At 41.2% G+C, this 70,039-nt stretch overlaps 1 protein-coding gene across 3 annotated transcripts; it reads left to right on the forward strand.

Annotated features, from left to right (window-relative positions):
* The first annotated feature begins 25,585 nt into the window (after positions 1-25,585).
* Positions 25,586-50,328, forward strand: DAZL (deleted in azoospermia like). 3 transcript variants are annotated; one of them, XM_067561638.1, is made up of 11 exons: positions 25,586-25,690; positions 35,205-35,348; positions 35,712-35,803; positions 36,752-36,803; positions 37,349-37,415; positions 37,824-37,960; positions 40,358-40,435; positions 44,298-44,348; positions 47,167-47,274; positions 48,176-48,303; positions 49,373-50,328. In XM_067561638.1, exons 1-10 carry the CDS (start codon positions 25,688-25,690, stop codon positions 48,266-48,268), a joined length of 825 nt encoding a protein of 274 aa, XP_067417739.1. In that variant the 5' UTR covers positions 25,586-25,687; the 3' UTR covers positions 48,269-48,303; positions 49,373-50,328. The 3 variants fall into 3 exon arrangements, with proteins under 3 accessions (XP_067417739.1, XP_067417738.1, XP_067417740.1); XM_067561637.1 differs by having other exon boundaries at positions 48,205-48,303; XM_067561639.1 differs by lacking the exon at positions 25,586-25,690 and adding an exon at positions 26,524-26,618 and having other exon boundaries at positions 48,205-48,303.
* The last annotated feature ends 19,711 nt before the right edge of the window (positions 50,329-70,039 follow it).

The raw sequence follows: 70,039 nt of genomic DNA on the forward strand, positions 1-70,039 counted from the left end.
CCTTCTCCCAGGATACACCACCCTAACCTGAACTACAGGTACTACTCTAACTCTCTTTGCGATGCTTTCCAGCCTTCTCAATTCAGAAGGGAATCCCAGGGCTTCCTCATCACTCTCTAATTCCAGAAAGTGGCTGCAGGGTTCCTCACTCTCTATCTGCAGCCCATTCTGCTTCTTCTTTTATTACCAGCCACCCACCTCCTTCTCCCACTGGGACTCATCTTTAGTTAAGCCTGGCCCACCCTGCAGGTGTGACCAGATGGGGCAACTGGCCTCTCAGTCCCACATTAACCCTTTCATTGCCTCTGTGAGGTACACCTCCCATGACACAGGCCCACTCCTCAACTCCTTACTCAGGTAAGTCTCCAATTAAAGTCGATGGGAATTTCACTTGTGTAAGGAGTGCAGCATCAAACCCGTAATAATGAGGAGGGAGGGGAGCAGGTGAAGGCACAAAGTCTGTTCTGTCCTATGTAAAGGAGCTATAAAAGGGGCTTAAATGGCTCTCCTCAAAGGTAGATTATCTCTGGGCAGCATACAACTAGTGAAATGGCTCTATGTCAACACCCCCAGTGTGGAAGTTGTGGGGGAAAGGGAAATACCATGTTGCACTGGACATTCCACAGGTGGCTTTTACAAACCTTTTACACCAACCTATGCTTTGGGATGGCCAGACCCCAGCATGGCCAAAAAAGGGCATCAAAGCACTTGGTGTGTCCTTTCCCCCACTCCTGCACCCAGCACAGGAATGGAGCACAACAGAATCTGTGCCAAAGTGCTGTTAAATGCACAATTGCTTATACAGTTCTCCATACACATTCTCGTGTACATGAGGGCTTGTCTCAGCATGGAGTTATTCCTGATTAACTCTGTGTGGGGATGCTCTTATTCCAGAATAAGTGCCTTGTGCCTGTTTAGCTAAACTCCATGTATAGACAGGCCCTGAACTTCTCTTCTGCACACAAAATGGGAATCACTTTAAAGCTACATTTTAATGGAGAGCATTTTCCCTCAACTATATTTTTAATCATTTCAGCAAAATCTGATTCTCTTTCACCCTCCTGTTGCAAACAACTCTCATTTGTTACTACACTGATTTACAGCAGAGGTAATTTAACACAATTCTGAAGGCAATATATGTGCAGAGTTTATGGCAGCAAATAAGATTAAGTCAACTGGAAATGTGTGGAATAACAGTTCCCATAATTCTGTAACAGCTAGACAAGATAAATGTATAATTAAGCAAATAAATCTCATTTACAAAACACTTATCAGGGTCCAGACATTTTCATGTAAAATTTTGCTATAAATAAGACCACAAGATGCAGGCACAGCTTCTGTACAGAACGACTGAACATTGCTGCACCATTGAAACCAACAGGTACAACTTTCTACACAAACATTCTAATGCTGCTGGAACCACTCAGGCAGACTCCCAAGAGGTACCGAGCACTCAAGTCTTTGACTGATGTCAATGGGAATTCAAGGTACTTAGCACCTCCCAGGGTCTGGCCCACTAATTTCCAGTGTGTGAAAACAAAGATGGAGGTAGGAAAAAAGAAATCTTCCATTCCAATGGCTTAAAGGAGGCTCAGACAAATTACTTTCAGATTTATTAGTACTTCTGATAGAGCAGAAGCCAGGGAAACAGAAAATACTGTTTTGTCACCAGATATTGCTATGATATTTGTTGTACAATCTCGAGGACAAAGTATGTGAAATTGGGTAGGGCCACAGAGCACTCAGCCAGTCCCCAAGCAGTGCAAAGGCCCAGGCAGCCTTTATAACAGGCTTGAAAAGAAAAATTGATGTGAAGAAAAGAGCATCAAGGACTCATCTAAGCTATACGCCGCACAGAGCAGGCTCACCGCAGATTTACAGAAAAACAAATTAACACTGAACTGAAACACAGCCACTTGTGCATTAAAGTCCATGACATCAACAACATTAGCCCTACACAGAGAGTCAAGGCAAGTACTGTCAAGGTTAGATTTCTGACCAAGCCAGGTTACTTATTTAGAGCACAAAGTACCCATCTTCCCTGCCTTGGCTTCAGGCAGAACTGGCCCCTAGTAAAAGCAGCCAGCTGTTGTTATCTAGCCTTCTGGGCCCCGACTGGCCTCTGCCTGCTCTCAGCCTTTCTAGGTGCAGGAGGTTGTGCCTGCAACTGATCATGGGAGGCCTGTCTGTGCAACCCTTGGAGGTTCAAACTTGCTGCTCTTCCCTTCCTTGAGGTGGGGTATACTGAAGAAGCAAGCCTCTGGCAGGGAGTAGCAAACATCTGGTGCTCCCCCTCAGGAACAGGGATGTTTGCATTGCAATTTAGTCATGATCTTTCTGGACTAAGCCAGAGAACTGGCAAACTAAGTATTTAAAATGCAACACTGGTGAGGCTGAAGTCTGTTTACTGCAGGATCTGCATCCTGCTGGATATAGACCGCTTTAACCAACAAGTTCAGGAGTAATATGAGAAGCTATGGCAAAACGTAAGTGCTTCTCAGATCTCACACTGCTGACTAAAGCTATGTTTACAGTGGCAGCGGCAAAATCGCCACTGCCAGATCGATCTTTCAATCGATGAGGGAGTCGACTTAATAAGTCCACCTCCTCAACTAGCATAGCGCTGAGCCAACAGGAACGCTTTTCCCGTCGGCTCAGCGCAATGTGAACAGCGCACAGAAGCAGTCAACGGAAGTTACGCAAACTCCTCTGTGTAGTTTACGTAACTCCTGTTGACTGCCGCCGAATTTCCGGGTAAGTGTGAACAAACTCTAAGACACTGACTCCTTTTTTACCTCCATGCGGAAGAGTAGTTTGTAATATGTACTGCTTTTACATTTATTTCCCCTATTCTTACTTTCTCATACTTATCACTGAAAATGAATGTGTGCAAACAAATGAGGGTGTCACTGTGTAAAATCTGATTGTGCATTGCTCTTCAGCAAGAGAAATAAAAAGTCCCTATATAAGGACAAATAGACTAACAACATTCTTCCTGAAATCAATGACCCAGTTTACTGCTGGTATATGCAGGTGGAACTCCACTGATTCCCTGAAGTTGCACCCACTTTTATCAGCAGAGAATTAGGCCGTGTCCAAACTCTACATGAGAAATATAGTCCCCCTATCCATTAAGCCAGGAATAGCTGTTTCATGTCATACAGCCCTAAGACATCATAATGTATAATGCAAGGGTGCCTAACTGGATATTGTGGCTACAGCTGTTAGAGTAAAGAAAGTGACTGTATAAGTCTGTTGAAGTGATAAGGGAAATACTAGTTGTTAGTATAGCCATTGCTGAATATATAGTAGTCACAGGAGCTTTAGAATGTAGAAACTGCTAGATGTTAGCTGACTTTATGTGCAGGTTACAGGAGCACCATGAGAGTTATGAAAAGAAAAAAATAGATTTGGCCTATTACTCGTGTCTATGGTGAATTATTGTCTTGGGGCTCTGTCTTCAAGCATAGCCCCATGTGGCCCTGCAGGTGCATGCCTTCAGCATCCACTTGGCTTCTTTCAGTCAATTACTCAGACCCAATTACTCCAAAGCATCTGGTTTATTAATTCTGTCTATAGAGAGTAACTCCTTTCTTTAGTCACTCAAATTCATACCCTCTCTGGGTCCATATAAGAGTCCTGGGAGATTTTTATTGCCCTTGTTCAGGAGGCACCCCCCCAGGTCCCTTCCTGGAGCTGGAGTTGTACTTTAAACAGTCACACTGTCAAAACAGGAGTCCCCCACTCTCCTCCTTGGAGCTGGGTTGTAATGTAAGACAGCTATAAGGCCTTAGCCAGCTTCAACTTTGGTTGCCCCCTTTCCCACAACTAGTCCTTTAGCTCAGAGGGCTCAGCAGGCAGCCTTCTCCTGCTATGAGGGAACATATAAGCCGGTCCCCCTCCTAAAGCTCATCCCAACTGGTTGGGTGAGAGAGGAGCCTTGCCTGACCCACTCTGCAAGGCTCCTGGTCCTGAGCACTTAAAGAACCGGTGATGGGACTTCCTTCCAAACGCCACATATTCCCAGGACTGCTTCCTCTCTATCCATAACTCCCAGGTCCTTGTACATATAAGACCCTTCAAAATCCTAAAGGGCCACATCACGTGATGGGGATGGGGCTGACCCCTAGGCACCTATTACTCTGAAGGGGTCAGACTACCTTGTCACAAATTACATTTTGCATAAAGACCAAAAGCTTTATCCCTTGGTTATGCTGCCTTAGGGTATTTTTTTTGTTTTGTTTTTGTATATCTTAATTCTGTGGTGTTTGGAGGAGGTGGGAATGATAGAGTGTAAAGAACCTAGAGCACAAGGTAACTTTCTACCTGTCTAGAACTAGAACAAGGGAATGGGTGCTAAGTTACAACACAGAAATACTTTTACATTCATTTAATGGATCTGTTTTTGTGTATATTTTATTATGGGCATAGTAATAAAGTTGAAAACTTGTCTCCTCTCTTCCTATGTTAACAGCCCTAACATTGTTAAGATTCAATTGTATTAGTGTGTTTATTATTTTAGTAAACAATGCCATCATACAAATTCCTTTTGCCACTATATCTCATAGGATGATCTTAAAATGTAATGGTCTTACATTTATATTCAAATAAATAAAAAAGGACACAAGATCACTTAATCAACCACTGAAATACCACCACTGTGCAAAAAGGCAACTATTTATAATAATGTACAGCAATGTAATAACTCAGTGGTTTATAGAAGAAAATCAAGGATGGGGCTGACCCCTAGGCACCTATTACTCTTAAGGGGGCAGGCTACTCTGTCACAATTACATTTTACATAAAGACCAAAAGCTTACCTTATTAAAATGAAACTGAAGGGGTATTTTAGGCAGGCAGAATGTAATTACTTAAACTGGAATTTGCCTCAGACACTAGGGTTAACATCCTACTTATGAAGATCACTGTGGGATCTATTGACCATAAATTCTCATCCAAAAGACTTCTGCACCTTTAACAATGACTAAGAAACAGGAGTGAGGCTAACACATTCCAAATGGTTAACTGCTTTTAAGTTCTTTAAATTCAGGCCCCATGCAAAAATATTTAAGTGTCCTTAACATCCTATTCTTGTAATTTAACTAAGAGTATGTCTATACTACAAGCTCTGCATCAGCAGTGCTGCTGCTATGTTGCCCTAGCGCTGTAGTGTAAACACTTACTACAGCAAAAGAAGGGGTTGTTCTGTTGCTTTATAGTAAATCCACTTCTTGAAGAGGTGCTAGGGAGGTCGACAGAAGAATTCAGACAGAATTGGTGTGATTTTTTATTTGCGTGTATGTTGCCAAGACACTACAGTAATGGACAGATAAAAGATGCTTACATAGGTAGTTTGGATTTTTTTGATGCTTACCAGTTCACCTTTAAATTCTGCATAAACCTGAGACAAGAGGACTAAAAGCACTCCTATTTATACTGCAAGCTCTTTGGAACAGGGACTGTCTTGTTCTGTTTGTACAGTTCCTAGCACAATGGAGTCCTACCTCATGACTAGGGCACACAGGTGCTACTGCAATATCAATAATAATAAAACCTTTCTCCCACAAGCTGCAGAGTACTTTCTTCCGTGAGCTGAAGGCAGAAAGTGATCTTTTACTTTGGAACCTTACAATTTACCTTTGAGGAATTCTGTATCACTAAGAGCTCAGCACCCTTTTAAGCACTGAATTAAACACACATTGCATGCTAAGTTCTTTGGAAAATCTAGCCTTTATTTAGGAATTTATTTAGGAAGCTGAGCTTTTTTTTGAAAGTCTGGTCCCACATCACAGAAGTATCCTGTCTCTCTTCAATGAACTTATTGATTGTCAAGAAAAACAAGTAAAGGAAACAAATGAGGTTTTAATATTTTCCTCATGTCTTCAAAATATAATTTTTAAAAACCCTACATTTATTATGTAAGAAAGTGCCCTTAAGGGCTTCCAGCTTTTGGAGATTGTGTTTTTAATGAGCTGCTGCACTCAGTGTAGTAACTTTGATTTGGGCAGTAAAGCTATGCGTTTGGACTGAAAACTGGATGGAGGCCAGTGTTTGATTTTAAGGCAAACCATACACTGTAGTATTAAACAACAAGTCAAATGGAAATAATATTATGGGTCTGACATAGAATCATAGAATCATAGTGATTAGGGGTGGAAGGGACCTCAGAAGGTCATCTAGTCCAACCCCCTGCTCAAAGCAGAACCAATCCCAACTAAATCACCCCAGCCAGGGCTTTGTCAAGCCATACCTTAAAAACCTCTAGGGAAGGAGATTCCACCCCTCCCTAGGTAACACATTCCAGTGTCTCACAACCCTCCTAGTGAAAAAGCTTTTCCTAATATCCAACCTAGACCTGCCCCACTGCAACTTGAGACCATTGCTCCTAGTCCTGTCATCTATCTACTGCCATTGAGAACAGCCTAACTCCATTCTTCCTGGAACCCTCTTTCAGGTAGTTAAAGGCTGCTATCAAATCCCCCCTCATTCTTCTCTTCTGCAGACTAAACAAGCCAAGTTCCTTCAGCCTCTCCTCATAAGTCATGTGCTCCAGCCCCCTAATCATTTTTGTTGCTCTCCACTGGACTCTCTCCAACTTCTCCACATCCTTTTTGTAGTGGGTGGCCCAAAACTGGACACAATACTCCAAATGTGGCCTCACCAATGCTGAATAGAGGGGAATAATCACTTCCCTTGATCTGCTGGCAATACTCCTACTAATGCAGTCCAATATGCAATTAGCCTTCTTGGCAATCAGGGCACACTGCTGACTCATATCCAGCTTCTTATCCACTGTAACCCCCAGGTCCGTTTCTGCAGAACTGCTGCCTATCTCGTCAGTCTCCAGTCTGTAGCTGTACATGGGATTCTTCCGTCCTAAGTGGAGGACTCTGCACTTGTCCTTGTTGAACCTCATGAGATTTTTTTTGGCCCAATCCTCCAGTTTGTCTAGGTCACTCTGTATCCTATCCCTACCCTGCCGGGCATATACCACTCCCCCCAGCTTAGTGTCTCAAACTTGCTGAAGGTACAGTCCACCCCATCCTCCAGACAATTAATGAAGATGTTGAACAAAACTGGCCCCAGCACCAACCCTTGGGCACTCTGCTTGTTACCGTTTGCCAACTAGACATCAAGCCGTTGATCACTACCCGTTGAGCCCGATGATTTAGCCAGCTTTCCATCCATCTAATAGTCCATTCATCCAACCCATATTTCTTTAACTTGCTGATAAGAATACTGTGGGAGAGCGTATCAAAAGCTTTGCTAAAGTCAAGGTATATCACATTCACTGCTTTCCCCACAAACACAGAGCCACATAAGCACATAAGCCACATAAGCACATAAGCAAATAAATCAGAGTTCATAAGACCTAATCACTCCAGAATGGTTATGCAGAATTAATTATTCCTCCCTATAGTAAGAAATGCAGCACATATACTGTATAAACCCTAGACTACATATGCACCATATGAGGAAAAGATATAGCGATATGTTTTAATTGAATTGACTGGCTTTAATATGATTAAGTTGGACAGTTGTCAGTCCTCAGTGTCTGTGACAGAGCCTTAAGGATTCCCATTCCTCTTTTTTTTCTAATTTTAAAAGTGACATGCAAAGTTGGGGGGTAGAGAGGAATAGGTGTCTCCCTTCTGCTTTCTTATGATATATAGAAAAACCCTGAAAGGAGTTTTGTTGTGTTAAAGCTTTTTTTTTTTTTTCTGCTTGTTAATTATATTAGAAATTCATGATTTGTCTACCCTGGAAGATTTTACAAAGAACTGTAGGATTATGCCATCCCAGATACTAAAGGTACATCGACACTTAGAAATAATGTGTTTTCCTAACCCATATAACTAACCCATGGGAATTAACACATGGGAAAATCCTAGTGTAGATAAGGCAGTTGTATTATCACGTTTTAGCAGGTCAAAATACAACTGCCTTGTCCACACAAGGATTTACCATGAATTAATTACCACCTGTTAGCTAAACCATTTTTAAAACACCATGTTTCCTAGTGAAGACAAGGCATGAGAAAATAATGCTGTAGCTAAGGATTATTTTCAATAACCTGACTGATAAAGAGGGGGAAAGATTTTTATTTTAACTGTTTAAAAATTGTTGTTTGTTTTGGTTAACAACTATATAACCCAGCACTTGGGAAAAATATGTCTTTATTACAGATCCAACACACTGAGAGACATAGACAAGCTGACCAAATTCTTTCGTCGACCTAGCTACCAGCTCTCAAGGGGATGGATTTACTACAGTTATGGAAAAACCTCTTCTGTCACTGTAATAACTGTCTACACTATGAGCACAACACAGGTGTAATTGCAGCACTGCAGATGTGTCACTGCAGCATTTGTGGTATAGACATACCCTGAGTCATACCATGACAAAGTTAAAGATTTTGAAATGCTCAAGGCACTCCCATTATCTATGGCCAGGTCTACACTTCTAACTTACATTGATATAACTACATTGCTCAGGGGTGTGAAAAATCCACATCCCTGAGCAATGCAATTATACCGATCTAAACCCCGAAGTATACAGTGCTATGTCAATGGGAGGGCTTCTCTCATCAACATAGCTACCGCCTCTCATAATGGTGGATTAACTACGCCAATGGGAGAAGCTCTCCTGTCAGTGTAATAACATCTCCACTGAAGCACTCCAGCGGCACAGCTACACTGGTGCTGTGCTGCAGCAGCATTTTAAGTGTAGGCCTGCCCTATGAATCATTTACGTAGTGTTACATCCTGGTCCCACTGAAGCCAATGCCAGAACTCCCATTGACTTCAGCAGGGCCAAAATTTCACCCATGGTGCACAAAGCTGTTGTGATTGTGCTACGGGATTTTCATGGAATATTACAGAAAAGCCATAGAGTCACAGAGACAAAGGTATCATAGCAAAAATAGTGAAAAGTTTATGCTTTGTGATTACAAAAGTGCCTTTGCAAAACAGAACTACTGCATTTTATTGTGAGGAGTTTTCAGTAACCTCTCATCATAAAGGCCAAGTTTCTGGATTGTGATAAAGGCTGGATTGTCTAAGGGAGACTGTTTTTGACTGTTTGTTAACCAGTGTGGTTACTGGCTTGGTGAATCTAATTATAGAATGAACCACAGTTTTTCAGGTGTGTCTGCCCTGTTTATTATAATCTGCCCTCAGCATGGCATTATCAGCTGTGATCCATTCTAGACACTGGTGACAACATGTACTACTTGAGCACAAGATATACATCTGAAAAGTTGAGTATATGATGGAAAACAATGTCTAAAGAGAAATTTACCAAATGTTTCAAAAATTACCTCTAGGCTGAAAATAAGCTTGAGGAAATTTCAGCCCAGAAGTAATTATTTTTGGAAAGTGATTAGCTCTTGGGAATGCCTTTTCAACCATAAGTAAAGTATCAGTAGCACAACACTATACCAGCACTGCAGTTGGGTTATCTCCCCAATGCAGGCAACAAAAGAAACACACATACCCTGGGACAGAAGTCACACTTTTAAAACTCAAGGATTTATTTCAGTGTTTAGCATGCAAAAAATATGCAAAATCAGAAATTAATGTAATATAATTTTTTATTCTCCTGTAACTTGATGATGATGATGGTGATGATCCATGTAGGATTTTAAAACTTCAGGTTTTCAATTCAAATGGAATTTTTACACCCATGAAAATATCGGTTTATAATGAAGAGGCTCACTCATGACTATAGCATAATAGGTGATTATTTCTTTATTTACCAAAACCCTCTCTGTAATTGCCTTACCAGCAGCACTATCATTGCAGCACTATATCTGCATTATGAGCAAGATTTTCAGCTAATTTTAATGCTAGGCCACAAGTGCAGCAGGCTATCTCAGGACAGTGATGGATGGAATTACTATGAAAATGCTGGCTCTGTAGGCAAATATCTAGGATACTCTTAAAAATCAAAACATTAAAGAATAAAATATTCCCTTTTAAATCATGGTCCAATTTTTTATTTTAAATTCCTTTATAGATCGAGAGCTCCATGTGCCTTTCTCATCCCTTCTTCCCCATGCTCACAGGGACTAGCTGACCTGATAGGTCTTTGCTATCTGTGACTGCTATGATTAACTGCTAAACTGAAATCAAGATGCAGTGGTTCCAGTACTTTAGTAGGGAGTACACAAGATCAAAGTGAAGTGATGTCAGAATCGAGACTGATTAGTACTAGCAGTCTACTGGCTATAGCTTTGCTTTCTGGACTTGAACACTGAACTCAAGTGTGATTAGTTGCCTATTCTAATCCATTCATTTTAGGCATTTCTAGAACACCCTCCACCATAGTATCAAAATGTAATATCCAAGCCTTCTTGACTTCTCCATCTGAAACTTTTTTACAAGACAGATGTGTGTGAACATGAGGCTCCTCCACCAAACTTTGCTATCTTAAATTAGGTAGCTGTAGAAAACTGAATGCCACTGAGTTTGACAGAGATGTGTGCATTTCTAGATTCCCTCCGGGAGGGCCTTCCTGAGACGTAGATAGGCCAGGCACTGGGCAGCTACATGGAGAAATGTTGGGAGGGGAGGTTCATGAAGGCAGTGGTTCCAGTATTGCCAACTCAGACAATTTTATCATGACTCTAGTGATCTGGGGGTGGGTTTTTTACCTGTGTTGTGAAAACATGATGAAAGACTGCCAGCTCATAATTTTTCCCATATTCAAAATGGCCACCATCTCTTATTACTATCAATGGGTCTGAAGCCAAATAGCTGCTGCCATTTCCCAACTGTTTATCTGTATGTTGGAGTGAGGCTTCCCTTAATAAAGTTGGCTGCCATCGTGAACTGTTTTCAATGAGATAGAAGCCAAGGCCACAGGCAAAATGGCTGCACTCAGTGGTTTGGAGGCTAAATGGGACACATGGACTGTGAGGAGCGGTAGAGGCCCTGTGAAAGGTGGATGGGGAGAGTGAGGGCAGCAGGGCACTGGGGGGAGCAGGTGGGAGACTATGGGGTGCCGGGGAGTACCTGAGGGGGTGGGAGATGGTGGAGATAGAATGGCAGCTCTAGACTGGGGATAAATGGTGGGGAAGGGGAATCCCCCTCTGAACAGTCATCAGTGATGCCCGCTCTCACAAGTTGCAGGATTTTGGTGCTTGCAAGAGAAGCTGTCATAATGATCCTCTGATTCTGCAGTTTTCAGGGCTGGGAATGTGGGCACAGCTCTGCGTGAGAGCCTCTGGACTGAGGAAACAGATCTGCTCTGACACAGAGCCCTGCCTTCATATATGACCCTCTAGCAGAGAGAGGATCCTGGGGCAGTGGAATGCAGGCAAGGGGGAATTGAGGCAGCAAGAGGGGGCAACTGGGGAAGTGGTACTGCTGGGACCTGGCCAGAGGAGAAGCACCAGGACAGCAGGAGGCAGCAGAGCCGGGAAGTGGTACCATTGGGGCCCAAGCTGAGGAGAAGAGTTGGGGAAATGGTGCCCTGGATCCCAAGGAGAGAAGTCCTGGGCAGTGGAAGGCAGAGAAATGTTGCTGCTGGGTCAAGACAGTAATAGGAAATGGATGGCAGTTACCCTATATCAGGAGTGAAGAGAGGGTAAGTGAAGTCTACGTCTGAGCAGCCAGGGAAAGGTATGCATTTGTGTGTGTGTTAAAGGTTGACTTTTCAACCTGAACTTATCATAGACACTTTGGCAGAGGAATAGAGGGGAATTAAAATGTTAGAAGAGAGACTAAGAAACATGACTTGTTTGAAAAAGACAAAAATGTATCATGACTTTTTCGGGTAGTCTCAAGATTTTTGATCTCCTGAGCACATCTAACTCATGATTTTTGATCTCTTGAAGTTGACAATACTATATTTCCAACTTTCATGATTTTTATCAAAGGGTTTTACAATAGTTGTTTTTCTTGAAGACCTAGCTGCTGAAGTCATATGAATGCACGAGAATGTCAGCTTTGATATTAAAAAGAGTAGATTTCCAGCCTATAAGGTTGTGGAGAAAAGCATTAAAATGTAAGCGAAGGCAGTAAAGGCTCAAAAACCAGAAGGAAAATACCCTTCCTCCCCCAACTCTATTACTTCTTTAAAAATTTCATAGTCTTAAAGCCTGTGATTGCATGATATTTTGAGGCCTGACTCATGATTTTTGAATATTTGGTCTTGGCAGTATGGTTTCCAATCCCATAATTGTGGAGCAAAGCTTAAAAATATGAACCCAAGAGCTCTAATACCAGAAGACAAATAGAAAGAATTTAAAATGTGTTATTTTTTAAATCTCATGATTTTTAGGCTAATGTCTGGGGCCTCAGTTATGATTTTTGAATGCTTGGAGATGGCAATAATGCAAAAGTGTGACGTAGAGGACTGCTGGTAAAGTGCTGAATGTTATTTCTTGGACCCAGTCAGCTAATATGGGTCAGAGAGCTCTAAAACATTAATACCCTGTCACATGACAGGGGTCAGTATTCTCTGATTATAGGTACAGAAGAAATCCTCCACCCCACCCTTGAAGAGTAGTTGTGAACCTTATCTACAGATTCTGCTTATAGGTGCCAAGTTTTGTGCTGCTCTCTGTGAGATATTTTACACAAAATATTTAATTAGCTAATTTGTATAGAACCGCAAACTTCAGCTTATGGTCAACATGCCTTCCCGCAAGTAGGGAAGGACACAGATGAATAAAACTTGGGAGTTGAACCTAGGGTTGGCAGGTGCTGGGTAGAGGATTAGATTCTGAAGGGTTTTTAGGACATCTGGGTTCAGTGGCTGATGGCTTTCTGGGGGCAAGTTTGATGAAGATGCTGGGAAGAAAGGTAGGACCAGTGCTAAGTCCCTTACTGATTCTCCTATCATCTCCCCCATTTGGTCTTGCTGAAACTAAAGACATCTCCTTTCAGCAGCTTCCTTTCATGCTTGGATCCAGCACAGGGAACCGTGAGACTGCCTGTTCAGTAGGTACCACGGTGGTCCATGGTGACTGGCATCAAATTTTATATGAGCTATTTCTGTAGTCCAGCTGAATATGTGTTATTTCAGAGGGGCTGCAGGAATGTGTGACAGGCTGTCAAATGTGTGAGTGTCACACAGGATGTGTGGCACTTTGCAGCCCTAGGCCTTGCTGATTCTTATGTGACCCTCCTTCCAAGAGAGAGAGGAGGAAGAGAAGGTCTGAACAGTGTCAGATCACTATTCCTTGCTTCTTACAGTCCCTATGCGATGCCCCACCAATGGCCCCTGAAAAGCTAAGCTTTGTGCAAGCAATATGTCACCTTTGAGCACTCCTTCTGGGCCCTAAATCTAGCTTCCTTCTATCTTTGAGCGGACCTGGACTGGTTCCTCCATGGTTTGCTAAGCCTCTGCACCTGTGAAGACAGGACTGAATTTTGTCCTTAGGGAAGTTTCAGGCTGTCTTTAGACATAAAAGAATAACATCAAAATTAAAAGTAAAAATCCCATTGTGAATGAAAAGGTAGCAACAACAGTAAAATTCTCAAGAATCTGTCTCCAAAAAAACTGTTATTTGTAACTCCCTCTCCCATCCCCACTCCTAACCCAGTCTGAGAAATCCTACCTTTACTGTGAAAATTACAAAGATGTCAAGACATGCTTCAGAAATTGATAAACTGTTAGAAAATGACAGATTTGGGAGGATGGAGAATGAAATGTGCACTAACTCAAGAAAGAAATTCTAGTTCCTCTTACAGCAACAAGACACCAGAAGGTCTATTTACCAGCAAGTAAGTAACACCATTGTCACTACCTCTGCTAAATTATTAATCTGGATCATACCGCATTTGTAACAATAAATCCTACATTTTAGATCCAGAGCTCAAAAAAAAATTTTTTCAGCAATTGCCACTATTCACAATAGAAGGAGTCCATTCTGGTAGTGTCTGATTCAGATATGAACAAAATTAGATCATTTTCCAGAGACTAATATAAGGCTATTATATAATCCAGATTCTACTTATATATTGGCTGCATAACAGATGCTATCAAGTTAAAATCTGTAATGTTGTACTGGATGTACATTTTGTTATCACAGCTATTGGGAGGAGGGAAAATAATAATATAATATACAGGGCAAATTCTACTTTATTTTATACCTGTGTTACTCCAGTGCCTTCAGCATTACGGCAGAGGTGTAAATGAGAGCAGATTTTATCTCAATGTGTTCAGAGACGAAGTAAAAGAAAATATGGGACAACAACAGAAGCACATTATGAGATGAGGCAACCCCTGATGGGGTTTATAAAAATTACAGAATCCAAATTTTATGTCTGCATTGCCAGGAAAACATGACTAAAGTATGTGTACGTGTATTCAGGCACATTTCTACTTGACCCAATAAGTCTGCTGCAAAGTTTTCTTTACGATGCCAGATTTCAAGAATTGAAGGAATGTGCACTGTTTTTGCTGATTCTTGTTATGTGCGTATAAATGTTTCTTCACCTCTGGTTAGGGAAAAAAATCAGAATACAAAGACAATGATTCATTTAAGAGAATGCTTTTTATTTTATTCAAAAGAAAACTATTCCACTTTCTTCACTTCATGTGGAACGAGATGTCCAGAGATCCCAGATTATGAGGTCTAAATTCAGGAACTGTTTTCCTATTTACTTTGAAATGAGCGTTATTAGCCACTTTTACATTTGTGACCAGCAATCCCTGCTAAAGGCTCTCATCTGTTTTGTACCTCATCACTTGTTTCTTTTTAAGCTGATTCCAGTGTGTTCGGTAAACACCTTGCAAAGCATGTTACCCAAGTGTTCAATTCTTTTTGTAACCCTTTTTATTTTTTATTGTTCGTATAAGTTTCCAGGACATCTCAGACCTATTCTGGTCTGGATACAGGGCCGTTTGAGGCTGAATCAAATAACTGCTGCAGTAATGATCAATGAATATATTTGTTACTTGTTTATGAAATGGTTATTTTTTAATGTAATTGATGAGATCACACACAAGGAGAGAGATTATTCTCATGGGTGCACCTGCGTTGTCCTGTGGAAGATAAATCCAAGCACACACATAATTAATACTGTTGTTGGCATAGCTGCGGAAGTCTGCTTCATTGTTTCAGAGCTCTAACACCTAGCCTCCAGCAAAACTGTGGGCTTAGGTTACAACAATACGGTAGCCAAAGGACACACCACTGCATCTGTTCTCCACTGCTTTACCCCCCAGAGGCTAAAAAATATAAACTTCTATAATTCTGTTCTCCTAAAGAACACTATTATCATTACAGTCCTAAGAATGTGACAGTCTAACTTCTAGCAATGAGAGGTGGGCAATGTGTCTTATATTACAATATGGTAGTCTTAATTCTTCCATTCTACTTAGTGCTGATTAGCCTCAACTGGAGTATTGTATCCAGTTCTGGGCATCACATTTCAGGAAAGATGTGGACAAATTGGAGAAAGTGCAGAGAAGAGTGACAAAAATGATTAAAGGTCTAGAAAACATGACCTATGAGGGAATATTGAAAAAATTGGGGGTTTTTAGTATGGAGAGGAGAAAACTGAGAGAGGACATGATTACAGTTTTCAAGTACATAAAAGGTTGTTACAAGGAGGAAGGAGAAAAATTGTTCTCCTTAACCTCTGAGGCTAGGACAAGAAGCAATGGGCTTAAATTACAGCAAAGGTGGTTTAGGTTGGACATTAGGAAAAACTTTCTAACTGCCAAGTTAGTTAAGCACTGGAATAAATTGCCTAGGGAGGCAGTGGAATCTCCATTATTGGAGATTTTTAAGAGCAGGTTAGACAAACACCTGTTGGGATGATCTAGATAATAGTCCTGCTGTAAGTGCAGGGGACTGGACTAGATGATCTCTTGAGGTCCCTTCCAGTCCTACAATTCTATGATTTTAGGTTGCACTTCTTAGTGTGTTTAGATAGGTGGAGGAAGTTTGCGGTAGTTTTATCAGCTGCTTTCCTCCTTCCAGGTCATTTAAATCACAGAAAAGTGGTGCTCAAGAACTCAAGATCTGTCTTTGTTGTTGCCTGTCTAAACAGGACTCATCTTTCTGTTATTCTTCTGTTCTGTTCATCTCTTAAACATCAGGAGGAACCCTGGCCGGAAAATCTGAGAGAACCCACAGTAGCCCAAGACTCAGTCCAAAAGCCTGCGGTTAGACAGGTATATGACTCTATCCCAACCCTCCCTCTTTATATGCCTCTCTCTAAATACAGTACTTTAATGTGCTAAGAAAAAGATCTGAGAGGAGGAGGAGGTCATAGGACCCAAAATGGCAGTGGACTGAATCTACTGTAGCTCTAATTCCTGGGTCCTTAATTTTTCCACCTAGATCACATAACTAACCTCGTTTACTCATAAAGGGTCGTGGTGCAAGCAAAAGGCAAGATTAGGGAGAAAAACTCAAACAAACATTACCAATTTCTAGCCAGAATCCTTAGATAATTCTGATTAGCAGGCAAGAGAATGTTCCAACAGCACTAGAGGACATGAGAGAAACAATGCAAAAATTACTTCAGAAGATACAGTTTGACAACAAGCATCTTTCAGAGTAAGAAAGTGCTATTTCCATTACACAAACAAACTCCAAAAGGCAAATTTAGATTTTTTGAGAGATTGGGGGCGAGTAATTGTCATATTGCAATATGGTATTGCCATAGAGGGATATATAGAACAGGGAAATTCTGAGTTGCGGGCCTGAAAGATTCACAATAAAATCAATCTGCTGGAAAGCAAGATGGAAGACTTGTGAGTTTTCCTTAGGGAGAATAAGGAAGTTCTATGTTAACCTGTACTAATTACTTGCTGACAGATACTTTTTTAACATGGCATTTGGAGTCTGAATTTAAACTAAGTAGGCTGCCTGCAGACCTCATTTCCTTCTATGCCAATAAGTAATTCTTAAATGTTCACAATGAAGTAGGTTGTGCTATACAGGCAGGACAAAAACTTGGTATATGGCAAAAATCTGTGGAGTAAATCTATTCAGGAAAGAGAAAAAATACTCAGACTGGACAGAGAAATGGAAACTATTTCTGATAAAGTAAGTTGATTGATGTCATTATAGAAATATACTGCAGACAAATGCAGTATATTCCATTTAAAAAAGACTGAAAGCAAAAAAATATAGTTTGCTTTGCAGTATCCTCCCCCCCAGACATATATTGTGCATAACAACAAACCCAAGGTTATTTGATACATCTAAGGAGGCACCTGATTTTCTAGATCTCATTGAAGAATCTTATGTGCCTAATGAGAAAATTACATATATATACACATATATACACACACAGAAGCGTGATCATTTCAGATGAACACATCAAAAGGATACTGTATATTGATCTTTTAACTGGGCCTCTGACAAGAAAATTGTTAATATTCAAGGAAAGAGAGCAAGGAAAAAGACATGGAGACTCTCAGAAAAGTTAGCTGAACTACAACTTGTCGATATTTGGAGAAAAATGCATAAGAGAAATTACACTTTTTATTCTGAGATGCATCTCTTACTCTAGAATTGATTTAATTTGCATTGATAGAAGTAATCTTCACAGGGTAGAACAAAGTGAGATAAATTATATCATTATTTCAGATTATGCCCCTGTGTGGGCTTTAATGAGCAGTTCATTGGGACCAAAACAGACAAAGCATTGGGTTTTTATGGTAATTTATTGCAAAACAATAACACAGTTAAATAGCACAGGGTAGACATCAAAGAGTATATGTGTAATTGCACATCTGTGAGTCCACCTTCACAGAATAATTTCCTGTCACTGTGGCAATGAAAACAGGTAGTATGAGAGTAGATGCAGTATATTTTAAATTACTTAGAAATAAATTTGGGAAATTATGGGGATAAACAGTTTAAACAGGATTTGTTCAGTGGGAATGTTCAAGAATTCCAACAACAGCAAACTTAAAAAAAAAGAAAAGGAAAAAAAAAAAAAAAATTCTATCCATAGCTAGGAGGGAAGGGGGAGAAGAAAAAGCAAGAAATAAAGATCAGAAAATATCCAGGTCTTGATGGGTTCTTCACAGATATATATAAACTTTTTAGGGGAAAAAAATCCTCATTATTAAAAAGGGTTTTGTCAAAACTCTGAAAATAGTCCTTAAATTGAGTCAAACTTACAGGTTTAAAACATAAGGAGGGTAAACTTTTTATCCACTACATACATCTCTTTATCCAATGTCAAACATAGAATTAAAAATCCTTGCAAAGGAATTAGTAATGAGACTCATTGGAAAGTTGATTAGGTGTGACCAAACAGGATTCAAAGCTACCAAGCAGTCTCTGCATGGATCTCATTGTCGGATTAGGCCCCTAAACTGTGGGCATTCTGCCTGGTCTTAAGTACCAAGACCTGTTACTGCATTTCTTCATGTATAAAAAGGTGTTTGACTGAGTCAAGAGAAATATTTTATTTGGATGTTTGGGAAAATCTGAATAAGGCTCTCAGTTTAGACAAGGGATTTCCACTCTATATTGTAACCTTACAGAAAAAAGTGATATTTTTAAAACGGCAACCTTGCTGCTGGCACCACTACCCACCTTCTAGCTTTTAGCTCAGTGGAACAGCTTCAACAGGAAAGGCTGAGAGGCACATAAACCTTAATATTCCATCAGAGCCGTAATTGGTCATTTTAGTGCCAGTGCCAGAGCAAGCAAGCATACTTGCACCCCTACTGCTTTTTTTCCTCACCATTTTTCCACCCCTGCAGCTTTGCACCTGGGCAGCTGCCCCACTTGCCCTACCCTGGTCACGGCCCTGTATCCCATAGACCAATGGCTAGAACACTCTACTGTAATGTAGGACACAAGTGCAAATCCCTTCCATACCTCAGGCAGAGAGGGGAATTGAACTTGGGTCTCTCAAAGCTCAGATGAATGCTCTATCCACTAGGATAAAAGTTATAAGGTCATCACTGCCACAAAATGTTTCATTCAACTCTAAAGGGAATTTTTTTTGACTTCTTTGATTTGCCAAATTTTTCAGATTCAGTTTGACTCAAACTGATTTTCTTTTAAATTTTTTCAGAATTTCCAGCAAATTGAAAAAATCAGTTAATCCCCCAGCTATATCACTCGTGATGATTTAAATGACAACTGTTAACTATTTCACTCCCCATGTAAGGAAGGAGGAGGAGGTGGAGGATCACAGATTTGCAAAATTTACTGAGAGTGAGGTTTAATTTTGGTGCCACTAGTGGGTGGTATTTGGAAAAGAATGACCATTTCTTCCCTCGCCTCCAGTCAAGAAGGAGCCAAGCCCAAGGAGCCCATCAAAGCCCATGGGTGTATTCAAGCTGCACCAAAGGACAGACAAACTCCAGTTGAACTCAAGCATGTCAATCTACTCTGAGCAGTATTGCATTATGGCAGCTTGCATGGGCAGAGCTTGGAAAAATACCACTATTTCTCCCACCTCCCAGTTCAACTCCTGTCAATAGATAATTAATGTTGTTATTAAAAATTAAAATAGTTGAATTGCTTGATAAGCTGGGCATATGCAAACAATATGTGTTTTAATATTGCTAAATGTAAAGTTATACATCTAAGAACAAAGCATGTCAGCCATACTTGCAGGATGGGGAAGTCTAGCCTGTGAAGCAGTGATTCTGAAAAAGACTTGGAGGTCATAGTGAATAATCAGCTGAATATGAAGTCCTAGTGCGACACTGCCTAAAAGGGCTAATGTGATCCTTGGATGTACACACAGGGGAATCACAAGTAGAAATAGGGAGATTATATTACCTCTGTATTTTTCATGTGTGAGTGCTACTGGAATACTGTATACAGTTCTGCTGTCCACAATTCAAGAAGGATGTTAAAAAATTGGAGAGTTCAGAGAAGAGCCACAAGAATGATTAAAAAATTGGAAGACATGCCTTGTAGACTCAAGGAGCAAAATCTATTTATCTTAATAAAGAGAAAACTAAGGGGTAATCTGATCACATTCTACAAGTACTGACATGAGGGGAAAAATTGATAATGGATTCTTCAAAGATATGGCAAGATCCAATGGCTGGAAATTGAAGCTAGACAAATTCAGACTGGAAATAAAGTGCATATTTTTAACAACGAGAGTAAATAACCGCTGGAACAATTTATCGTGAATGGTGGTGGATTCTCCATCACTGGCAATTTTAAAATTAAAATAGTGATTTTTTCTAAAAGATATGCCCTAGTTCAGACAAGAATTATTTAGACTGTTTTATGTAGGAGGGCTCAGTAGATGATCACTGTGGTCCCTTTTGGCTTTATAATTTGTGAATCTATGAAAGCAAGAACTGTTTGTTTCATATTCTTTATACATATATGTGTGTGTGTGTGTGTAAATATATAAGTATAATGTAGAATATATAAATGTGAAAGTCAATCTGACATGAAGGAGACTCTTGTATGATGCTGAGTGAACTGTTGGAATTTAAGAAATAAAGTATCTGATTTGAGCAATAGCTGTTATATCCCTTCATACATCAAAAAAGAGGCATACTACAAGAAAAGGAAAACTGATGGAAAGAATAGGTTTGTTAGATGGGGTTCTTTACTAAGTAATGATCCAAAAAGTTAGAAAATATATGTGTACCGTAAGAAACAGGAGTTCAGCAGTACATAAGGATGGATGTTTTTTAGTCTGTAATTTTTATGAACAGCAGGTTTTTTATGCCATTCCCAGAAGTATGGCTCCCAGAGGGCAGTACATGTCAACTGGATCTCTGTATAGCTAGGAGTAAATTGGGACATTATTTTAGGGTTAACAGGCAAGTAGCAGATATTTCAATTACAACCCATATGTAACAGGGTAGCAAGACTTCTGTTGATGAAGCTTTTTAGCAGGCATTAGAATTCTGCATATGGATGCTGAAATTCTGCTATCATAGGCATAAAGATGGTAGTTGAAGCCAGGTAAGGGGATGAGATCAGCGAAGGAAAAGGTATAGACGGAGAAAAGAGGAATGGGCCAAAGATGGAGTCCTGCAGAACTCTCAGTATAAGAATCTACCAAAAGCAATAGTGAAGGCACAGCCAGAGAGGTAGGAGGAGAACCAGAAGCAGACAGCATTGCAAAAGCCAAGGGAGGCTTTTGAGGAAAGTCAAAATCAGTATGGACAAAGAGGAGGAGAGGCTTCAGTGGAGCGGAGAGAGTGGAATCCGGATTGGATGGTATGGGCCAAAGGACCAGGTAAAGGGGTTAGAAAGTAAGTGAGAAAGCTCAGTGTCCGTAATGGGAGAAGAAATAAAATATTCTCCATGTGGTGGCAATATTGAGCACCTATCTGAAACAGCTTCAAACTATTACATTTACATTTTTTCCAAGCTTCATGAAATTTACTTCATACCCTTCTTTGGTGTTTAACTACATTACCATTAATATATAAAAATATATGCAGATTCTTCTCAACAAGAAAGAAAACACAAGATGTGATAGTTTCCATCCAGGATCAAAAGACAATTATTCCTTTTCATTATTTCCAATAAATCTGTGGGCCCCTTTTAATACTAATCTTTTGCATTAAGTTTTGAAAATCCCATAAGAACTAAATTCTGTGTATATTAAGCATATATTGATCTATTGCTGCAAGGACAAAACAAAGCAGAAGTGCTCTTTTACTAGTTTTTTTAAAAGCTAGTATGTCTTTCAAAAGTATTTCAATTGTTCATTGTAGCTTTTTGCCTTTTACCTTTTACAGATAACTACAAATCAATAAGATAATATGATTCTTTTAAACACTGAGGGCTGATTGTTCTTTCACTGAAGTCAGTGGGAATAGGATCAAACACTGACTTCCATTTCTAAGGGCTTTTCTACACTGGAAAATTACATCATATAAAACTTGAGTTAACTAACTGACATTAAACACTCCAGGGTTAACCATAATCAGCTGACAATGTTAAACACAACAGTTCTTTTTATCTACACTGAGTTCTAACATGTTTAACATCAGGTTAACTAATGTTATAAAATGATGTAATTTTTCAGTGTAGCTCAGGCCTAAAAGGAGTTCTTCTATTGTTGATCTTAAATGAAGACACTTGAATGATAACCAGGATATTTTTAAATATCAAGTTAGAAAAGATAGGCAGCATTATTAAATTTGATGTAAGAGGGAAATTTACAGCTAAACTCTTCTGTTTCAATGATAATTGTGTCTTCTGGGTTCTAACATTTGTCATGGGTCCCTATTTAAAAAAAATCAATGCACTATTTCACAACAGTTAGAATCTTTCAAAAATATTTTAATAAGCTGACTATTCCTACTAGAACAGACCATAGATCTGCTTTTGCTCCCATTGAAGTCAATGGAAGTTCTAACAGTAACTTCAGTGAGGGCAGCCGCAGGCCCAAAATCAAAATTTTAAAAAACTGACTCACAGTTATGCCAGTAGAAAAAATGATGGCCAACTTTAAAGAAGCCAAGCTAATTATAGCACTACCCTTGAAAGCTGACTGGTCTGACATGCTAACAGCATTCTCTTTTCATTGTGGGGTTGAGGAAACTCAGAACACAGTCTTTTCAAACCTTACTGGTCAGCTCCCTAGATTTTTCAAGCCTCCTAGTTTTATGAAGTTTTCTGCTATCTGGCACCATGATAGCAAATTGGAATTGTACTGTACTACTCTTTTGTTATAAGCTTGAACATGCTCACAATATTATTTATTGAGCACACTTGGTTCTCTCTGCACCATACAAATACAGGGGAAGATATAGGTCCAGATCGATAAAGGTACTTGGCACCCAAACTCCAGATTTAGGCGCCTACATCACAGTTTTGGATCCACTATGATCCACAAAACTCCTGTTGAACCCTGTAGGCTTGTAAGTTTCTGTCTCTGAGCGTGTGCACTGCTGCCTCCTTATCATAGAATCATAGAAGATTAGAGTTGGAAGGGACCTCAGAAGGTCATCTAGTCCAACCCCCTGCTCAAAGCAGGACTAACCTCAGCTAAATCATCCCAGCCAGGGCTTTGTCAAGCCACAACTTAAAAACCTCTAAAGATGGAAATTCCACCACCTCCCTATGTAACACATTTCAGTGCTTCACCACCCTCCTAGTGAAAAAGTTTTTCCTAATATCCAACCTAGACCTTCCCCACTGCAACTTGAGACCATTTCTCCTTGTTCTGTCATCTACTACCATTAAGAACAGCCTAGCTCCATCCTCCCTGGAACCCCCTTTCAGGAAGTTAAAGGCTGCTATCAAATCCCCTCATTCTTCTCTTCTGCAGACTAAACAAGCCTAGTTCTTTCAGCCTCTCCTCATAAGTCTTGTGCTCCAGCCCCCTAATCATTTTTGTTGCCCTCCACTGGACTCTCTCCAACTTCTCCACATCCTTTTTGTAGTGGGGGGGGCCCCCAAAACTGGACACAATACTCCAAATGCAGCCTCACCAATGCCGAATAGAGGGGAATAATCACTTTCCTTGATCTGCTGGCAATACTCCTACTAATGCAGCCCAATATGCTATTAGCCTTCTTGACAGCCAGGGCACACTGCTGACTCATATCCAGCTTCTTATCCACTGTAAACCCCAGGTCCTTTTCTGCAGAATTGCTGCCTAGCTCGTCAGTCCCCAGTCTGTAGCTGTGCATGGGATTCTTCCGTCCTAAGTGCAGGACTCTGCACTTGTCCTTGTTGAACCTCATGAGATTTATTTTGGCCCCATCCTCCAATTTCTCTAGGTCACTCTGTATCCTATCCCTACTTTCCAGGGTATTTACCAATCTCCCCCTAGCTTAGTGTCATCTGCAAACTTGCTGAGGGTGCAATCTACCCCATCCTCCAGATCATGCCTCCTTCTGGGCATTCAGATGCCTATCTTCTATCTAAGACTCCAAATGATTCATCAACTGGGGGAAGACAGGTATTTGGCCACCTAAGTCATGTGCAGGGTCCAATCTGGAAGGCATGAGTAGAGAATGCCTACCAGATCAGATACCATTCAAATTCCTGCTGGAGGAGTATGTGGTGATTGTGCCACTGCCCACCTTATAACTTTTAGCCCAGTGGTTGGCACGCTCACCTGTGCTGTGGGAGACCCAGGTTCAATTCCCTCATCTCACCCAGAGGGAGAGAAAGGATTTGAGCAACAGTTGTCCCACCTCTCAAGGGAGTGCTATCACCATTGAGTTATGGGATGCTCTTATGTGGTGTTCCCTTATTCTCTGCTGTTGAAGCTGAACCAAAATGGATAAATAATAAAAGAATAATTAGAGGAGGGAGGCTGGACCCATGTCTCCCACCTCACAGGTAGATTTCCTAACCACTGGACTACAAAATCATATTCTCTCTTTCTCTCTCTCTGGCCCAATGACTATTTATCCACAGTGGAATAGTCATTGAACTAGAGAGAGAGAGTGAGTGAGTGAGAATGACTTTGAAGGCGACCACCACTTCCTCCTCCATCTGTTTGGTGTGGAGCAAGACAGGAGTCTAACTCATTCCTGCAACAAATGCCCTAGGAGCTGAAACCACTTGACTCCAGGAGACTGGTTCCCATTTGTAGATTGCTAAACAGCAGCAGGTGCCTCCCTGGATTTAGGTACCTATTTCCAGGAGAAGGAAAGGGCTTAAAATACTTCCCTCTCATCAGCATCTCCCATTGGCTAGTTTAGGTGGCTCCCCACCTAGCTTGCTGGCTTTTGTGGATTGCATTCTAAGGCACCTCTCTTTCTCCTCATGCATGGTAGAGAGACCCTAGGCTCCTAATTTGGCTTTGTGGATTGCAGTGTTGTTCCTGTGATTTGTTAGGCACTTAAAAGTTGGGTGCTGTGATGCTCACAGTTGAAGTGCCTAAATCCCTTTGTAGACCCCCATCCATAGTCCTTATCCCAAGAGGCTTATCCTAACTTCAAAAGGCAAAACAGTTCCAACAAATATATACGTTGACTGTCTAACTCCAATGTGCTGGATTTTTAAAATTTTATTTTATTTTACTTTTTTGTACATAGAGTAAATAAAGCCAATAAATACTTTAAGGCAGGTCAACTGCTCCAATTACTTTTTACTGTTAACAGATTATTTTTTTCATGAAGCCTATCTGTGGAACCTACTAGTGATGATTCTTGTGTACTGAGTACTTTTTGAATCCTTACTTAATCAGTGGCCTTGAGATGCAAATAAACAACCTACAGCTATAGCAAGACAAAAACAAAGCCACTTTAACACTGAACATTTAGGGCCAAGTGTTACCACCAGATATTTGCTCATGGCTGCCTTTATGTCAGTGCAATTATGTTTAAGGTTCCAGGAGAGCAGCGTTTGGCTCATAGTTAACAGTTAATTTTTTCTTTTGCTAATGCCTGCAAGCAGTGAAAGGGGAACTTGCCCAAGGGAGAAAACTTTAATATGAGACCCCCCCAAACTTAAATCCATTTACCTTTCAATTAGTTACCTGCCATATTTGTTAACTAACAAAGCTGCTGGGCAATCATTCCCCCATCAAGCCAAAAAATCTTAAACTGCTTAGATGAAGGAGGGGGGAATTTCTAGTCTGATCAGGACCCCGCTGGGTGTGGCCTCTCCCCGCCCCCTTCCCTTCCCCTCTCTGCTCTGAGTAACAGTCTCTGGGTATTTAGGCTCGGGAGGAGCGTGGGGCTACTGGGAGGAAGGGTCACTTTTTAGGGGGTGGGAGGGAGGGAGTTGGTGGGGTTCGCTTTTAATTCCCACTTATTTTTTAAGAGTGCATGGGCGCTGCCCCGCGTGCGGGGAACGATGGTGAGTGGGGCTGTGCGAGGTGGTTCGGGGGCAGGTGGCTGGAAGGCGGCCGGCGGTGCTCTAGGACCGGGGGAACGAGGGCTTGGATCTGGGGGTGCGGGGTGGTCTGAGTCTTGCCGGGGCTGGGGCACTGGAGGCGGCTGGAGAGATTAGACGCGGGCCCGCAGCCGCCGCCTAGTTCTGGGCTGCAGGGGTGACTTCCCTGACGAGGATGGGGTCATCCCGGCCCGGGGCTCCGTCTGGCTGAGGCTCCGCGTGGGGTGCGCGGGCCCAGACTGCGAGGCGAGCGGCCGCTGGGTGCAATGGCAAGGGCCCGGCTCAGAGGCGGCGACAAGGCGAGGCCGCGCCTGGTAACCGCCGCGTGCTGGTTGCAAGCTCGACGCCGGCCTGGCCTGGCCCGGCCTGCTGCGCTGGCTCAATCCCGCGTGCGCGGGGCTGCGGTTGCGCCCCACGGACACGCAGGACGATCCCCTCCCCCCGCGCGCATTCACTGCGCCACATGGTTCCTGCAGCCGACGGCCCACTGCGAAGGGGCCTGCCCCGCCTGGTCCCTCTCCTCCGAGCTGGGGTCCCGCTCCCGCCGCCTTTCCGCTGCGGGCGGGCGGGGGACAGAGAACAGTGTGACAGTGAAGCCCCGGCCCGGCCCTTTCCCTGGAGGCATTTGGACGGGGCAGCCCAGAAGCCTGGGGAGTGGGGCTCGTTCCCCTTCTGCCCCGCCTGCTGCTGCTTAGTCTCTCGTGTGGCCTGCGCGGTGCGGTGCCCGCGATGTGCTCACAGCTTGGAGACCTCCGGTTTCGTTTGAAACCCCTGCTTCCGTTGGTCTCATGGCAGGATCTCCCCTGGCAGCTACCGCCTGGAAACGTTCACTGCCACTGCTGTGGAGACGTCCCCGGGCCATGGTGGCAATGCAGAACAAAGCGATTCTGATGTGTGTGCATTTCAAATGGTGACACTAATTCAGTTGACTTATGCATGCTCAAGCCAGTTAATTAATATTTAGCTTTTTTTTTTTTTTTTTTTTTGGTGAAATAGCAAATGTTTTTGGTGACTTGCCTTTCGTGCTTAAATGCCGTGATTGACGTGGCACTGCTAAATTTTATAACTACTTCTGTGAGGTCCTAAAAACACATCATCCAAAAGCCACGTCTAGTCATATTAGCAGCTTGATTGTACAGCAACTTTTAGTCTGTACAAATTCTGTTAAGCATTAGATTTAGATTCTGAGGTACCTTACATGAAGGGCATGGGGAGAGGGTGTCTCTTGTATCACTAGCTCATTGACTATCGGCTAATTTGCAAAAAGCATTTGCAGTACTTGGCTTATAGCTCCACCTGCTGCCTGATGTGTGAACGACACTCGTTATAGCGAGCCATGTTTCTTTTCCCTTTCAGGTAATATGCTGTCATGGTAACAGCAACTCTTGTATATAGAAATGCTGCACAGGTGGGTGCAATGCCAGAAGTGTGACCAGACATTCAATGTCTTTATGTTGAATAGGGTGTGAGAAGGGATGGAGGATGGTGGGACTGAAACTTCTTGTCTGGGGGGCGGGGAAGCACAGACATAATGCTTTTGCGGGGAGCTGGACAGACTAACTGAAGCTTTGGTGAAGATCCAACAGAGCTGTTGATTTAGATTTGTTCTTTTAGCTGCATTGCTTTTCACTCTTCCCTTCACTGCTTTATTATAAATATTGTAGGGTGTAATCAAGGCCCTGTCTGCTTAGAGGGAGAATAAGACCTAGTACTGCAAAAACAATGCTTAAATTCTTTGGCAGCATTAATTTATGACTGCTATGAAATGTCCCCCGTCCCCATCTCTTTCTGTACGCTTAGCTAAGGCTCTCAGAATTTGTCAGTTAGTACTTTCAACTATCTCTGTTTTTGAAGACATGCTTTTTCATGTTTTTCATGTTTAAGTTTTCCAGGCAGCCTGGCTGCACTCCCTGACTTTGGTTCCTGCCCTGTTGGCTGGCTGACCTGGGTCAGAGCCTCTATACTAGGGAATGGTGGAGCTTGTAGCTAGCTTCAGCAGCTGGCTGTTCTTAGCTGCTGTGGTGGTATCCAGGAAGCTCAACTTGACATTCTGTGTTGTTAGTTCACTCTGGCTGCAAGTTAGAGTCCTGTTCTGGTTCCTAAACTGAGTCAGACTGCAGGAAGTTGAACTGTATTCAGAGAGCATATACTGTAATCTGTTTAACTTCCTATTGTGGTGGAATCTGGAGAATCAGAGGCAGCTGCAAGAAGAAAGCAAAATGTCTGCCTTGCTGTAGTAAAACAGCAAATGATATGACACACGTTGAATTCCTTAGCCTTTTGGAATCTGATTTCACAGGCCCCAGATCGAGATGATCGAGATGAACAAGCAGTTCACACCTTATGCTTAGAACTATTGTTGCAGGCTGTTTACTCAGACATCTGCTTCAGTTTAGTCCACATTTTTGAAACAACGAGGTTTAGAAATACTTCAAAATGAGAGCTGAAATTCCAGAACCTGATTCTCTGTCAATATGCAAATTCATTGGCCCTCAAATACACAGGGCTCTTGAGATCAGACAGCGTATATGGTAAAAGGTTGGAGAATCTTTATGGGTGCTTAATTAAAACAGTAACTTTTTGCTTTTTCCTCATGTACGACATAAGGCAAAACCTTTTTGCTATTGCCTGGTTATCTAGATCAGGGGCACCGCAATCTGCAGGCCATATATGTTCCACCAGGCATTTCATAAGGCCTTTGGCATGCTTCAATGCAATATACTAATGGCTGATTCATTAGCATTTTGTCATATTTACATTTTACTTTTTACAAGTGTGTAAACAGACAATACTGTACATAGGTTGTTTCTATCTGAATACATACAAAACAACCTGAATTTAAAATATAAATTAATACAGGTGACTTTAAAAGTTATTAAAGTTCATAGAATCTGTTTGGCCCACACAAAGTTGTGGCCCTTCTGTGTAATAAGGTTGGGCACCAATGATCTAAATGAGAGGTTGGAATAAGGGCCAACTGTTAAATAAAAGCATGCAGAATAGATTCCACTTGGGATGGAGACAAGAAAAAGTTTAGGCCAAATTGGTGAAGATGGGCAGTCCTTCCTCCTAACAATTAAACTGGGATACAGCTGAAATGCATTGTGACTTTGAAAGGTGATCTACCAAGGAGAAAGGGCATGCACCCTTTCTTAGCTGCTTTCTTACGTAAGAAGGCTTTTTCCTTAACTTGACTCAACACTAAAAAATTCATTTGGTCTAGTCAGGGACTCATGGATAATTGGAGAACTGGGACAGCTGAGCAACTGAGAGGATAAAGGATTTTTAGTTGGACTATTTAAATCTGTGCTGTTAATACTACTTTAATCCCAGTGCCTACTTAATATCCAGGAGAAAGGATATTGCTAAAGATTCAACACTCTGCACTTTAAAGTGTGAGGGAACTCAAAATTCATACTTGAGTCTTCCAAGAAAAGTCATAGGAACATGCTCCTGTGACCAGGTTCTATATTCCTGAAGAAAAGTTTTAGCTTCCTGAAATAAACTAAGGTTACCTTTTAGACATCAAAAGTAAAAAGGGTACAAACTGTAATAATCTTCTCTTGCGGGTCACTTTATAGATGCATGTAAGAACTTGTTAGCAATTAAATGTAGTTTCATTTCTTTCTCCTTCAAAATCTACTTGATAAATCAAAAACCTGTCAGTGGCTTCAAACTAGTTTGTCTAAACAGGTGGAAAAGTGTCTAAATTATAGCAATACAAGTCACTGCAAGATGTACATAATAGGCTGTTAGTCGATGACTGATTCATTGAGAGGCAAAAGGCTGACAATGCCTTCAGCCATGTGAGAAGTACCCCCCAAATCCCATTGAATTCATGTATAATTGCTGTCGCATTTTAAAGTAATTTTTTCTGACTTGTCCACAGTAAAGCAGATTTCTCAGAAGAACGATGAGAGTAAAAAGAAAGACATCAGTTCTAAGTCAAATTACACTTTGTAAAGTTATCTTTAACTGCAAGGTGATGTAATGCAGTGGCTTACACTTAGCCTTATAGTTCAAGTTAATCTTCTGAATGTAAAATGATGTAGTGTGGTATTCCTGGGACCACAGGAAAATGGCTTCAGTGCTGCTGCTGCTGCTTCTGCTCATCGTATTGTCAAGCAGTAGTAACAACACAATATGGAATTAAGTAAACCCTGTGTACTTTCAGTGTTGCGATTCAGACTTGTAGGAATTAGTAAAAATGGCTATTATCACTTTCAGTGAGCTGTGGCAGGTACTGAGGGACACTCAAAAGGCTGTGGGAATGATAGTATAACAGACCCCCTTTGGCAACAATGAGGAAGCACTGAAGCTTGGAAGGAAAGAGGAAGAGAAGGCTTCCCTCAGCAGCTGCAAATGAGAGCCTCGCACTCTTGGCAGTATCCCCTCTGTAAAGCCTGTGTTAAGGTACAGGCCTTGTGTGCCCAAAAAGTCAAATGTTTTTTCAGACTGGCTTGGGGACTTTGAGTAAAGTCCCCTTCATTGAAAACTCCCTGAGCTACTAGTTTGAAGTGGCAGGCATTTTATTTGATCTCAAGTGCTCTATCTTCTAAACACAGCCAAAAGGTAATAAACCCTTTCCAGTTATGAACTTACTATCAGAAAAGTGGTCAAACCCCATGGGGGGCGGCAGAGAACTGCAGATAATTATACTATTTGTATTTCTTCACAGCCATTATCGTCTTCTGGTTTGAGCTCTGATATTGGTTATATGCTGACTGAGTCAGATTTTGAGTCACCCAGGTCCAGGAAGAACTGTCTGCTCAGAGCTGAATGTCATCTCCGTACTGATGGCGCTGCAGCCTAAATGTCAGTACTGCCCCCTAATTTGTTGCCTGTGTAGGCAGTAGGAAGGTTGACAGAATAGAACCTTGTGGTACCTTGCATGGGAGAGCTGTTGTGGCAGGGGAGGTCTTGGCCCTCACTCTCTGGATCCTGTTGAAGAACTTGGATACAACTTTGTTACATTAATTTAGTATTACTTTGGTTCTGTTCCCTCAAATGTTTGGAGCTCATCTTCCAGAGAAACAATGCAAAATATAGGGCGTAGCATATAAAGTATCATTTACCTCAGCACTGAGCCTTACTTACTTACTCCTTTTTCTGCTTTTCCTCTACATGCTTGAGATATTATCTGTTCTCTCTCTACTATTTATTTCTCAGTTGCAGATAAAATAAAAAGGGGAATACTTTCCTGGATTGTCAGAGGAATTATCTTCTATTTTCCCCAGCTTGTCTCAATCATTTTACCCCCAATCTGTTGCTGTGTAGTATGAAATTTTGGGGAGGTGGGACATAAATCCTCAGCAGGAAAACCATAAATGATGTCTAGCTTTTCTTTCTAATCATAGCGGATGGCTGTTATGGAGGAACAAGTGGCTTGGAAGAAAAACAGAAGAATCAGGGATGGAGGGAGGAGGATCTCCCTACACTAGCACCCTGGTCTGTAAATTGGGTAGATGTGTAACTAAGAATCAAAAGAATTTCTCTTATGAAAAGAGATGAAGGAGGCATGCCTGCCCAGTCACTTGCGTGCAACATCAGTGAGGAGAAATACTTCATCATGTACAGTAGCACTTCGCGCCTGTGTATATGAAATTAAGGCAGGGACACCTGCAGAAGACAATCTGGGGTTGCTGGCTTCTGCTTTTGCATTTGATAGAGCTACCCTTGATCAAAGTATGTTAGAAATGTATGTAAACGAAGGAGATTTCCATAAATCTACATCATGTCTGCTAGGCATCCCAATCATGAGATTTTATCATTTTAAAGGATGCAGAAGTATGCATTTAGTAGTTGGCTAAACATTCCTATTGGGTTGTATCTGGAGGTTCAAAGAATGACTCTAGCCTAAAATGGTCTTGGAGAGCTCTGGAAGTAGTAGTGGAGTTATATTCGTTTTTCTACTCAAATTTCCATGAAATTTGACTCTCATTCCATGTGTTTCTTAAGAAAACTAGAACTAGTTAATAGACACACAAAGATGGTCATCTTCTGAGATTACTATAGGTGTATCCAGAGAAGTAGCAGACTTATGGGTTATGTATTTAATGTTCTATAAAAGTTGTCTTGGTTCATGCGCAATAATTGGATTACATTCCATTTTCTTGACATAGCAATGTTTGTTCCTTAGTATGCAAAAATCTAAATGAGTAAAAATGTCTTGGGACAAATGTGTTGTCAAAATCTACAAATGCCTACCCTTACTGAAGATATTTAAGGGACAACATTCATGGGACGGTTAGGCAGATGCACTGCCTTTTTTTGCAGTTGACAAACTCTAGTGGCAGAACAAATTTGTAATTTTTGCTGTTGCTTCCTATTTCTAACATAAGTATTCTGTTTGTACAAAAGGCTCAACCTGTGAAGACTTAGTCCTTTCTAAGGGCTTGGAAGCTGTGTTGCTGCTTTCTCAGATTTTAAATTTCACCCTCTCTTGGGATAAGGTTTAGTGGAATAATTAAAGGTGTATGCATAAGGAGTGACTGGTCACTGCCTTTTTAAGGATTCAGTGTTTCTTTCTTTCTTGACTCTTGTTGACTGGTACAGATTTGGGTGAGTGACTTGGATGAGGAGTCGGATGGATGAAGAGTTTGTGACTCAAATGGGGAGCCCAGAGTGGGAGATTGGGATGTCTACGTAGGGACGTTGAGGTGAAGTAGAGGGATCTCTGTGGAACATGGGGGGAGAGGGGGGGGCAGCAGGCTGTACAACCACCAGAGAATGCATCCCTCCAGAACTAGTTTGTTCTGCTTTTGGCAAAGTATGTGAAGTCCTCCTCTACTATTACTGTGGTAGAGGATGGCGTTCTCTATGTGGAGCATCTCAAGTGGCAGAGATCTGTCTGACGGACCTAAAGGTTCCAATCCTGTACATGACTCCTGTTGTGTCATGAACCACATGATGGAACTGCTTCTTAGTTAGCTTTTGTGTCTTTAATAAAGAACAACCCAAGAAATCACAACTTCACTAAATATTAAGCTGGCAAAGTCAAGTACCCAGAAGTTAGGAAATGCAAGGATTAAGGGTGCCTGTGCATATTTATTATAACTGTCTTTGATTACATGATCACTTGCTATTTTTTCATGTAGGACCACTACCTCATTCAGTGGACAGGCTGGACCTGCTCTGGGGATCAGTCAGGGTTGTGAAAGGAAGAAGGCTGTAGAACCCCCTCCCTCACTTCTTGTAGATATTGAGGGTGTGTGTACCTGTTGTAGTTACGAGGATGGTGGGTCTAGACCTGGCCAAAATGAAAGGCCCATCCCCTCTGAGAAGGAAGGGACCACTGAAGCCAGTTGTCAAATGATTAGAGGGGACTAAAAGGGATGGGAGTGAAGGCTATGGAGCCAAAATTGTGTGTACTGTTTGTTGTACTGAGACAGGCTGATCTAGGCCTGCCCAAAGCTAAAGGGGGAATCAGCTGAGGGGGAATCAGCCTTCAGACCACGGCTGCATGTGAGTATTGGACAACAAATGAAAAAAACAAGGACAGGAGTAAAGATCAAAGTGCCAAAATTGTACTTATTAGCTTGTTCACAGCTAAAAGCCCTCCCCCTCAACTGGAGGGATGGGCCAGTGAACCGAGACTATAAGTAATTGTGGGAGATAACATGGGGTGGGGGGAGAAGGGGAGAACTGATGGGAGTGAAAGTCAGTGGAGCAAAACTGTGTAGTAAATGAAATGGGACTGCAGGAAGGAAAGAGGTTAAGGCAATTGAATGCTACCTTGAAGAACTTAATTCTGTCCCTGCCTTGTGTAATGCCAGGCAAGTTACTTAAACCACCTGTGAAAAGCTTGGTCACTAACTATGCTTAATTTTTGTTTTTTTGGATGCTCAACTAGAAACCCTAGGGTCTGATTTGCAAAAGTGCTGAGCACTCAACTGTAACTGAAAGCCAGTGGGAGCTGTGCCTTGAACATATGAAGTACTATGTATTAAGTTCTTTTAAAAATCAGGCCCTAAGCACTTCAGATTAGGGACCCAAAGTTTAGTAGAGGCTTTTGATCTTAATTGTCTGTGTTTCAGTTCCTGATGTCTAAAATGGGGATAATTAGATCTGAGTAAATGGGGAGAACTAAAAATCTGATTAATACAATTTGCTAAAATGAAGAAGTCATTTTTAACCAAAACAAGTTGATTTTCAATTTGAAATATTTTTGACTGGATTCAAATGGACAATTTTCTAAATAAAATGTTGAGTTGAATCAGCATTTTGGGGAGAAAATCAGTTTATCTGAAAATATTCACAAATGTGGGTTAAATTGGTGAATGGTTTCAATACCCCCCCAAAATGCATTTTTGGTGAATTTACTAAGTTTTTCAGCAAATAGCACAGCTCTCATAATACCACATCACCTTATGTGGGTGTTATGAAAATAAATTCATATTTGTGAAGCTCTCTGATACTACAGTGTTGAGTGCTATAGAAAAGCCTATGAGAAAACGAATAATTCATTGTTCAGAACCTGGTTTGAACTGTATGCAGTAAAAGTAAGAGCCACTTATGGCTTTATGCTCCTTGAACAAATACTGAATAGTTGTTTGTTCATTGAGCACCGTCCATTCCATGTACTAAGTGAAGCTGAGGTACTGTGGAAAAAATAGTATATTATGATGTTAAAGGCTGTATCATAATGTATAAGCACAAATGCATGCAATTAAGTTTGCTTAGGCAGCCTTAATTCTAGTACTTAACTTCTGAGTGCTTGACTTAAGATTGTTCTTTGAATGTTTTCCTGTGTACCCTAGAATGTTGCTCCTATACAAACATAAGTGACTTAAACAGTTTTGAATAGTTTTAAAGAGTAAATGACTTGTACAAGACAAAGCTGCAGTTCTTGATAGACCTCTGATTTGGTGTAACAGAACACAAAACACATTCCCCTTTGGAAGGAGGGAAGTAATGTGACCATATTAAGAGCTAGTTGCTGTGACTATAGGGTTTTTTCCTTAAAGATAAATTTATTCCGTGTGTGGCTGCTGGGTTTTGTTCTGGGGTTGCTCATACATGAGTGCTGCATTAATTACTTAAATGGTTTTTAAGGATTTTTTTTGTCTAGGATATTGTGGAATTCTTTAACTTTGCAAACAGATTTGGCAGTGTTCTATGTCCGCTAACTCTCTCAATTCCCATTTGGTAGATACTGAAGTGCCTTTTTCAACAGTTTCATTGTAGAATTAGTAATATAGATTTAAAGTGGCCATGGAGCTTTGAGTAAGAAAAGCAGCTTAGCTAAACATACTTAATGTATTCTAAATGCAGCTTGGTGCTAGATAAAAAGAATACTGAAACCTGAATTAATTCTACTTCATGGACTAAACATATGTTTCTCAGAAAATTATTTGAAGTATTTCTGTTGCAAATAGAGTAAACTAGAAAGTATCATATCCATGGGAATGTATTTAAGTTCTAGTATCTTAAAATAGTGTATAAATGGTTTATAATGTGTACTTTATCAAATTTACAGTCTGCAGCAAATCCAGAGTCCCAGTGTGCAAGCATCTCCAGGGAGGATAACACCCAGTTATCGCCAACAACCAGTCAAGGATATGTTTTACCAGAAGGAAAAATCATGCCGAATACAATCTTTGTTGGTGGAATTGATATAAGGGTATTTATATGTCTTAACTGTTGCATATATTATGTCGTGATTAGACTATTATAATCTCTTTGGGAGTGGGGAGCAGAAAACATTACTACTTACAGGAATTGGCTGATCAATCCCATAGCGTCTACCAGTTTTGTGGTATTGCACTGCTATGTGATATCGGAGTTCAATTCCAGTTTTCTCCCTTAATTAGGGGAGCAGCACTGAATTGTGCAACAGTGGTGAGTGTGTTTAAAGATGGCTCTTGCTTCTGTAAACCCACTTCAAATAGTTGAGCACAAATTTGCAAAAGGAGTTGACTTTTATGGTAGTGGCCAGTGGTGTATTTTTTTTTTTTTTTTAAGCTAAACAAATTCTCTTCTTTAGATGGATGAAAACGAAATTAGAAGCTTCTTTGCACGATATGGTACAGTGAAAGAAGTGAAAATAATCACTGATAGAACTGGTGTTTCCAAAGGGTAAGTAGAACATGAGTGAGTTTTGTCCTCTGTCATTAAAGCCTTGTCTAAACTAGTAAAGTTGGTAGTGATAAATCACCAGTAGAAGCAATACTACATAAGAGTTGGACTAACGTAACCCTATGCAACATGCTATTAAAATGTTTGAGCCCTGTCTGTCACCACATCCAGAAGTGATGAATTACAGCTAAAGTATATCTGATCTTGTAAAGAATAATACTGTATGCTTTAGTTGACTTAATAAAACTTGCTTTTCAGGGGACATACAGAGGTATAACTGCTGAATTGGTGGAAGCAAAGCTTCAAACTTGCATTGTTTGTATTTGGCAACAGCTTTTGATGGGATGAGATGAAATTCTTATCTTTGTAGCCCAGCTGCTCACGTTACTGTTCACCTCCAAAACAGTCGTGAATCAGCTTTCCAGCTCCAAAAGCATGGCTGAACATGCCTAGAAAGTGATCAGCTTCTTCATGCCTCTTGTCTCAACCTTTCCTCTAAGTTCTGATGTACCCTGGATAACTGGAAATCCTGGTTATTAATATATTAAAGTATGGACAAAATGCTAATATTTTTATCAAAAATAGTCTGTCTAGCACGCTACCAATAAACTCCTGTTGCTCCAAGTCTCAAATACCCCTCTTGATGAGATCAAATACTATCCCAGTTTTCCAGATTGGGGGAACCAAAACAAAGGTGAAGTGAATTGCACCAGGTCACACCCAGTCTGAAACTAGAATCAAATATCTTAAGATGGATGCTAGCTGGCAACTTGTAATAAATGCACCTTCACGTGGGTTTTGGTTCACTGAATCCAGTGGAAGGATATTGAGTTGGACTTCATTCTTTTGTCATACAGTAACCCAATTTATGCTATTGAGTCTTGTTCAAAACAAGTTTGTAGGTTGTGCAATAGTCACACTAAACTTTGCTATCTTTTTCGTTTGTAGTTATGGATTTGTATCCTTTTTGGACAACGTGGATGTTCAAAAAATAGTGGAAGTAAGTTACTTAGCTATTTGAGAATGCTCTTATATCTGTTCTGTAATGAAGAATGCACTGGGTTTGTTTGATGGGGACAATGAAGGGGGAATTGGGTTGTCAAAAGGGTTAGATAATCTAAAACAGATTAAGTGAATAGGAAGAGGCAAAGATTAAAAGTAATGGAGGCTCAAGAGTAGCCTCATTGTTGCAAGAAAAGGCTCCAACAGTGGGACATTACACTACTAAAAATAGCAGTGTTGACATGGGTTGCACTACCTGAGCATTTGGAGAGCAGTGTAGGTTCTATACCCTGGGAGTTCAGGTATGTAGGCCACTCTACTCCGAAGATGTGCCTCACCGTCTACACTGCTATTTATACCCTGCTAGCTGGGCATGCAGTGTCTGTACTCTACATGGCCCTGTAAATGTAGATGTACCTTTCAGATTCAATGACAGGTCAGTACATTTTTTTTTTTTTTTTTAAACTATACTTTGATTTTTTAAAATAAACCAACCTATGTATTATGCTACTTTTGGGTTTTTGTTTTTTCTTTTTCTTTTAGTCACAAATCAACTTCCATGGTAAAAAACTGAAGCTGGGCCCAGCAATCAGAAAACAACAGAATTTATGTAAGTACGTCTTGACTTGTTTCTTCTCATGAAAGGATCCTGGTTTAAATGTAAGATATTAAACAAATGACTAGCTGTGATATTTACATTCTTGAATTATTAGTATGAAAAGTATTACAACTAAACTGTAAAAATTTAAGTAATTTTTAACCGTCAATATTGCCACTTTACACTCCGTTTTGATAAAGAAAGCAACCTATCATAATGCCCCAGCGTGTAAACTGCAAACACTGCAGGGCAATAGATTAGTTCAGCAACTACTCTTGAATTTAAATTAAAAAAACAAAACAAAAACTCACAAACATACATATCAGAACACCTACAAAACCTTAATTTTGGACCTAAACTACTGATAAAACTACCGACTCCTTGTTTTAAATTAACATCTCTCCTTTGCCTTTAAAATAGGTGCTTACCACATGCAACCCAGGCATCTGGGTTTTAATCCACCTGTGCCACAGTTTCATGGCGTGTGGAGTAATCAAAACACAGAAACATATATGACTCCCCCAGCTATGATGAGTCCAGTAACTCAGTATGTTCAGGTAAGCTTATTTCTTCATGGTGTGATCTTGGCTCATTAGTCTTCTTCAGAGCACTAGAATCTGCATTTACATGGCCTCTGGAATATGTACAGTAGGAACTTTAAAATGTGGTGTCTTCATACCCCCTAAAAAAATTGAAACTTGTAATGGCAAATCTTTCTTTTCAGTGACCATTTTGAAAGGATCTCATCAACTTGACATCTAGCCTAGTTTGAAATATGGGTTAAATATAGCTTTATGTACTGCATTTGCCCTGGAGTTCTAACAAGGGGGGGGTTACTATTGTTTCTCTTCCTTCCCCTCCCCCAATTAGAAACAAATTGAGCTGGAGAGAGGAGAAACCATAGACAAAATGCTGTCCAGAAGCACAGTAAATTTAAAAATAGGGAATCTAATTTTTCAAAAATGAAAAAATCTAGTTGTAATGAGAGCAAACAATAAGCAAATTGTAGATGGAAGTGATTTCTAAATTGACAGTTCTGCCTGCTTTAGAACTATCACCTCAATAGGTTTTTCAAATTAGTCTTCTACTTACAGACTCTTGATATCTGCAGCCAGTCACTAACTCACTATACAATGAAGTACCTCAATACTGTGGAAGCTCGCTTTGTATTTAGGTGGTGATAAGTGCAGCTAAATCTGCAAAAATCTAATCTTCAGTTTGGTAATGGCACAGAATGGAGCAAGAAAAGGGGATGTGGGATGAGATCTTGTATAGTCGGGAGGCTGCTTCCAAAGCCCACAATTTATCACCAGGCATTTGATCAGAGAAATTTATTTGAAAGGTCTTTTCTATTTTGCTTGAGTAAGTTAAAGGACTAGTGTACAGCATCCCTTTTTTAAGCAGGATATGGAATAACAAAACTGGCTTAGTCAACACTTTCTCCAGGCAAAAGTTTGCTTGTTTCTGGATTTGTACAGTACCTCTATATAAACCATGCACTCACTTCATAAGACACTTCTCATTTTTTATGGGCATGATCCATATATTGCCATTTAAGTGATATCTTTATACATCTAATGAAGGTAAATGTAATGCATGCTCATCCATATCTAAGCTTAGGAGACTATTGCAATCGTCCATGCTTTGTTCCCTTCTAACATCACACTGGGAGGATCCCCTGATAGCCTCTCTCTTCACCCCAAACCCTGTTGCCTACTAAATATTGCCAAATTTGATATTTGTAAGCTTACTCTATTTTGGCTACTTCTTTCTAAAGAAGGTATGTGACCCTTGATGAGTTGAGAAAATAACTTACTAAAAGCAAAATACTTGGTAAATGTGCTCTGGGTAGGCCTGAAAATTTGAAGGGAGAAAAATTTGGGGGATGGGAGTGATCATTCCTCATGTGCTGAAATAACTTTTTTAAATAGATACTAGAAGGGATTAATGTTGGCATCAAACAAAATATTTTCACTGTAACAAATCAAAAATAAATGCTGTAAACTATCTTTTCAAATTGCAATTCCTCAAACAAAATTAGACAAACTTTTTGTGACAGGCTGTATGGGTAGGATTTTAAGAAACAAAATGGTGTAACACTTTGAGGAGGGGTAGATACTTGATTCTAACTCAACTGCTTGAAACCTTGCGTGTCCTCTGAGGATGATCTACTTCAAACTTCTGTTGATAAACTATTGGAAGCTGGCTGCTTACTTTGTAAAAACTCAAACCTGGTTAAAATAAAAAATTCACTGTTAGCAATGGCTACTTGTGTTCCTGTTCAAGTGCAACTCATGACTGAGGGCTTGTGCACACAAACATTTAGTGCACGTCAGGCTAGTGTGCACTAGATTTATACCCCAGCTTGCAGCCAACTCAGTATTCATATAGACAAGCCCTAAAAAAACCCTCTTTTTAGGAGTATGTTAAAAGTCCTGCCGAGGCTTCGTGAGACTCTTACTGTATGGCAAGTCAAGGTGTGGATCTATAGCACACTAGTTTGCTGGGCAGTGATGTCCTGTGTGCCCACTGCTCCAGTGCAGTGACAGCCCCAGTAGCTTGGAGTATGTTAAGCGGTGTCAACACAGGATGTTACTGCACAGCAATCTGGTGCACTCTAGATTAGATTCACACAGTGGCTTGCCACTCTGTAGGTAGTCATGTAGACCAGCACTTAAACTCTTAAGGACTTAAATTCCTTTTGAAAATAGGTCTGACATTTGGGATATGTCCACACTACACCCAGCAGTGTAATCACTGGCTCATGTACACATAATCATGCTAGCTATGATCCCACCCAAGTATATCCCCAACTGATCAGGTGGGAGAGTACTATGCCACTGCCCATGTAGCTCTGCCTATGCTGCTACTTTTAGTGTGATAGATAACTAGCAATAGCTGACTGACCTTCTGGCTGCAATGAAGGTGTGCTTTACCTAATTTTTTTCCCTCAGGCATACCCTTATGGGTCGCAAGCACTATTAATACAACAGCAAGTTCCTGTAGGATACCAGCCCACCTATAACTATCAGGTACATATTTTCTTAAGTGGCTCAATTTTCAAAAAAATTAATTGTGAATTAGAATATCCAAACGTTCTGCTGTCTACATAGTGGACCTCAATTTTTTGGTTCAACACTTTTCCCCACAATCTCTCTAGTGTGACTTAATAAATTGCTTTGTTTAAAAATAGATAAATACTGGTAATCATGCTTTCTGGAAAAGAATTTCTCCTGGGTTGCCTGGCTGTTTTTGAAAGTGTTTTGCCATCAAAATAGACAGCTTATGTTAAATGCTCTAAAGGGAGAGGGCAGGGGTTTGAGACCATTGATAAGTATGATTTAATAAACTTGATGAGGAAGCTTCACTAACTGATGTGGAGACTTTCCCTTTTCCCAAGCAATGTGGATTAAAATGGCTTACTTAAAAAAATATATATATATTTTTATTTAAATGCATATTTTCTTTTTTAAACCCACTACTTTAAAATTGAAACTGATGATCAATGATTGATTATCCTATTTAAATACAAATATTCAAGCAGTAATACTTACTGCCAAAGTTAGTCAGACTACTGAACTGCTGGAAATCACTGGCTAAGCAACTGAAACCAGTTATTTGATGGGCTAAACCAAACCATTCAAATCACTAACTGCAGCTAATACTTTTCTATAGTAAATCAGTTTTAAATGCTCAAACAAAATTTGAGCTTTATTGTATCAGCACATCTAAAAGGCAGCTTATTTAAAAATGCTGTTTTTGTCAATATTTAATTGAATTCCAATTGCCATATAAATACAGCTTTATACAATACATGGGTAAGATTAGTCCCATAGTATATAAGAATGTAATCATTTTCTAATGCAATAGAAAGTAAAAATTGGTACTATGAATAAATATTAAGCTATATAATGTGTGTTGCTATAGTATATATTGGTTAGCAAAAAGTTCCAAATTGGTTGAGAGAATGAGAATCAGCCTTTCTTTAGGAAACTTTAGAAACATTCAAAACAAAATTTAAACTGATTTGATTTAAATCAGGAAATAGGGAACCTGATTTAAATGAAGACTTAAATAAATCATCCTGGCCCACAGTACAGATGTAGGGGAAAATATATGATGTGGTGGTAAAAACTTACTACCCCCTAAACAAAATATTAGGGGATAAACACTGGCTCTCTCTAAATTGCCCGGACAGACCTTATTCTAGACATTTGCTTTTGTAACGCACACTGTCGTATAGGATTTATTTGTAGGCCCTGCCTTAGACTTGTTTCTGCAATATAACCGACTTCATGCTCTTGTCAAACTGGATGTGGTATTCTAATTTGCCAATGACAAACTGTTTTTAAAATAATGTAGATTGTTTGTTAGTTGAATTTGGTACAAATTAAAGTGACTCTTAAACCTAAAATCTAATGGAGATTATAACCTTTGCTTGGTGAAGGGATATTAATCTGTGGTGGTGTGCCTTGCATGCTCCTCATTCAAGCCAGGCTATTTTAAAAAAAAAAACAAAACAAAAACAAAAAAAACCACTTCACCAAATGCTTTTAAAGGTGACATGCAAAGGAGAAATTAAAATGGGTTTCAACCCTCTTTGTATTCTTCACCTATACTGAATGCCCAAAAGACACTTGATAGGCAAGGTTTTCAAAATATATACATACATGTGTGTAATCTTCAAAAATATTTGGAATGTCAAGGCTGGTCTTCCCTGGGTTTGCTAAACTTGCTGGTGGGTTCAAATGTGTATTGTGAGCTTTTCACCTCTTAACTGAGAGTAGGGTGTTCTTTTTAAGAGATCTCCTCTTCCAAGAGTTTTTCAGCCACTTGAGCTCTGTGGGAATGGACTTTAAAACTTTTTTTTGTTTGAGCTTTTAAAAAACTACACACTCACCCTCAGTTGCTTAGCTTTAAGCCTTAAAAATAAATAACTTCCTGCCAAAGAATACATCAGATACCAGGAAGCACAGGTACTCTGCTGGGAGGACTTGTAGTTCAGCTGCTTCCAAACCACTGATCTGTGGGTGCAATCAAAGATACCTACAATATGACCAGAGTTCTTTGTAATTGCTCTGAATAAAATTGATTAGGCAAAATGCTGAACTTTTTGGTGCGGTCCACTAAAGCTCCCCTGAGCTCCACAAATAACCATGGATCAAGTTGCCAAAACTGATCAGTATTATTGGGGCAGCCAGCATCACTGGTCATTCAGACAAATTTAGGATGTAGTCTGCTTTTGTAAAGCACGCTTGGTGATTTGGCTACCCTGCAGAGCCTTTCTACCACTTCTGAAAGAAACCACAGTGCAGATCCTGATGCAAATACCTGCTCCATGATGTATTATACTAACAGGCAAGGGCTACCTCCTACTCCTTTGCCAAGAAGCTGTCAAGCCCTTAACACAGTTCTGATGGATCTTAGAACCCTCATTTGATCCCTTATCCAAATGCATGCTCTACCAAGTCACCTTTCAAACAGCCTGCCTGGTAACTATCACATCAGCCAGAGGTGTTGGTGAAATCCAAGCACTAATGGCATATCATTCTTAGACAGCAAAAATGAGAGTCCTGTAGCACTTTAAAGAGTAACAAATTTAATTTCTGCAGACATAAGCTTTTGTGGGCTGTAACCCACTTTGTCAGATGTAAGGAATAGAAATCACATAGGAGTTTATATACATCCAAGAGTAAGTAACAACAAGGGGGAAGGTAGATAAAAAGCAAAGTCCATTCAGTGAGTGTAATTGAGGCCTATTCACAACCATTGATTAGAAGATAAGAATGTGTGAACAGTGACAACTACTTCTTGTAATGAGATGACACAATCAAATAATGGTTCTCTCATTACAAGAAGTAGTTGTCACTGTTCACACATTCTCATCTTCTAATCAATGGTTGTGAATAGGCCTCAATTACACTCACTGAATGGACTTTGCTCTTATCTGCCTTCCCCATTTTTTTGTATGTGTGTGTCACATAAGAGTTTAATTCTTTACATCTGACAAGTGGGTTACAGCCCACGAAAGCTTATGCCTGCAGAAATTAAATTTGTTAGTCTTGAAAGTGCTACAGGACTCTGGTTGTTTGTTTTTGCTGTATACAGTCTAACACGGCTACCCCTCTGGAACATTCTTACTCAGTATTGGAGTGTGGTGCTGAGATCATACCCTAAATTCCTTACAAAGTGATGTCTGACTTCAACTTAAACCAAACCCTCAATCTCCCTGTTTTCTTTGCCAAACCCTATTCAAATGTGGGGAAGCCAAACTGCACATCTTATGTCTTCAGAGTCTTTCTTCATTGCCTCGTAGCACACACCTTTTCAGCTTGCCCAAGGAATACTCCTGTACTGAAAGTAGTTCCATGTAACTAGTCTGCAGATTTTCATCTTTTTAGAAAATATGCCCTACATCTGGCATCTAGGTGAGATGCAGAACTGCTCTCCAAAATTTGGCAATTTATATTTAGTTAGGTATAAATAGAACTCTTCAAACCATCCCCCCGATTGCTTTGGAACCTGCTGGAACAACTGGGATGCACATGGACAAAGACTCTGAGAGAACAGCTTCTTACAGTTACTGTGGCTCAAGATATCTGGTCTGTTGCTCCCATGACCTAACTTTTATCCCTGTGCTTTTGGAGTCCATGTCTGCTGGGATTTTGAATTAGTGAGGGAAGTGAGAAGCAGTAAGGGCTGCCCTGCCCTACATGTTTTTAGCTGGGGGATGCATGAAGACACAATGAGGGTCAAAAAGTTTTGAACTAATGTGCATGAGCACCACAATTATGATGATTCACTTAAAATAACTGCAGTTCTTAGACATCAGTAATTGTTCTTTGCACAAGGCAGTATAAACAAAAGCTAATTCTTATTTATTAAATCTTTAAGGTCCCACCACAGTGGCCTCCTGGGGAGCAAAGGAATTATGTTATACCTTCGGTAAGGTGACAAAACTTAATGCATGAAACTTTAACCCTCTCGTCTGAGTGATACTCTGTTAGCATAACACTTGTAATCAAAATCAAACTTTTATTGGTGCAAAATGGCTTGTCTGCCCTCTGCAATCTCTGGATTAAATGCTGACCCTGATACTCATGAATGGCTGCCAATCGTTAACTCACTCTTGGTTTAGGGTTCCGTACGTGCGTGGATGCTCTCCTAAGGAACAGTTTCTTGGGAGAACAAAAACAAGCTTCACTTCTTCCTCCCACAGTCTCCCAGTTAAACCCCTGGGAGAGTTCTAAGGCTCTAATAACATAACTTGAACTAGTCCTTTTCATGGAAAAATTGGAGGGGGAAAAAAGCAAAGGCTGTCCTTTTATCCCCTCAAAGACCTGTATAATGAGGGCCTTACTGTTTGTTGGTTGGTCCAATTTCTTTGAAAGGTTCTGATATTCTCTAATAAAGGAGACACTTAATGTTTCTGAAAGTGTCTACAAATTGCTGAATCTGGTTCCTTCCATTCCTTCAGAAGCAAAATAGACTCTAGTATCTCTGCCAAATTGAATGGACTGGCAACAGTGATTGGGAGTTGGAGCTGATGGAAAGTTGCCTTTTTTGGAAATGCACACGTTTTGTCACTTGTGCAAAGCCACGAATTCTTACTCTTATTTTACCTTTAGAGATTTGTAAGAATTTTATTCTATTTATATAAAATCTAAAACTCAAATCACTGTCAACATTTAATCCAGATGTTTCTTCTTCCATTGGAGAGTCTGACTTCTCTTCTCTTTAGGGACAATTATTTTAGTGTAATGAATGATTTGGCTAAGCAGCACAATTTCAAATCATGAATATACAGATAAGGTATGTCTACGATGGAGTTGGACACCTGTAGCTAGCCCGTGCCAGTTGGCTTGAGCTTGTGGGACTTGGGCTAAGGGGCTGTTTAATTGTAGTGTAGGTGTTGAAGCTTGAGCTGGAGCCTGAACATCTACACCACAATTCAGCAGTCCCTTAGCCTGAGCCCCACAAGTCAGTTAGCTGGCATGGGACAACTGCAGGTGTTTAATATCCATGTAGGCCTAGTCTGTATCTGAGTTGCTGCACTCCTTGGGGTTTTTTTTTTTTTTTTTTTTCTTCCTATGAATGGTGTCTCTTCAAAGTCAGTTCTCAAGGGCCCCCTGTAGAAAAGGTGGGGGATTGGAAATAGTGTTCATCGCTTTCCCATTCTGATGTTTTGAGTGTCAGGGATGGACTTCTCTTTCACAAACTGTTGCAGGTGCCAGCACCATTCCCATGTTGAACAATTATTCAGCTCAAGCCATAGTTAAGGTTGTATTTATGTTGTCCTGTTTTTGAGTGGACTGGGATAGTTCATGTATACCACGCTTTCTTGGTATTGTGCTCTTAGGCCTAACATAGAGGGGAGAAATCCTTGTGCATAAGGCCTTCTTTGCAGGGAAAGTCTGTAGATCCATTACAATGGGTCTTCCCTCTACTGGAGCTCACCAGAAGCAGAACCAGACTCATCTCTCATTGCAGACTGCAAGTGGCCAAATTCCTGAATCTCTAGCCAGTTAATTCCCTTAAACTCTAACAGGCTACTAAACCTTCTTCTAAAAAGCAACTTCAGATTCCATCTCAGTTACTGCCTGGCAGACAAATAGTGTCCCAACGACAGGTGCTATAGTGTGAGCTGGCTTTCAGAATTATAGTGCTTATGTTGGGTTGGATGGATCAGCAGAATTTCCCACTAGAAGAAACGCAATTTTTTTTAATGAGATTTTTCCTGTTACTGGTATATAGTAAGCACCATGTACCTACATAATGTAAAGCTTAGTATATTGCCACACTGAAGCACTTTATGGTCTGGAGCAGGAAGTAAAGCCATTAATTGTAATCTGAACCCAGATTGAACAAGCAGGGAGACCTGAGCTTTTTAGGAAGTGACTTTAATCACAGATTTGTGTAGGGGGTGTCTTAAAGGGGCAGTGGCCACCAATGTGTTGTGACCATATGAATAGTCTGCCAAGCAACATTGCTTGGCTGACTCTTCAGATACTAGCAAATGTCTTGTAATGCCTAGTTAGACTGACTTCTACACTTATAAAGCCATTCAATAAGTGTCTTTCCCCTTTGGGTGTCCATGCAGGTAGGAGATATCACATGTTTTTGCTTCGATAAGCCAGATGAACCATGAGGTGATCATTACTTTTGTGTGATACTTCTAATGGAATGGGCACTGTACTCATGGATCTTTCAGCAAGAGACTACTGGAAGCTCAGTGGCTCTGAAGGATTTTTGGCCCTCTATTTGTTCGTGCCTCAATCACTATCCACCTGTTAGTACCTTAGATCCCTTTAGAACTTCCTAAGCCAGATTCTTTCTGATAGCACAGGTATATAGTTTGATTGCCCTCTTCCAGCTCTTGGCCCAATTTCTGGAGTCTACTGCTTTCAATTGTGAACACCTTTTCTTCTCCTCCAAAATTAAATAAAATTCCCTATTAAAATCACCCTTTTTGAGGGAGAAGGACGGGGCCTAACTCCCAGCATTATACCATGAATGTACAATGGTGAACCAGTCCTTCAGCTTATCTGGAAGGAGCAGTAAATACTGCTGTGCTGACACTTTTCACTTTTGAAACTGTAAACACTTCCTATAAAGGGAAAAAAGTAAAAGTTGAGGCCCAGGGACCAAGCTGCTGTGCTTCTGAACTCTTCCAATTCAAATTGTAGTAGACACACAACTATCCACTTTAAGAAATGAAAGTATAGATGCTTTCTATGCTAACTGCAACATTTAAATTATACAGGCTTATACTTCAGTAAACTACCACTGCAGTGAAGTAGATCCGGAAGTTATCCAAGCAGAATGTTCTGTTCCAGAGCCTACACAATCATCTGGAAACAGTCCACAAAAGGCAAGTCTTCATTCTTAAATGTCATAGTATAGCCTATTCTGAGGAACTTGTGTAGAAGGAGTGGAAGGATGGCATAGTAGATAAGGCACAGTCCTGAGATCCTGGAAAACTGGGCTTAGTTTCTGACTCTCTGACTTTGAGAGATATGCCCAAGGTCAGTCTACCAGTGCCTCAGTTTCTCATATGTCTGAGGAAGTATTTTACCCCCCTCTCCCCAACAGACATTGTGAGGTTGCTGGGTGCTGTGATAGACAAATGTATAAATCAGCATTAATTAATTCAGCAAGCAACTTTTTGTTAAGCCACAAGGCTGAACTTGCAGTGGGAATCACATGAAACCAAGTACAACTTGGCTTAAGTTAAATTGAATTCAATTTTGTTTTTAGTGTTTGTAAAGACAAAACATTGGGCAGTATTACTTCTCTGTCTTGTTGAAATCTCATAGTTTCCTACTGGTTGTAGATACTTAACTTTTGGAACTTAAATTTAAGTTGATATTTAATAGACATCACTTGCTCGTATTGCCAATTAGTAATAAGTTTTGGCTTGATATCTGGAGATTAAACATTTTTGTTCAATGGCATTTCAGTTGTGGACCAGGCTACCGGTGGAAACAAGTAAACTGAAATCTGTCCTTCAGATAACACTTAAAAACCCAATCTAGTAATTTTTCTTTCACAAAAGTTTCATATAACTCAGTATCAACGTGTTAAGCAACAATTTTGTTCTTCCGTCTGTGAATATAAACTAGTTTTTAGCATTCAGATATTAAAGCACTCATTGCTACATAAAATACTGATATTTGGCAGTAATCTTGAATGTTTACATTTCGGAGTTTAGCATGTAATTGATAGACATGCTGTTAGCAATTGACTGGTTAATAAAATTAGTATTGTTGTAGATGCATGTTACTGAAAACATGTATTTCAGAAGTCTGTGGACCGAAGCATACAGACAGTGGTATCCTGTCTGTTTAATCCCGAGAACCGTCTGAGAAACACTCTTGTATCACAAGAGGACTATTTCAAGGTATGGAGTAAAATCAAACTTTAAAAATTTGACATGTAATTTTTCTTTCACCATTAGATAGTATGGTGGCAAGTAACTCCGAACTGCTGATTTGTTTCAGTTCTGCAAATATAGACTGATATGGGCCATATATGTCTGGCTCTCAGACTTATTGTTGCTTGCTTTTCTGTAGAGATCTGTATAACATAACTATTGCAATATTATTTGGAAGGCCTTGAATCCTGATACCTTTTCCCAGTGCCCAAGACAACCTTTGTGGAACCACTGATGGCCTTGTCTTGTAGAATTTAGATTTAACAATGCAATAACAAAACCTGTACAAATACTGCTATGCAATTCAAACTGGCAGCATTGGCAGCAGTTTACTCCCCCATCCAGAGGATGATTTGGGTTCTATAAATTATATTCAGATATGTTACAGCTGTGTTCTGACATTCAAAATCAGTAAGAGTTGTCACTGTAGCCCTTTCAGTTGTGAAATGGATGATTGTCAAACATGGCTGACTTGTGGAAAAATAATAATGGACCTTATTTGTGGTAATGAAATCCATTATTGCTTTTCTGTGACTTTTTTTCTGTCAAAATTGCAGTTGCAGGCTAATATTGTGGAATCTGCAGTTTTGTGCAGTATTGCAAGTTAAGTAGGACCTTAATGATGACAGATAGTGATGTCTTGTTCATGGAATACGCTCCCTCTTAGGTTGAATTTTTTTTTGCTATAGGGTCACAAATATGTATTGGGCTAAATGCAACTTGTGATCATGCAGTACGTGAACACTCCTTGGTATCTTCTGATTAAACTCTGCATTAGGATTTTTTAAGGCTGTCTTTCTGAATCTGTATGTAGTTTTCCAGTTTCTAGTCTCTTCTGCAAAAGAAGACCCCTATACTCTATTATCTGAAGTAAGAAGCTTTACATAAAATCTGCATTTTAGAACATGGGATTTTGAAGGAGGAAAAATTAAAATAAATTTCAGCTTATGTAACTTGCATTACTTCATTTTATTGTACTATCTAGCAATATTGTTACCTTTCCGTGAATTAAAACTATTTTCTTTTTACTCCCCAGGAGAAAAGGGTGCATCACTTTAGAAGAAGTAGGGCAGTGCTTAAAAGTGTTTAACAAAAGACACTGAAGATTTAAAGTGCCTGTATTCCATTGTTTTGGGATGTTGTTAAAAACAAATGTTCAGTATAGCAATATGTGCTATACAATTATGTGAGCTTATGGAAAAAGTTACTTCAAGTTGAAGTTGTTGATATTTGTATGTTACCTGTTCCTAGAACTTGTTTCTAGCAATTTAAGGATATGAGACTAGAAAGTTTGTGTTGCATTATTTGGGTTTTGTGCATGTCCTTTCACTTGATGCTAGAATGTTAGTCTTTAAGGCGTTTGTATGGAAAGATTACTGTTGGTTTACTTTGTAAATGTGTGAATTTTCTTCTGGGCTTTAAGGTACAGTTTGCATGTTGCACTTAGTTTCTCTTAAAACACATCTTAAATGCCTGACAAGTTTAATTTGCAATTCAAAAATTGAACTAGAAATTTGTCCAAGAGGTAGTTTTTAAATTGCATTCTTAATCAATGGAACAGAAGACCTAAAGCTGCAACTCAATTGAAGCCCTTCAAGTCTGTACCCCGTGTTATATTGCTGGTTCTCTACAAATAATCCGATCAATGGGGATTACATTTATTCGTTACAACTTATGCACCTGGAGTCTGAGCATCAGTCTGATTGGAAAAAGTAATTAAGAGAAATCTAAAACCTAGATCTAATTTAAGGAAAAACCGAAGAACATCAGCTACATTAACTACTCAGTGAGTTACACTTTTTACTGAGCAAATTTTAGCAATGCCTGTATCTTAAAATTGTGGGAAAATATTGGCATTTAAAATAACTTAATTTTGTTATGTCACACATTGTTAATCAAAGAATTTTGTAAGGAAATGTGTTTTATAATAATTATGTAGATTTTAGAGTTTCGTATTTGAAAAACGTAGACAATAAATTTTTATTTGTTTGAGTTGGCTTCACAATGGAGATGTTAATTACAGTATTGCAGCTATTGACACAGGTGTTAAAATTTGTCTGTCTTGATGTCGTCGCTGTATTATCCTAGCATCTATTTATTGCAGTACTCGTGCTACATTCAATGTTACACTTATACAAATTTGTAGTAACTGGATGTTGTCTAGCAAATGTATCTGAAACCTGCAGCTAAAGATCAAGGTAAGAGTTTGTCTAAGGAATTAGTTTGAGGCTGTGGTACCAGTCTTTCCTTTTAGACCAAAGTAGTACCTCTTCAGAGACAGTGCACCAAACCCTTAAAAATGTAGTAACTTGTTGCACTAAAGTGACCTGGCAAATTCTAAAGTAACATTTGCCACCTAAAAGAGAATCCTATCCAGTTGTTAGTTGACACAACAGAGCATGAAGTGGTGAGGGAACTGATGTTCTGGGGCCTTGTATTCTCCATGATGAGACTGTAGAGAAGTGTATAGGCACTACTTTCAAGTGTGACACAAGTCTGTTAGTAAACTTTCAGAAGAGAGCATCTCTAGGTATCAAATACAGGCTATTCAGGGAGAGGTTTTGAATTATCTGCAGGCACCAAGTTGTGCCAGTAATTTTTAAAAAAGGGTAAATGGAATGGCCAGCTAACAATAGGCCAGTTAGCTTGACACCAGTCCCAGCAAGATCATGGGAAGACTGACATGATTGGTATTATGTTACCATCCTTTTTAATTATTTACTGAATGCATCTCAACATGGTTGTGGAGAACAGTTCTTGTCAAACTTGATATTTTTAATTGAGATTATAAGATAGAACTAGCTATACTGAAATACTTAAACTTCTATGATTTAGTCTTCATGTTACACACTGATTTTTTTCCTTGTATAATGCTAACTTTTCAGTGTAGTTCATATTACATAGATTAAAAACTGATGGATCTCAAAGAAATTATAAATGGGTTATATGACCACATGGGAATGTTTCTAGTATGGACCCTCAGATCTGCTCTTGGCCCGGTGCTATTCAGTATCTCTTCCAAAATTTGGAAGAAAACAATCATTGCTGTTAAAATTTGCTGATTGAAAAATTGCAGTGATAAACAATGCAGAGGACACTTAAGCCCTCCTGACCAAATGATCCAGAATGGCCTGTATAGCTGAATTGAATGTGTTCAGTAATACACCTGGATGCAAGATCCCATTAAATATGGGAGATGGTATCCTGGAGTACAGTAGCAATTAAAATGATTTGGAGATAATGGTTAATAAACAGCTGAACATAAGCTCCCATTGTGTACGAGAGCGAAGGGGGATCATATGATTCTTCCCAACTTGCATCTTTATGGATCAAGTAGGTGAATGGAAATGGTATTGCACTGCATTTGGAATTAGAGACTATATAACTGGAATACTGTGTTCAGTCTTCATATCTGTCTGCATGTCCAAAATTATGTTGAAAATTGGAAAGGCTTTGATACAAGAATGACTTGAGGTCTGGACAACAAAGCTAATAGACTGACTTTCTTAAGTCTCTCACTATTTTATGCAAAAAAAGGTTGGGATTGAGTTGATCCATGTACAAGTACTTGCATGAGGAAGAGATTGCTGGTAGAGATCTTTAATTGAATGGAAAAAAGTGAAATGAGATCCAGTGGCTGGAAGTTGAAGCTCGACAAATGTAGGTTAGTGTGTGCATTTTTAACAGGGTAATGAATCGTTGGAACAACTTATCTAGGTATCTGATGGATTCTCCATCATTTGAAATATTTCAAATGATGATCTTTTTAAAAGGGCCCAGGGCACAACCAAAATGTGAAAATTCATTTTGTTGCATGATGACCTATAAATGACAGTATGGCTGACCACCACTAAAACTGTGCTTCGAATGCTTGCTCATATCGATTCCAAGTAGGTGTCCACATGCTGTATGCAATCGTTGGAAGGGTTTTCCCCTCGTAGTACCTGTCGGGTTGGTGCAGGCTCCCCTGGGAGTGGCGCCCTTGTGGCGTTGTGTATATAGGGCTGTGCCACTGCCTCAGTTCTTACCACCCATGACGTTCATTGGAGCATCTTTCCTGTGTCTGCAAGCATTTTTCCTGTATCAACTAGTGGTTCCTATAATGGTTAAAATAGTGTTTTAGTTTTAAAAAAAAGAAAGTACATAGTTAAGTGTTAGTGTTTAAGGGAGTTCTTCCTTAGTTGTGCCCCCCTTCCCAGGGTACCGGGGCATGCCTCTGGCCCAAGGCTTCAAGCCCTGCAGATCCTGCCAGAAGCCTATGTCCAAAAGCGATCCGCACAACTCCTGTTTGAAGTGCTTAGGGGAGTTGCACCAAACTGATCGCTGCAGGATCTGCAAGAGTTTCTGCCACAGGAGCAGAAAAGTGCTCATTTCAAGCAGATCCTCATGGAGGCAGCTCTCCAGCTACAGCCTCCGGACCCAGCACCTGCCACATCTGTGTGCACTCCAGTGTCCGTTTGAGACCCAGCACCAAAGAAGAGCTCAGTGCTGAGGGAATTCCACTACCACTCGCCGGCCCAAAGACCAGCGTGGAACCATTCCTATTCACCAGTGCACCACAAGAAGCAGAGGGCTGATAGAGGACACCTGCCCACAGTACGAACTTTAGGAAAGGATGCTACCAGGTCACATCCCCAGTCACACCAGCCACAGGAATCTTCAGGGCTGTCTATTAGCCCTCCAGAGGGCACCTGTGAGTCCAGCACACATGAACTGTTCGACAAAGGAAAGTGAGATGGAAGAGCTGGACCTCCCTTCCATGCCAGATACATAGAAGGGACTTGATTGCCATGATAGCCCCACAGCCCCCTGCTTCTGTAGAAAGGGCGCCTGAACTAAGACCTCTGACACCATATGTCACAATTCCAGGTAGAGGTAAACCGGCACTGATGCAGGGTCAGTCAGCCATGTCTTGGCACTGTTCTCCTGAGAACCAAACACTTGTGTCTCGGCACCACTCTACGGCTCCCCCATGGCCTTGATGAGCAGAATCAGTCAGCGGACTCAGGCAGAGTCCTACGTCTCCAAGCAAAGTAGGTGCAGGTCAGGAAGACATCACTCTGTAGAGGAGAAGGGGCAGTACCCCACTTACGGGGTCATGGCCTGTGCAGTGGCAGATGCCCCAGCAAATGGTCCTTCTGGACCCTGTGGGCATACCATCAGGCCCAACGATCACAGATTAGAGGCCTCTACTCAGTTGTCTGAGACCCAGGCAACCTACACCCTGGAGCATAGAGCCCCTCCACATGGCACCGAGGTCAGGGGTTGCAGGGAGACAGCTGCTGGACATAGTTATTGTGGGGCACAGTACAGAGGAAGACCCTGGCATGGGAGAGTGTCCCAAGCAGATAAGGGGGTGCCAGACAGAGGACCATGCTGCTTAGGACATCCAGGAGGCTAACATCCTACCAGCGACCTCCTCTTTCTCCCCAGATGAAGCAGTGGCAAGATCAACAGCTACCCACATCCCTATGGACAATAGAGCTCACCAAGAGCTCCGAGATGGGTGGCCCAGAGCTTGGGGTTCCAACCAGAGGAGGTCCGAGTCAGTGGATCCAGTGGTGGATATCCTGACAGTTGAAGGGCCCTCAAGGGTAGCCTTGCCTCTGATCAAGATGATCCAGATCACAACAGAAACCTTTGGCAAACAGCCCCCCTCCCCTTTGCAAAGGGGATAGAGAGAAAATATTTTGCACCATCCAAGGAATAAGTACCTGTTTACTTATCTGCAGCCAGGTTTGCTGGTAGCAATTGTGGCAAATGCAAAAGAGAGAAGGCCATCAGGGTCCAATACCCAAATCAAAGTAGCCCAAAAGACTGCATTTATTCAGGAGGAAAGTCTAGGCGAGCAGTGGGCTTCAGCTGCGTATCACCAATCAACAGGTGATGCTCAGCAGGTATAACTTCAGTGCAGGGGAGGCGATCTTGAAGTTTAAAGACCTGCTCCTGTTCGGCTCCAGGACCAAGTTTGGGGGCCATAAGGGGGAAAGGCAAGGTTGTAGCCAGGACATCACTCAAGGCCATGCTAGATGCAGCTGATTCAGCTACAAGGACTATGGCTTCAGGCCTGGCTGAGACAAAGCTTCTAGCTGCAGGTGTCACGCCTTCCCCCAGAAGAGCAGTCCACGATACAGGACTTGCCCTTCTGAAGGAGGGGGCCTGTTTTCAGAGCACATGGACTCTAAGTTCTATAGTCTTAAGGAGTCAAGGGTGACATTAAAATCCATGGGGCTCCACACATCTTCCACCTCAGAAGCATTTTAAGCCCCAGTCTGGACAGAGGTTCTACCCTTGAACCCAGGCAGGACTTTTCAAGAAAAAGGGGTAGAAACAGGCATAGAATGCCACAACCATCTCACTCAAGTAGAGACTCTGCCAAGCAGCTCCCCAGGCCCAAACAGAACTTCTTTTGAGGTTACACCTGAGGGTGACATTTCAGGACTGTACCTGGATCCTTGCCCTCCCTTTCCTAAGCAGTTTTTTTATTCTATGTCAACCAAGCCTAGACCCGAATAACATCAGAAAGATGGGTTTTGCACATGATAGAAATGGGGTACTCCCTCCAGTTTTGTTCTACCCCCTCCTCCCGTTCCCTATATTTCTTCAGGGACTCCTCTCATGAGCAACTTCTCGCACAAGAAGTGCAGCAACTGCTACATGCCCAAACAGTAGAGGAAGTTCCTCAGCACCTAAGGGGAAAGGGATTTTACTCCAATACTTCCTGATGGCCAAGGCAAAAGGGGGACTCAGACCTTTTCTTGACCTGCAGAATCTCAACAGCTTCGTAAAGAAATTAAAATGCCGCATGGTTTCCCTTACCTCAGTCATCCCCTGTGTGGATCTGGGTGCCTGATACGCTGCCCTTGACTTAAAAGAAGTCTATTTTCACATCTCAATAATACCGCATGGGAGACTCCTCAGATTAGTGGTAGGGAGCACCCATTATCAAATCACAGCCTTCCTGTGCGGCCTCTTGTCACCACAGGAGTTTTTACCAAGTGTATGGCAGTTGCCTCAGCCTTTCTAAGAAGGCACCTCCATTCACCTGTACACATACCTAGACAAGGGGTTAGTCGGGCTGTTCCAAGGAGCAAGTGAAGACTCATGTTGCCCTAATATGGTGGACCTTTGTTGGGGTGGTGCTCCAGTTTTAACACAAGCAAATCATCATTGGAGCCCCATGCAACAAAGAGTTCATTGGAGCACTCCTGGATGCGGTCGAGGCCAGAGTGCTGCTACCGGAGGCTCATTTTCAGGCCCTGGGTTCGATAGTAAGGAGCTTCAGGCAGTTTCCTACCAGCAGTTTGGGGTTGCCTCACTTCTAGGCCATAGGGCTTCATCCACCTACATGGTCAAACATGCAAGGTTGAGACTCAGACCTTTCTAGTCATGGCTGGCATCGGTTTATCAGCCCAACAGGGACAGTGTGGCCAAGGTAGTCTCCCTCCCACCTCAAATGTTACTTTCTCCCGTGGGGGCTAGACCTACAGCAGGTTTCAACATGCGCACAAATAGTTCCTCCACTCTGATCTAGCAAGGGACATTTCTTGAAAGTAGGGGTTGCCCCAAATAGACTTCTTTTCAAAGCGATCTAACAGGAAGTGTCATCAATTCTGCTCCTACCTGAATCTCAGTCTGGGCTCCCTGGCAGATTCATTCTTCCTTCTATGGAACCAGCTCCTGTGCTATGCTTCCCACTGTTCCCTCCCATTCACAAGGTCCTCCTGAGAATCAGCAGAGACTGGGCCTCGGTCATACTTGTAGCCCCAGCTTGATCCCGATAATACTGGTACATGACCCTGCTTCAGCTCTCCATAGACAGCCAGATCACTTTGCCCGTGATTCCAGACTTGATCACACACAACCACAGGTAGCTCCATCATCCCAACCTAGGGTCACTTCACCTCATGGCGTGGAAGCTGTGTGGTTGAATCCTAGGGAAGCAATGAGCTCAAAGCAGATACAGAAGGTCCTCTGTGGTAGCAGAAAGCCATCCACTAGTGCAGCGTACTTGGCTAAATGGAAAAGATTCTCCATGTGGTCATCTCAGAGGAACTCCCTGAACCAGGCTTTACTGCCCTTATTTTGGATTACCTGCTGCACTTCAAGCAGCTAGGGCTATCTGCATTGTTGAGAAAGGTGCACTTAGCAGCAATCTCTCCACTTTCCACCCCAGGGGAAGGAGGCTGCTCAGTATTTGCCAATCCTATGGTGTCCCGGTTCCTGAAGGACCTAAAACGGCTTTACCCTATGGTTTGTCCCCTGATCCCGGCTTGGGATCATAACCTGGTACTTAATAAATTGATGGGGCCTCCATTTTGAACCCTTAGCAACTTGCTCTCTATCTCTTGTGGAAGGTGGACTTCCTGGTAGCAATCACCTCAGCAAGGAGGGTGTCAGAATTTAATCTCTGACCCACCATATCCAAAGGGATAAGGTACAGCTATGTCCCCACCCAAGGTGGCTTCCCATTTCCATCCAAGTCAGGAAATCTTTTTGCTAGTATTCTTTCCAAAGTCGCATGCTAACAGCAGGTAGCAATGTCTCCACTCACTGGATGGCAGATGGGTGTTGGCATTCTATGTAGAATGAACTAAACAGTTTTGTAAGTCCAATAAACTTTTCATAGTGGTGGCAGACAGGATGAAGGGTCTTCCAGTGTCATCCCAGAGGATTTCGTCATGGAATACTTCTTGTATCAGAATCTACTATGCCCTGGCTAAGGTTCTGGGCCCGGCCCTGACAGCGCATTCTACCAGGGCGCAGGCATCCTCAGTGGTATTCTGGCACAAATCCCTATGCAGGAGATCTGTAGAGCTGCAATGTGGTCTTCCATCCACACATTCACATCACATTATGCCATTACCCAACAGACTAGAGATGATGCAGCATTTGGCAGAGTAGTGCTTCAGTCAGCCATCTCATGAGCTCCAACCTCTCCTTCTCGGGTCAGCTTAGGAGTCACCTACTTGGAACTGACATGAGCAAGCACTCTAAGAAAAAACGGTTACATTTTGTAGTTGTTCTTCGAGATGTGTTGCTTATGTCCATTCCAAGAACCATCCGCCTACCCCTCTTGTCGGAGCTGAGCGGCAAGAAGGAACTGAGGAGTCGGCAGGGCCTTGTATATAACGCCATGAGGGCGCAATTGCAGGGGGTGTCTGCATAGACCTGACTGGTACCGCTGGAGGAAAACCTTCCTCTGTGCGCACAGTGCAAGCGCACACCTACTTGGAATGGACATGAGCAATACATCTCAAACAGTTACAAAAGGTAGGCAACCATTTTTTTGAGGGTGTCTCCTCATGAATAAAACACCTGGAACAGATAGCTAGGCTGGCTTCATGGGGGGAATTGCTGAGGGGCTACTCTCTCTCCTGCTTCAGAACTTATAAAAAGTTTCTCCACACAAGATTCTGGGTAGCATGAGGGAGAGGTGGCACTTTGGCACACACAAGGTGGCTGGAATGAAAAGATCTTTCCGTTCTTGCTCTTGACAAGAGAAAATCTGGTCACTAATTTGTAAGTTACTCTAGTTCTTATCAACAGTAAGTTAAGAAACATATGCTTCTAAGCAATTTTACAGTACTTGAAAATGATTCCCCCTGCACTTAACTGGGAGTTCTCTACTTTCTGAATTTTGTGTTCTCTGCTACTGTCTTAAGCAACCAAACACTGTGCCCTTGCTTTTGACTGTAAATCATAGATTTTTGTCAAACTCCTCAGTTTATTTTCAAAGTTAATTGTGTTTTCATAAATGCAAATTTCATTTAGCTTAACACTTCTGGTTGATTTTATGTAGCAACTATAAAGTTCCGTAAGTGCTACTTTGTTTTTACTCTAAAAACCCAAAAAAGGTATAAAAGGAAGATATCTGCATAGAATACATTTTGTGTTAATTTGATAGTCTTACCAATAAGACCATCTGGTGAGTGTGTTGATTGTTCTGGATATGAATTGTTCTTAGTCATGCTGTGAAGGCTTTTCATAGTTAAATGCATAGCCCAGTCCTAATGAGTGCCATTTATTTTCTCCTCCACTAGATAGCATTGTGCTGCTTCCCTGAGCTATTCCTCACCCGTAGGAAGTTCTTAATTTTTTATTCCCATCTGGGAATTATACATTTTGTAGCATACAGCAGTAAAAGTAACAAGTAATAACTAAAAATATATACTTTTTAATGTTCTTTTGAAGTACCCAATAAGCATAACCCAGAAACAGTAGGTAAATCTCTGTTGTACACTGCATTCAGGAAGTTTTAAAACATCTGTTTAGTGTAGTTGAGGACATTACCAGAGTATATGCACAATAGAGCCTCTTGCAGATTTGTACAAAGTATATAATCTGAGTGGACTGTTAATTATCAATATGTAACACTGAGCCTTGTGTGTTTAATCTTATTGATGTTTACACGGTCAAACATTTTTAGCAATGCGGGAAATAATCTTGTGAAAATGATGTAATATTTTCCCAACAAAATCTTGGAAGGAACACCCTATTTACCTGTTTTGGTAGCATCCCAGATATTCAAGGGACTTCAGAAATGGATGAGAAGACAGATCCAGAGAGAACTTAAACGAGAGAGGCAAATATGCAAATATAATGTTATTGCTCATCTTAGGTACATGCCTCATCAAGTTTTTGTTACTTTTTCTCTAGTTCTCATGGGTCGGTGTGCCAGTCAACCTGCTATACTGCTGTGGCCCCCATGCTTTCCTTTCACAGTCCCACTACATGAGACAAATTCGCTCTGTATGAGACAGCCAGCCAAATAGTGCCATTTTAGCTCCCTTAGAACAATATGTTCTGTGTCTGGTACATACATGGAAGTCCACACTAAAAAGAAGAGAGTATTTTCATTTCAGGTATTAGTTTTTAAAACACACAAAGACATTGGCTGTGAAATTATGATGTTTTATGTGACGTTTCCCATGCTTGAAGCTGCAACTTGTAAAGATATTTCCTTAATTGTTTCACAGGACTTGCTTTCTTATCCATGACTTAAAACAACAGTATGTCTTCCAAATCTGCTAATTAAAAGGTATGCGACTTGCACCTATTCACAGGTGTCTCTTCGTGGACCTAATATTTCAAAGACAGGCACAGCATCTTGCATGACATGAAATGTTACGTGTTTGGTTCCCCCCTCCTCCTTTTTTCCACATCTTCAGCTGGAACACGAATACTCCTCCGTCTTGATGGGCTGATGTATTGTCTTGCTCCTTGGGAGGGAGGTCTCTGAGGAGATACCTAGGCTTTAGAAGAGTTTAAAAGGCGAGGTTGATTCATTTTGCTGAGTTGGGGGGTGTCACTTCTATTTAGAGATTCTGAACTCTGTGGGAATATTTGAAAATAAAATCTGAAGCCAGTGAAACTACTGAAAACTGGAGAAGGCTCACAGGGCTGGTCTAGGCTGCAGTTTAAGCCTAAGCCTAGGCTCAGACTCAGGTTTGAGCCCAACTCCCTTCTGTCTATACACACACTGCTCTGGCTTGGACTTATCTATGGTCCTAGGACCTGGCAGGGCTAGAGGCTTCAAGCCTGAGTCAAGCTGGGACCCAAGGTTCAAGCCCAATTGCTTTGCAGTAGACACACAATTCCCCCCTCCTCCCCCCCGCACACACACACACTCTCTCTCTCCCCTTCAGGTTCTGGGACTCTGCCAAAGGTATCCTACAATCCTATGGACCAACTTCCTTTATTCTCTCAATCCCAAGAATCTCTTGACTCTAAGGGAATGGAAGCAGCCACCTTTGATGTAGAACAGCAGCTCCACATTTAACCTTTCCATTGTATAGCTTTCTGTGTTTGCAATGGAGACTGAACAGAAGTCTCTTGCAAAGTGTGATGCTTTATGGTCCGGGGAGCACAGCTAGAGTTTGGTAAATCGCTGGTGTGGAGCCAGCAAAACGGGACTTAAATAAAAGTACCAGGAATGACATACATACCAGCTATTAATGAAGAAGTGGCAGTGTTGTAAACTTAAACCAGTGCAGTGACCACTACAGTTAATCTTGAGCCACTCAATCCGCTGAGTAGAGGAAAACCATAGACCAGAACAGCACCTTGGCTACATCATGCCCATTCTATGATGAATTTGACTGTGTTGGGCACTGAGCCAAGCCTGGCGCCAACAGTGGTGCATGGTAACCCGCTCATCCGGGATGGTGCTCAGCTAACCCCGGAATCCAGTATGGGGACTGATGGGAGCCAGCAGTAGGTGTCAAGTGAAGACAGTGCAGTGATTCTTGCTGAAACCAGCCCCAGAGGAAGCTTTGCAGTAGGACCAGCAACTGCATGTCCTGGGGCTATAGTCGGAGGAGCTATTTGAGGCCCCTCTCCTCCAGGGAATAACGTGGAGCCTGCAGCTGACACAGAAGAGCCAGAAGCAATCCCTGAGCCCAGTACGTTTCTGGCACCATTTTAATGTTTGTTAATACACTAATGGGAGAGAGTTCTGTACTGTGAACCAATGCAAAAGTTATTGCATGCTGCTAGCCTTGGCTTCTATCTGCTAATAGTGAATTGTATGCCACCAGCAGCTTGCTCCTCTGCCCCCCCCCCTTCACCCCCTACCCCGCTCCCCAACCTTGTGGAATTCAAAAGGGCAACAAGGAATGCAAAAGTAAAAATGCCTTGAAAGCAAATTTTGTTCTGATAGATGTAGCTGTGTGTGCTACGTAAGTATGTGCACACCCAGCATACTGGAGCCAGAGAACTTTGCCTGGCAGTACCTGGAAAGGGGTAGGGCTCATGCCTCTTGGCCATACCTCTACACTGCCCCAATCGCCTTCCATTCCTTCTTACAGCCCATGGCTAAAATCAGAGCTCCATGTGGCTTCTACCCCCACAACCTCTCTATTTCTTAGTGACTTTTCTCTAATTGCGTATAGTTAGCTTTAGCATAAGTATTTCCCTGGTGATATCCTCACCAGGATTTAAACGTTCTGTCATTGTTGGGGAATCACTCCTCCCACATGATCCCCACACATGGTGCTTGCTGTGCTTAAGCAAAGCCCATGTCAAGGAGCAGTGTTCGATTTGCAAATCATTCACAAAATGGACTCAGATGAGAGATCTTCATCTAAAGCAGTGTCTGCTTCTCTGACAGCAGGGCTCAGCAGCCTTCTTGGCTCAGGTGCCAATTCAGGATATCTGTAAGGCTGCACCTGGTCCTCCGCACACACTTTCACATCTCACTATGCGATCGTGCAGCAGACATAGGACTATGTAAGTTTTGGCAGAGCAGTCTTAGAGTCAGTATGTCCATGAATTCCTGGCCCGCCTCCAGGGCCTACTGCTAGCTAATCATTTTGCATGGAATGGACATGAGCAAGCTCTTGACGAAAAGACCGTTACTAACCTTCGGTAACTTTTGTTCTTGTCCATTCCACAACCCACCCTACTTCCCCGCTGATGGAGTTCCGGCAAGAAGGAACTGAGAGGGAGAGGGGGTCAGCGGTGCCCTATATACTGGTGCATTCAAGCACCACTGCAGAGGGCACCAGAGTCACCAGTAAGGGAAAAAGTTCTCTGGCACCGGTGCATGTGGCACGCACGCACACACCTAGCGGGGAATGGACATGAGCAACACGTCTCAAAGAACAAGAGTTACAGAAGGTTAGTAACCGTCTTTTCCTAAGGGCAGAGTTAGACTCCTCACTGGCAAAGGCCTAGCTACCACAGGATAGATTTCTCACCTTGCTTTCTCTGCCATCTGAGCACTTGCTATGGGAGTGTTGTCGCCCTGCCATTACTCTGCTTTGCTGGCTGCTCCTCTGGCCATCCTTCCAGCTGCTCTCCCCATTGTCAACTGTCATTGATGCATGCCACCTGCTTCTCTACAGTGATCTCTGTAAGTCTGTCTCTTGAGGTTCTACCCAGCTCTGTGATCTTCAGCTCTGTGATTTTTCAGCTCTTAATGGGGGGACTTCATCGCTGAGGCAGGCTGGGCAGAAACACTGTCCCACTTCAAGTGATTTCAGCTCAGTGATCACTTAACAAAATGGAAGACTCCTAATGGAGCCTTAATTAGCTCTATTTTTGAACAGAGGGGAGGGGCAGGTTAAACCATGCCTAAGCAAAGTCCACACCTCTCAGCAGGGACACCTGTCCCCACCCTCTCTCACAGGGCTCTGGTATTAAGCCAATCACTTAGCAAGTTCAATTAAAAGTGACACCCCACAATCAGGACAGGCTTAGCACAGTTCTGCTGCCCTTTACTCATACAATAAGGATAATACTTCATTACCCCTTCATTCCATACTAAAGCGATTTGTAACCCAACAGCAGCCAAAGTTGATCACTGTGGTGACACAGCTCTGTCTGCTGGTACTTGGGTGGATTCGTGTAAATATAGTCTAGTCCTGAAGCCTTTTCCCCTCCCCACCTAGCTGTCAGGGGAGAGCTCATTCAGACCGTGTTTACATCCATACTCAGACAATCATGAATGGTCCACTTAAGGACTCCATTCTATGAGAACTTTTTTTGCAGGGGGGGTCCCTGAAATTGGATCGCGATTCATATCCAACCAGAACAAGAAGTGCCAGATGTTCTGCTCCATGGGCAGATCCAGCTCTGGCTTCCTGTCTGATGCCTTTTCTGATCTGAAAGTCATTTGGGGGCTCATGTATGCCTACCCTCCAGTTCTCCTGATAGTCCTTAGATCTGGCAGGATATGGCTCTAGTGATTATAGCCCTGGCCTGGCCTGACAATTTTGGTAATTAGACCTCACATACCTATCGTAAGGGCCCCTGACCATGCTCCCAACACACCCAAATGTTATCACACAATTGGAGGGATAAGTCCCTTTACTCGGCGCTATCCCTTCACCTCACGATGTGGATGCTGGCTGGCTGACATCCATTCACAGATCCTGTTCTTTAGTAGTTGAAAACATATTGGCTTCCAGCAGAAAGGACTCCACCAGACTGCTAAATGGAAGAGGCTCTCTATCTGAGCATTGGAGAATAATTTGGCTTCTTTGGAAGTACTGTTGACTGCCTTCCTGGACTTCTGCTTTGTCTTAAAGCATTCAAGCCTTTTCCTCAGCCTATTGAGAGTACGCCTGGCAGCCACCTCCAACCATCATCCTCTGGCCACACTGTTTTCCCTCAGCTGACTGTGGTTCAGATTCACAAGGGTCTCTTCCATGTCCTTTCACCAGTGAGGGAGACTCTCTGTCCTCCGGGGATCTTCTTTTGAGCCCTTGGTACCAGATATTGACCGGAAACAGCTTGCTTATATATGCCATACGTATTCATCGTAAGGTCCTTTAATGCTCTGACAGATGTGGCTGGGTTTAGCTTAAAAAGATATTTTACATCTGTGTCAGCTAGTGACAGACAGTATAATACAGTTTAGCATTCTGTTACATTTGGTGACCTGTTCTTTGTGCCACCTGTGTGTGAAGACTGCCTAATCTTAGTGGCCATAACCTCGGCCAGCAAATTAGAAGAGGTAAGGTTCCTTATAGCAGGACCACTATATCCGATATTCCACAAGGACAAAGCGACTTTTTAAAACCTCTCATAAAATTTTTACCCAAAGTGGTTTCTGACTTTCATCTTAATCAGTTGATCCACCAACCTGTCTTCTTTCCTAAGCCTCACACCACCTGCAGAAAGGCTTAACTTCCCATGTTGGACATTGTCAGGTCTCGTTCCTACTATTTGAGCAGAACAAAACTGTTTAGGAACTCTCCTAGATTGTTCCTGGCATTTGTCAACAGAATGAAGCTCAACCTATATCTACCCAAAGATTATTGAAATGTCTTGGACTGTATTTAAATCCATGCTATGCAGACTCACCTGGTTCATTAAGTCTTATTCTACCAGAGCTAAGGCAGCCTTGGTGTCTTCCCTATAAGGCATCCCAATCTTGGAGAATTGCAGAGCAGAGCTACCTGGAGTTCAGTTCACACCCTCACCAAGCAATGTTCCCTGGTGGAGGGCTCCAGATCTGGCACCTACTTTGGCAGTGCTGTGCTGCACTTATTCCAATAGATTCTGAATACCCACTGCCAGGACACGAGTTATGGCTTGAGTCACCACAAATGGAACACATGTGAACAGTTGCTCAAAGAAAGAACAGTTACTTACCCTACAATAACTGGCTCTTTGAGATGTTGTCTGCATGTATTCCACAATGCAGCCTCCTTCCCCATACTGCAGAATCCCTGCCGATTTGGATTCGGCATGAGTGAAGGAACTGGAGAGTGGTTGCAGCCACCCTGCTTTTTATACCTTGTTCCATGGGGCACCCAAGGAAATATAAGGTGCAGGAAAGCGTCAGAGATTCTGGTCTCATGTGAATGGGGTACATGCTCATCAGAAGTGGAATACATGTGGACAACATCTCAAAGAATCCTTGTTACTGCAGGCTGCATAACCATTCTTTTTCATCTCTACACAAAGGATTGTACCCAGCTGGGCATCACATCTTCCACATAGAGTTCTGTGAGTTGCCATGACAGCATATTGCTACCTAGAGGCTTTAGAATAATAGGCATATGACTTTCTTTGGTAGGGGCCATGATGAAATTTAATCATCAGCCAGCAGATGGGGCTTTAAGCTAACAAAACTATCTAATATAGTAACTTTGGAAACTATCCTCTGTTATCCTTGTAGGACTTTAGTGCCACTGCCGTTCATAATGTGAATCCTGCAGCAGAGTGTACTGCAACTCTTGAGCTAGGCTGACTTGATTATTAAAAGTACAGAAATATCAGTTGAGCTGTGTGAAATGAATTCTGTCATTACAGTTCTTAGGGTACAAATGTCTACAGCGCAATAGATGATATCTTTAACAACGTAAGCTGACAGGCATAGGATCTGTTCTCCTTGTCTCCTCCCTTACCAGGTGGAGTTAGAATTTAAATGGATAAGAATCTCTTGTCTGAATCTTCAGAATTTTGCCAATTCCTCCGTTCCATTCATATGAGCAGGTTTAAAACTGACATGTGCCCACTTATGTAACACATAATCAGCTGTTGCTAAGTGTGCCAGAGATAGGGCCTGATAGTGAGATGTGCTAAGTCTTTACAGTTGAAACCAATGGGAGCCGCAGATGTGCACCATCTCACAGGATCAGTCCCTCATGCCCAAGCTTGGTTGTTTGAGGGATTGCCCAGATAAGGATCAGGGCAAAGTTTCTTCTGGCTTAAACAGTGTTTCATCTTCTGTGGCTGAATCTACCCTAGAGAATTTCTTTTGAAATGTTCTCAGTCTTGGATTAACATTTGTTCAATGACAAAGTCCACTTCCTGGAAGAATTATGTAGTCATTGTAAATAACTTTGACCATGTAAGCCTAAAAAGCTCTGCAGGTTCGTTTATATAAACGCATACCTTCGTGACTGTGAATTTAAATGTGCACCATTTACAGTAAGCAACAATACAGCAGTCTTGCTAATCTACATATCCCATACCAGACAAGATACTAGCAGTTTCTTTCAACTTCTTAATAAATACTTAATACCAGAATGCTAGGGTGAGGTCTGGATTTCTAGGATAACATTCTAGAATATTTACTACAATATTATGAAGTACTGTCAAAGTGAATTACACTTTTTCAAATAAATGAACAAAGTACACTTCTGAAGAATACTGCATTTGCTATCTTGATAATTCACAACTTTTAACAGATGGGTAAATCCATGAAAATTCACAAGATAAACTTTCTTTTCTTTATTATATAGGCCAATGATAGTTCTTTATTAATAAATGTTTTCTACCACTTTCACTGTTTTGAAAGATACTGTTTACAGCATAAACATCTTGTATTTTAGATTTTTGTAAAAGGAAAGTAATCCCATCTGTGATCCTGGAGGCGGCCCTAGGCCGTGTGTGGGTGGGTGGGTGGGTACACACAGTGCCATTTGTGTATAGTGTGTATTATATACACACATGGTATAGGCATCCTTCAGGGATCCTGCATGGGATTTACATTCTTTTAATAAATATGCTTTTTATGCCCTGAATATTTTGTGTGCTTTGTAATTTCATTTGTTGCTTGGTTGTTGCATGATGTATTCACTAGTGTCTTTCTGGGGTATGGAATAGCCAGCATCCTTAAGTTTGTGTGACACATGCTGCCCTCTAGTGCCTGATCCACATAGTACAAATCTATGACTGCTACTGGACCTGTTGTTGGGTTTTTTTGTTTTGTTTTTTTTAAGGGAAAGTCAACATTGCAGTTGGGAGGTGAGAGTGCAGGAGTGCTGACATATGAGAGCTATCTTTGATCTAGATAAAAGTTAGCTTGAGTAACAATATCAATGAAGCCAGAAGAGTGGCATGAGGTCCATGTTTTGGAAGCCGCTGATTTATTCCTTCCTTCCTTGTCCTCCAGAGCCAGCCACTGTGGCTGCCACGTGTGGTTTAGGGACAGGAGTGTGAATTCTGAGCGCTCCAGCAGTGCTCTCTCCCACAAGCAGATTCTTACCTAGAGCTGGCTGGAGGATGACTATTCCATTTCACGGCAACTGTTTGAGGTGCTGGAATGTTCAGTTCCTGTTAAAAACAAAAACACTTTGCAAACATCTTTGCAAAAAACAGAATTGTGTCAAAATGTCAATTTTTATTTGAAACTGAGATTTTCACTTGGGAAAGGGGATGTGTGGCTGTCTGTGTCCATGTATCCCCATCTGCAGGGCTAGAGCACTTGTGGGAGACTGGGGTTTAAGTCCCTGTTCTAAATCGGGCAGAAGAGGGCATTGAACTTGAGTCTCCCACATTCCAGGCCAGTGTCCTAACCCCAGGCATATGTGTGTCTCTCTTCTTCCCCTCTCCTTCATCCTCTCTCCCCTACCCCCAGCATTTGCTAAAGTTTGTGAAAATTGATGTCTTTTGCCTTGACAGAGTTTCTTTTTATCAGAAATGTTCCAACCAGCTCTGTCTTTAACCTTGTGGAGTGCACTCCGTGGGCAGAGGAGAGGATGATCCCAATCCCTTTTGTGTACGTGGGGGAAATCTGAACAGACAGGAGGGGCTACTACCTAGCACTATAACTAGTTTTTGCCTATATTACCTAATTGCGTTTTAGGCACTTCCCAGACAAAACAGTTAATTTATGACAACAGGGACTCACAGGCTTAGAAACAGATAAAATCAATTACAATACTACGAGCAAACTTCTTACAGAGTTATATACCTTTTAAAGGAGCCAAATCTATAGCCCATGGCACCCATCATATAGGGGAACAGGCATTATAAAAATCTGAGCAGGCGAGACAATTAGATGAACTGTGCCATTGGTGTCCTCACCCCCACAGAGCAAAGGTAAAGTGCAGAAGCTTGAACAGCAACATACAGTAGAAACCCATCCATTAAGGGCTTTAGAAGTCAAAACTAAAATCTTAACTGCATTCATATGCCAAAAAGCAGCCATTGCAGAAAGTAAAGCAGCAGATATGAAGAATCCATTTCTCCTTCTCCAGAAGAGAGGAAATGTACAATATGTTTGTTCCAAAACAAAGTAAAAGTATATAACTTCATCTCAAAATCCCTAGACTGGTTCTAATTCTACAAAAATCTTTTTTCTTACATTTCTAAAACATACAGAAAATCTGTTCTGTATTCTATGTAGCTTTGGACAGAAATTAATTACTTTGAAAACTGAGGTCACAGCCATCCTAAACCTATTTTTCTACAGAGAATATACAGTATTTCTATCTTGGGTTTTATATGGCTACCTACTACTGTAATATCTCTAGCTTTTATAGCTCTGTATAAAATCAACTGCAATAGTGAAGATCCTTCTGTACTTTTCCCTTTTTGGGGTTAAGACTGCTGAGGGTGCGGGTTTTGTTTTGGCTTTTTAAAGGATTTTTAATTTGTTACTGACTACCACTGGTGTTTGCTGTCTTTCCTGGACAATCTCCTTAAGAGGTTGCCTACACACAGTTTATGTACTGCTTTAATTATATCTGTTTCTAAACAGATATAAAGTAGTGCAACCCCTTAGTGTGAGTATAGCTATACCAGTATATAGGTGCGTATATTGCTATAGCTTATTCCCCTAAATTCAAGGAAATAAGCTGTATCTTCATAAGCACTTTTATATTAATATAGTTATCCCCACTACTGCATTGTATCATTTTAACAAAGAATGGGACCCTATTGCGTTAGGCACTGAATAAATGCAGAGTAGTAGATTGTCCCTGTTCCAAAGAGCTTACAATTTAAATAGACAAGATAGGTGGGGATAGGGCTATAACACAGAAGTGGCACAAAATCTGGGTGTAGATATCTTAATAGTTTGTCCTGATATGATATAATCTCAATCTTATTGCCAGCTTTCTCCATTTGTGTGTTCTGGGCAGAAGCAGGGGGAAGAATGGAATCAAGCATTTTTAATGATGGTAGTTTAGAGGTTCATCACCGCCTGGATCCATTTTCCTGGTGATTCTTTCTCTAGTCTCTAAGACTCATGGTACTTACATTTTATTTCTGGATTTATTTTCAGCCTATGGACTTTTTTTTTCTTTCCCTTGTCTATAATTTTTCAGATCCCTCAGTTTAAGCAACTCCTCTTATCAGGAGCCTGCAATCCATTTTAGCTTTTTTTGTTTTGTTTTGTTTTTGTTTTTAAGATTGGACTGCCTCTTCCAACAAATCTAGCTTTTTCTTATTTAAATGTCTATACTTGTTGTTACAACAAATTAAAAAAAGATCAGAAATACTGTCTGGACTGATCTATGACTGGAAGTGCCCCTTGCTGCTGGTTTTCTTTGGGAATCAGTGATGGGTCTTTGGCCCCAGAAGACTTATGCAGTCACTTAGTAGGGACCCTGTCTACATATCCTTCCCAATTTACTGTGGACCCACTTACAGAGGGAGGGAAAAAGTCCTATGTGTCTTCATTTGCATAGGCTCACACCCAATTGGAGGAAGAATTTAGTTTTAGATAACATGAGGATTAAAAATGTTACTGATTACTGAGGCAAGACTACCTATATATCAAAATTATAAGTCTGGTGCATAAAAAAATTTGTATGTTACCCATTTTATTCATGGCTCTCTGGTACCCTCAATGTTCACTTCTTGATACAGCCATTCTAATGAATAGTGCACAGGACTGGCAGGCAGAAAAGCTGGATTCTATGTCTAATTCTGCCACTGACTCATGTTGTGATCTTGGCCTAGTCATTTAACCATCCTGTACCATATTTTCCTCTTATATAAAATAGAGATAATACTTAGAGTACCAGCCTTTATAAAGCACCTTATTTGGCTGGAAAGTGGAAAGTATGGTCCTGATTTTTTTTAAATACAAAATGAGTTAAAAGTCACATGTCTGTTTGTATAGGGAAAAATTAAAGCTGGTTTTAAAACCAAGTGTTTTGTGCAGACACGTCTGCCACTAGTTCTTTACCTGTAGCAGCAAGTGAACATTTATTTCTGATAGAAATAAATTTGAGAAGTGTTTTAATGCTTCTGAATCTGGTGGGAATGAAAATTTAAAATTCTGCACTGTAGTAGATGAATGTCACGTGAAGGTAAAGCTATGCCTTTTCCATTCAAAGGCAATAATTTATGGTTTTTAAATATGGTTGCTGTTGCATTCTGGCTTCTATTGTACTTTGTTTGCACCAAATTGTGGAAATTGGACTCTTAGTTAAACAAAATGGGAGTCTCTTTAAAGGTATAATTGTTGGAGGGCAACCATTTAACAGCAGAAGTGAATAATTCCCTCTCTGAC

Source organism: Emydura macquarii, unplaced genomic scaffold, assembly GCF_026122565.2.
Source record: "Emydura macquarii macquarii isolate MOO-44397 ecotype Brisbane River unplaced genomic scaffold, CSIRO-AGI_Emac_v2 contig_2422, whole genome shotgun sequence".
Taxonomy (NCBI): Eukaryota; Metazoa; Chordata; order Testudines; family Chelidae; genus Emydura; species Emydura macquarii.

Coding starts and splice junctions, on each gene's coding strand:
- DAZL (XM_067561637.1), top strand. Junction 35,349..35,711: donor TTGGTGGAATTGATATAAGG/GTATTTATATGT, acceptor TCTCTTCTTTAG/ATGGATGAAAACGAAATTAG. Junction 47,275..48,204: donor CTGGAAACAGTCCACAAAAG/GCAAGTCTTCAT, acceptor CATGTATTTCAG/AAGTCTGTGGACCGAAGCAT.